Source organism: Akebia trifoliata, chromosome 6, assembly GCF_017979445.1.
Source record: "Akebia trifoliata isolate Shusen 1 chromosome 6, ASM1797944v1, whole genome shotgun sequence".
NCBI classification, from domain to species: Eukaryota; Viridiplantae; Streptophyta; class Magnoliopsida; order Ranunculales; family Lardizabalaceae; genus Akebia; species Akebia trifoliata.
Genome location: NC_141380.1, coordinates 13,202,743 through 13,274,831, shown reverse-complemented (window position 1 = coordinate 13,274,831; position 72,089 = coordinate 13,202,743). Strand labels below are relative to the sequence as shown.

At 34.8% G+C, this 72,089-nt stretch overlaps 2 protein-coding genes across 4 annotated transcripts; one reads left to right on the top strand and one right to left on the bottom strand.

Moving 5' to 3' along the window:
- Positions 1–24,889: 24,889 nt before the first annotated feature.
- LOC147400272 (uncharacterized) lies at positions 24,890–31,303 on the top strand. The gene is made up of 6 exons (XM_086444550.1): positions 24,890–25,001; positions 25,358–25,388; positions 26,206–26,863; positions 27,084–27,333; positions 30,547–30,646; positions 30,898–31,303. The coding sequence occupies exons 1-6, from the start codon at positions 24,890–24,892 to the stop codon at positions 31,301–31,303; spliced, it is 1,557 nt and encodes a 518-aa protein (XP_086300676.1).
- Positions 31,304–32,988: 1,685 nt separating this feature from the next.
- Positions 32,989–53,823, bottom strand: LOC147400271 (MIF4G domain-containing protein / MA3 domain-containing protein). 3 transcript variants are annotated; one of them, XM_086445892.1, is made up of 15 exons: positions 53,602–53,823; positions 48,774–49,008; positions 47,817–47,853; positions 47,623–47,717; positions 46,803–47,487; positions 46,651–46,718; positions 41,524–41,606; positions 37,306–37,405; positions 36,415–36,500; positions 36,164–36,246; positions 35,798–35,934; positions 35,621–35,722; positions 35,153–35,446; positions 34,951–35,073; positions 32,989–33,622 (listed from the first exon to the last, which is right to left on the bottom strand). In XM_086445892.1, exons 3-15 carry the CDS (start codon positions 47,818–47,820, stop codon positions 33,239–33,241), a joined length of 2,244 nt encoding a protein of 747 aa, XP_086302018.1. In that variant the 5' UTR covers positions 47,821–47,853; positions 48,774–49,008; positions 53,602–53,823; the 3' UTR covers positions 32,989–33,238. The 3 variants fall into 3 exon arrangements, with proteins under 3 accessions (XP_086302018.1, XP_086302017.1, XP_086302019.1); XM_086445891.1 differs by lacking the exon at positions 48,774–49,008; XM_086445893.1 differs by lacking the exon at positions 48,774–49,008 and having other exon boundaries at positions 47,817–47,856; positions 53,609–53,823.
- Between the last annotated feature and the right edge of the window lie 18,266 nt (positions 53,824–72,089).

Sequence of the window (72,089 nt, the reverse complement as noted above, 5' to 3'; positions counted from 1 at the left end):
ACTTTTATAGAGGACTTTCAATTCCTATTGGTAATCGTAGATTACGAAAATTTGCATTTAGGATTTTATTGAAACTTGTAATGTGTTTCAAAATGTAGATTTCTTTTCAGTTATTTCAAACTCATGAACATTATATGTATTTGATGCTTTTAATAGTGTTTTAAACAATTTCTATGTGGGTGGGATGATATGTCAAAAAATCGACAAAAAACCCAAAAATTAGAAGTAAAATCCAATTTTCGTGCACTATTCAAAGTTGGAAGCAGGAGCTGGCAGTGCCACCTCCACTTGTCTCAGGACATTCTGGCAATGTCACCACCAAAAACATGGTTCTACCACCTTCACCTGCCACCAAACCTCATTTTGATAGTTTTGGTTCCATGCAACTACTTAGACCTTATCTTGACCAAATTTTTGTAATTTTTCAATATAAAATATGAAAATAAATTTTAAAAGTTGAAAAATGATTTGATATTGAATGAAATTAGATTGAGTTGATAAACATCGAGAAAAGGAAATTTGTTCAAAAAATTGAAAATTGCAAAATGAATGGTAAAATGTTATAATCACATCCGAAGGGTAATGACTGCTTTTTACATTGTTGTGTTGTGTGTGGGTTGATGAATGGATATCCAGGGTAAAATTATTTTGGTTGCATATTTATTTCTTTTTTGTAGCGTAAAGGGCAGTTTGATTTCAATATTATTATCTATTTTAAGCTAAAGGGCCACAGTTGCATGATAGAAAACTGGATATTCATTCTTAACCTTGTAATATTAATTTCTCACTTGTTTTCAAATAAAAACGATATATATATATATATATATATATATATATATATATATATATATATATATATATATATATATATATATATATAGTGTGTGTGTGTGTGTGTGTGTGTGTGTGTAACTATTTTGTGAGCTATTAAAGAACTTATGAATACTTGTAGTCCACACCATCTGGAGTGACGTGTTATCCTAAGATGTACGGTAGGGAAAACCAAGCTCATACATGATATGGGACGCGTATGAGAGTGAAGTCACAACTAGAATCCGGGTTTATTCATTTCTATCTTTATTAGTGAACTTGTAATATAAGGTGATCATACATGAATGGGGTTGTATATTAGAAATCATATGCAAGCCTGATAGGCATAAACAAAAATGATTGGTCAATCAATCGTGCAAACCCATTATTTACAGTCACATCAAACAGTCAGCCTGAACTGAATAAATGGTCAACCATTCATGTTGTGTGTGGGATGATGAAGGGATATCTAGGGTAAAATTATTTCAATTGCATATTTATTTCTTTTCTGTAGTGTAAGACGCAGTTTGATTTCAGTACTATTATTTATTTTAGGCTAGTAGGCCACTGTTGTATGATAGGAAATTGGATATCCATTCTCAACGTTGTAATATTAATTTCTCATTGGTTTTCAAAGAAAAATAATATATATATATATATATATATATAGTGGCACCCCGCCAAACGCTAAACCAAAATCCCATGTCATATCTCGAAACACTAGGTGGCACCTCGAAATTTTGGCATGGTCTCCTCTGTTTATGTTAGCATTCCAAGGCGTTCAATCTTCACCTAATAGACGACTTACAAAATCCTGCATATATACATACAAAATATAATACTGACAGAAGTTTATATACATCTAATAACGTAAGGTAGATCAGAGTGTGGAAAGATAACTAAAATACAGGATTATACAAACATTCTCACTCTTACAGAAGTCCTAATACTCAAGACAAAATTCATAATAATTCTGGACAAATTGACACCACTAGGGGGTATAACCCCAATACTCACCAAGTGACAGACTTTGGTTGTCTATCTGACCCACTAAATGATTCTCACTCGTTTTCTACATCTGCTTCGCCAAACTTCAAATATGAAATTAAAAAAAATAGAGAAGGAAAGTGTGAGTAACAATGGTTACTTAGTACGAAAGCAAACAATTTCTGCCAATAACCTCTCCTAACATGAATGAATAAATATAGTGAATCATTTTAAAATATACAAAATTTTAGAGAAGAAACTACGATTAACTAGTACATATAGTCAGGGATGAGCAACTAAACATTTTAAAACTCACATTACATCGATCAGTAGTATTCACTATAACATTCTTTTTTTTCTTTTACAAATCTAATTGATCAAATGGAAACATTAAACTTGCATTTCTTTTATATATCAAAATAAGGCAATAGATACATAATACACAATGGTGGAGTAGTGGAATTGGAGAGTTGGGATTCACGACTGGATCGCTCCCAGTCGGGACATGATGTTTCATAATAAAGTATTAGTTTTTGATTTTGTGGTTGGTCACTGTTTACCACACTTGCGAGATCATTTATCTTGCTCAGGCTAGCCGTTTAACGTGACCGTAAGCAATGGGTCTATTTTCGATGTGTCAGAACGTTCGACTACTATAGATTGTTAGTGATCACTGACTAATCATCTTCGTCTATGCCTATCAGGCGTGCATGTGATTCCCAAATATATAAACCATTCGTATACGACCACCTTTACATTACAAGTTCACTTGTAAAGATAGAAAGAAATAACCCGGATTCCAGTTGTGACTCCACTCTCATACGCGTCCCATACCACGTATGAGCTTGGTGGTACTTACCGTACATCTCAGGATAGTACACTACTCCGGATGATATGACGCACTATCCTTTCAGGCATTCATAAACTCTTTAACAGCTCACAAAGTAGCTACATATATATATATATTATTTTCATTTAAAAACAAAAGAGAAATTAACAATACAAGGTTTAGAATGGATATTCAGTTTCCTACTATGCAACTATAGCCACCCAACCTAAAATAAATAACATAACGAAAAAGTAAACAGTACCTCACGCTAACAGAAAGTAAATAAACATGCAACCAGTAATATTATCCCTAGATACCCGTTCACCAACCTACACACAACACAACAATGTAAAATGCAGACATCACCCTTCGGGTGTGATTTTGACATTTTACTATTTTCATACCCTTTTTCCCTTTTTTCAAATTTTATAGTGTTCAATCTCTCAAACAAAATATCCACTTTCTGATATTCATCAACTCAATATGAGTTAATTGAATATTAAATCATTTTTTCAATTATAAAATTTATTTTTATTAATAACATTGAAAAAGTACAAAACTTAGATCAAAACGGGATCCGAGCGGTGCACAGGACCCAACTAACCCGTTGAAATATCCTACCCACGTATAATTTGTCATAAAATACAATTAAACATATCAAATATGCAAGTTTTGACGTGAATTTAAAATAATCAATTGAATTCTATATTTTTGGAAACTCACCACAAAATTATGATAAAATCCTAAATGCAATTTTCACAATCTACGATTTCTAATAGAAATTGAGAGTTCCTTACAATCTATAGACGATAGAATTGAAACACATGCCCGAAAATCGAGACGATCGCGCACGAAAATCGAGATGGATCGAACTTCAAAACGACTGATTTTTGGATCTAACCCTGTGATTTCGAAGATCTCGACGCCGTCGTCCTTTCTCCCTTCTGTTATGGAGGACGCTTTGATCCCGAAATAGACGAAATTCGAGGTCAAATTTTGAAATCCCCGTATATAAATTCGACTGATTTTTAACGATACGGGATGAAAAAGAAAGTAAAACGAAAAAATATTAGGTGGATTTTGTAGAGAACGAGGCTGCGGACGTTTCTCCCTTCTACGTCGGTTGTTGACAGCAAGCGGTTCGCGACGAATCTGAGTTGGAACGTTGAAAAAAAAATGAATTTTTTTAAAAAAATCATTGCCTGGTTTTTTTGGATGGGTTGGGGAAGACGATGATAAAAAAATATTTATATAACTTTGAGACGAAATTGATATTTTACCTATTATTTTGATCGATGATAACTTGACCATCCGGACTCCAAAACTGACAAATGAATACTCTATTTTATCTAATTTTTTATTTCGAATCTCATGGTATGGTCAATTTCTATAAAGTTTATCTTTAACAAAAATTTATATTTTTGGCCTAAGGTGACCCCTAAAATTGACGTCATTTTCATTTTTGACGATAATTCGACTTTCTATGCTCAAAAAATAAAAAATAAATAGTCCATATTCAATAATTTTTTATTATTAATCCAATGGTATGATCGAATCTTAATAATTCTTTCTCTAGCAAAAAGTCATTATTTTAGCCTGGTCCAACTCGGTAATCGAGGATTTTACAATTTTTATGTTCGGACTCACATTTGAGTGTGCTTACAGGCTAAAATATATTTTTCGATCATTTTGAATCCAATGGTTAGGTCGGATTTCATTAAAAATGATCAGAAACATTCTAAAGTTTTATCTCTAAGTCTCACTTTCAAGATTTTTTTAAATTTTTACTATTTATTTTTCCTCGAGATACGAATTGAAAACTCAAAATTATATATATACATATATGTGTGTGTGTGTGTAGCTATTAAAGAGCTTATGAATACTTGAAGGGATAGTCCGTCATATATGTATATATGTGTGTGTGTGTGTGTGTATGTGTGTAGCTATTTTGTGAGCTATTAAAGAGTTTATAAATACCAAAGGGATAGTCCGTCATATCATTCGGAATGACGTACTACCCTGAGATGTACGGTATGGAAAACTAAGCTCATACGTAGTATGAGATACGTATGAGAGTGGAGTCATAACTAAAATCCGAGTTTATTAATATCTATTTTTATTATTGAACTTGTAATGTAAAGGTGATCATATACGAATGGGGTTGTATATTGGGAATCACATGTAAGCTTGATAGGCATAGACGAAGATGATTGGTCAGTGATCACTAACAATCTAGAGTAGTCGAACGTTCTGACACATCGAAAAGAGACCCATTACAATCACGTCAAACATCAAACCTGAATCGGATAAATGGTCAACCAATCGTACTATGTTGTATCGACCGACCACAAAATCAAGAACTAAAAGTCAGTAAAGTATTGTAACATCATGTCCCGACTCGGAGCGATCCAATCATGAATCCCAACTCTCTAATTCTACTACTCCACTAGTGTATATTATGTATTTGTTGTTTTATTTTGAATTATAAAATGAAATGCATGTTAAATATTTTCATTTTGTCAAGTAGATTTGTATAAGAAGAAAATGTTATAGTGAGTACTGTTGATTGATGTAATGTGAGTTTTAAAATGTTTAGTTGCTTATCCTTGATTATATGTACTAGTTAATCATAGTTTATTTTGTAAAACTTTACACTAATTAAAGTATTTCAATATGCTTACTTTTTCATGTTTATGAGAGATTATTAATATGGATTATTTGTGGACCTACTAAGTAACCATTATTACTCACATTTTTCTTCTTATTTTTTTAGTTTCAGAGCCTACAGTTGGTGAGATAGTTGTAGAGCCGTCGAACGAGGATTATTTGGTGGGTCACACCAATGACCAAAGTCCGTTTTCTAATAAGCATTGGAGCTATATCAATTAGCATTGTCAATTTCATCCAGGATGCATATAAATTTTGGGGTCGAGTGTTAGGTTCATGCTAGAGTGAGGGTATATTTTTGTAATCTTTTATATTTTTACACCTTTCACTCTCTGATCTACATTATATTGCTCGATGTACCTTTGGCTTCCGTTGTTATCCTATTTTGTTTAGTTATACTTATATACAAGATTTATTGTATATTGGTTTATCAGGCTTTCAAGTGCCTTGGAATACTAATATAAACAAAGGAAACCATGCCAAAATCTCAGGGTGCCAAAATTAGGCATAGGGAATTGTGTTAGCGTTCCCGGGACGCGACAATCTCTATGGTGAGGAGATCGTCCTCACAAAAAATCAGCTCAATCCAAAACTATTAGGCCCCATAGGACAAAATTGGCTCCCTAACATTGGCTACCGAACCTAACCCCTTATATATATATATATATATATGATAATGTGAGAATGTAATTTTTTATTGATTATAATAATGTGATAATGTACTACATATAGTTGGCTCATTTAAGAGAGATACGTTGAGGTATATGTACTATGTAGTTTGTGATGTTATCATTCTCATTTCCAAGAAGCATATAGTTGTTTTAGGTATCAGACTCTTTGATACCCATGCCAACGTATAACGAACACTACTAATCTTTATTTCTATAATATCACATGATTGCTTATCATATTTTGATGATTTATTTTTGTGTTATCATGTTCTAAGGTTTGCTCGTGCCTACTTGTGTCGTAGGCACATACATCTTCTTAGGTGAGAGGAAAAAGCAATAAAGTGGGTATTGTTGACTCACTCCATTGTAGTTGGAGAGGGACATTTATCCCCTATAAAACTGTAGCAAAGTGGGATCACCATTGTGTTTTATTACGTAGATGTTTTGTCGTTTCACGTATAATTATAATCTAAACATTTATAAGGAACTTATGTTAATTACAATATGTGTTACATAGAACCAAATGTTTTTATGGGATAAAAAACCCTGACACCAATTACATTGTATCCCTGATTCTTGGGAAATATCATAAAGAAATTTTCTAAGCAAAGTACATGAGTTTACCCTAAACATTGAAGACCACTACCATGGAAAACCAAATCCTACTTATCTGATAATGATATCAATGATTGCTTGTTACCTACTAATAAAACCAATAATCAAATGAATTGTGACTATTTTAATAACAAGTAAAAACAACAACTCACAAAAGAAATGGTGCATTCAAAGTAAATTTACCACTACTTATTTAAACAAAGCCAAGTTGTTTGATTCTTTGAAAAACTCAGTCAAGCTAACCAATCTAAATCAATTTGGTTTCTTTTTTAAAAAATGTAAGTATTTGTAATGATTTAATATAAACAAAGATTTAATGATTTTATCATCTATTGATTTATTATTTGAGGCTAATGAAGAGGGTGGTAAGGCTAAATCTGAGAAAAAAGATGATGATACCATTGTAATAGTAATTATTTGAAAGTTAGTTCTTCCTTAGGATAATATAATGGTGGCCTAAAATTTCAATGCCATAATTCATTCAGACAAAAAAAAATATGGTTGTCTTCCATTATTTGATTCCATGGACAAATTTAGAGACTTCATAAAAAATTCAGGGTAGGTGGAAGTGGGCGTTAATGGGAACAAGTTTTTGTGGTATAATAACAGAAAAGCACAACATCATCTCTGGGGAGCTTGGATAAAGCTTGTAGCACTCCCAAATTCTAGCACGAATCCCCATGATTCTATGCTAGAATCCAAAGCCCTAAATAATACTACCAAAAGATGATAATAGTATAAATATGTGACACAGTTATAATATAACAATATTACAGTGGAAATGTATATTAATAACCAAAAATATGAGAGTACAAAAGTTAAACATCGGTCATTACCTAAGATCCACTTACATTTCTCCAAATATATAATTTTCACAAAATAATATAAATAACTAAACCCTAAAATCATCCTCAAGCAGATTGGGGCTAAACTCATCAATATAAAGAACCTCATTTATATTCCCAAATTTTGGCTTTTCAAAGACTAGCTCCTCAATAGCTGACATCTAAAATAATGAATGATAGGGTGAGTAATAGGGGAGTTACCCAGCAAATAAACAACTATCTCAAACTAACAGTCTCCTAAATATGAAGGTAAAAATCATTTTAAAGCATTTGAAATATATGCAAGTTTTTCAGTGTAAATAATAGCAAAATATATAATCATACTGGAAATATAAATAACTATAGGTTTTGTCATAACATAACTCTCGAAATAAATAATATTAATCATTTGTAAAAGTTATCAATTTACCAGTTCTACTATTAAAATATAATATCATCCTTCAAAACTTTATGAAACATTTTGTAACATAGTATAAACAAAGCTAGAAATATAAATAAGTCATTTTATTAAATTGTAGATACTCCAATTTTAAATTAACATAACATTGCTAATAATACTAAATTCAAACAGTGGTAATATATTTGATAAGAGCGTAAGGATCATGACTAGATACCTCCAAGTCAGAATCTGATTTATTTCAGACTTCACTGATGTGGAACCCCATTGTTAGTTCCTGATTTTGTGGTCAATCGCTGCACTTACCATGATTGGATTACCATTTATCCAGCTAAGTTGGCCATTGACTGTGACCATAAGGTACAAGTCCTTTCATTAAGTGTCAATATGTTCGACTACTCTAAACTATTAATGATCATTGACTAACCATCTTCATCTATGTCTATCAAGCAAACGTATGATTCTCTAAGACATTTCTATACTTTCATAAACTATCATTACATCACATAGTTTACTGGTAAAGATAGAGAGAAATCACTTGAATCTCAATTGTGATGTTATTCCCCTATGCATCCCATACTGTATAGAAGTTTATTATCGCAACTGTTCATCTTAGGATAGTATGTCAGTCTACACATGATATGACAAACTATCCCTTCAAACATTCATAAACTCTTTAACGGATCCTAAAATAGTTATGTATCTATACTTTTCTTTTTCAAAAACAAAACATACAAGTGTGTGAAATAGACATCCAATTTCTTACCATGCAATAGCCTAACCCGATAAAAATAAACAACAATACACATCGCCTCGTGATAACATAATCTTAAATAAACATGCAATGTCACTTCACGATAACAAAAAGTAAAAGTTTACTCTTGATATCCACTCGCCACCATACGCAAACAAAGAGAGTCCAAACTCTCATTTATAAAATCAAGGGCATAGCATCTACTATGTGATCCTTCAAATTTTCAAGATTTCCAATAGTTTGTGTGGAATTTAATAGGTATTTTATCATTTTTTATTAAAATGAAATACAACTTTCTAGTTTATTTTGCAATACACAAGGCCAGATAAAACACACAACCAAAAGTCACTGCCCATCATGGCACCTTCACCACTTTGTAGTGAACCTATCACCAAAAAGGGTAAAACTTCCCAGAAAGTCCTAAAACATCCCCCAGATGGCAATCATGATAAAAAAAAAATTATGTTATTTGACAAAAACATTTGGTGTTGGCTGAAAGTGTAAAAAAAATAAGACTTTTTGAAATTCTTGGGTAAAACAAGGCATATTTTTGGAAAAGTGACAGTTCTATAACAAAACTACTGAGATTCAAAAGATTAGATAAATTTAAAAAGAATCAAAATGGTATCTCCTTCACCACCCCGCATTGAGCACTTACCGCATTGCGATCAACATAGAGAATTGAAACTCCAAATTTTTATCAATGGCTTCTAATCACCCTCTAATCATAATGGACTGGTTTGTTTTCATTTGTTTGAAAATAAATTTGATCGACAAAAAATAAGAAAACCAAAAAACCAAAAAAAAAAAAAAACCTTGAACTGATATGCAAGAAAAATGTCGAAACGCTTTCTCTAAACATGAATTTTGAAAAGTATTATTTTTACCTAATTGAACATAAAAGTATTTAGGTTTTTCAATTTAAAAGTTAGATCTAGGAGCTCCCCACCTTATATTTACATTGAGAAATCCCCGAAGAGCATAAGTTGGTTCGAAGGTTCCATATTGGATGTGGTCAAAATATTACTTCTTCAATTACCTTCGAAGCTTGCGACAAATCGAATGATTTTCTCTTCTATGCTGAAGTCCAACGGAAGCTCTGTGTAGATGATAACCTAAATGGATGGGGGAAGTAGGATAGGGCCTCTCTAGGATTTTATTTTAGAAGAGAAGAACGTAAAAGATGGGGAAAATTTATAAATTTTCTCTTAAGTTTGGTATTTATAATGTCCTGGGACGTAAAGGTCATTAAAGGATTTATTTATCCTTATGTGAAAACTCAACGATCGAGGCTCGAAAATTTACAAACTTATACTCTATTCTTAAAAAATTTCGCATCGAATCTAATAGTGTGATCAGATTTCCTAAATTCTTAACTCTATGAAAATATTCCTCTTTTGAGTATAAATTTGATAGGAAATTCGAGGATTTGACCATTTTTTTCGTTCGACCTCTGCTTAAGGTGTGTTTACAAGCTAAAGTATGTTTTTCGACTGTTTTGAATCTAATGATGATGTCAGATTTTTCTTGAGATACAAATTGAATTTTTCTGATAGTTACATAGCTCTATTTTGTCTTCCGTTGGTATCTCACTTACCCGGGCTATCTTCGAATCACTTCCCTATGAGAATTCAATGCCTAAATCAATGTATTGGACAGAAACAATTCTGGTTCGTTGACTTTTGAGCAGAGATAGAGGATTATTTTCCAGGTAGTTGGGGATTCTTAGAATGAGAGTTCTCAGAAACTTAGGAGATGGAACAAGGAGGTTGTGGGACTGATTAGGGAAAAAATAAAGGATGTTGAGGTAAGAATCCAAGAGTGTGAAGCTATTCTAGCTAATGAAGTCTATGAGAACTGCAAGGAAGCCAAGCTAGATTATAATTCTTGGGCAAAACATGATGAATTCCTCTAGAGGCAGAAATCAAGGGTTTATTGGGTTCAAAAAGGAGATAAAAATACTAAGTTCTTCCACATGTCTGCAAGACTCAGGTCAAACCAAAATGCTACCAAGAGAATCCAGGAAGAAAAAGACTTAAAGGATATTGGTGAAGAGGCAGTCTAGAACTTTAGAAGTCTCATTTCTTCTGACCCCTAGCTCAGATCTTTGTCGAATCTGAATTTATGTGCCAACCCAAATGCCAAAGAAGTCCTGGAATTATTCAAAGTGTGAATGCTCATGGTGAAGATTTGCTAGAGGCAGTTACAATTATCTTCCGGGACACCATAATCCCTAACCTTATCTGGTTTTAGGCCAATAAGCTTGTGTAATTTTTATTTTTATTTTTTGTCAAGATTTTTTTTATCTCCCGAACAAGGAACTTTTGTAAGAGAGCGGAATATTTATGTCAATGTAATTGTTGCTCAATAGGAAAATCAAAGGGGAGAACAATTCTCTCAAAATTGCCATGAAGAAAGCATACGACAAATTAGAGTAGCATTTCCTGTTTTCAGTACTGAGAAAGCTGATTTTTTTAGATTCTTTTGTCAAGTTGGTTTAGAGGTTGCCTCCACTCGGCTACTTTCTTGATTCTAATAAATGGCTCCGCCCACGGTTTCTTCCAAAGCTCAAGAAGTTTGAAACAAGGAGATTGTTTATCCTAACATAAGAGGCATTGAGTGCTAGCCTTGGGAGTTTGGTTGAATTTGGTAAGATAGAGAGATTTGCTAGTGCCTAGCCACCTCTTATTTCTGGATGACTTTATCATATTCACAAAGGTAACCAGGAAATCGTTAGTGGCTCTTAAAAGAATTTCTGACAGAGAGTATGAGCTTTCATCCTTCTTATCAAGCTTGCCTAGTAACGGTTGTATTTCCCTTGTAAATTTAACCTTTTGGGCTGGCTATTTGTCTTAGATAGAGTTGGTTAAGTTAGTTTGATCAGTTTTGATTAGTTGTCAAACTGGTTAGAAAGTTAGTTTTAACTAATTCAGTTTGTACAACTGGTTAGATGTTTATATATAGATCAATGTAAACATTTTGTAAGTGACACACAATTTTCATAATACATTTTTTAATTCATCTTCTTCCTTTTACTTCTGTTATGATATCAGAGCACATTTTTTAAATAAATTCTCTATTTTCTTCAAGAATGGGTGAAATTCCTCATTCTTCCTTTCCGCATTCATTTTCTTCTGAAACTCCATATCTTAATGGAGATCAATCCAGTCCTTACTATCTTCATAATGGTGATAGTCCTGGTTTAATCCTTGTTTCTCAACTGCTGGATGGTGAAAATTACCACACATGGAGTAAATCTATGATGATGGCTCTAACTACGAAGAACAAACTTTATTTTGTTGATGATCATTAAGCATGCTAGTCAATGATGTAGCATCAAAAATGGCATGGAATCGATGCAACACAATGGTATCTTCTTAGATCCTCAACTCTGTTAGAAAGGATATAGCAGCCAACATTATCTATATCACATTTGCAGCAAATGTTTGGTTGGATCTCAAAGAATGTTTCTCTCAGAGTAATGGCCCTAGGATTTTCAAATCCAGAAGTCAATCTCTTCTCTTACTCAAGAAAACTGATGAGTGTCTCCAAACACTCAATTATACACACATTTTTCAAATATTTATCTTGATTTTTGTACCTATTTTTTCATATTAAGGTAATAATCATGATAAGCCTCAAAACACCATATTGCATGTTAATTACGCTTAAATATATATAAATAAATTTATTTACTAGATAAATCTAATTACGTGTGTTTCTTGTGTAGAAAATCAACAATTTGAAATCAAAATCTCAAGGCAAAAGCATTTGGGCCCACTTTGGAATGCCCTAATCCTTAACTCATATTCTCCTTTTTTCTCTTTTTGTACAAAGAAAAGTGGAGGCTACTTTTAGACTCGTCTACACACATTTTTCTCTATAAATAGAGCCTCAAACTCTAGAGAAAGGGTCCCATCTTGGTTCTCTTATCCAAGACTCCTTTAATCTAAGGCTCTTAGCCTATTCTCTTATTTTTTGTATTTTTATTTTCTAGTTATTTTCTTTTGGCTAAATAGTCTTGTAAGAAGTAGAAGAAGAAGAAGTTGTAAGTTTCTTCATGAAATGAAGAAAAGTTATTTCATCTCTTATTTTCCCTCTCTTGCAATGACATTAAGCTAAGTTCCCCTCCATTGGAGAGTGGAAAAGCCTAGAGCAAGTTCTTGTGTTATTTCTAATTTCATATCTTTCTTTTATTTAAAATGCTTATGAGTTCTCTTTAAGTTTCTTGCACCTTTTATTCTTAATATAGATACTTTATGCTTAGATTAGATCAAGATAAAGTATGCTTAAACTAGATAATTGGTAGTAGGAAGTTTTCAAAGAATTCTACTTTGTTTATGTTCCCTTATTTCATTTCATTTGCAAAACTTTCCGATCTATGGAGCTAACATCAAGCCCTTACGATTGAGTAATAAAAAGTCTAGAAACTAGGAATTGCTCATCAACATGTTCTAGGTAGATCCACCTCCAATGGTGTTTTAATTTCATAAGTTTACTTGCTTTTAATTTCATTTACTTTAGTTTATTTTCTAACAATTTTACATTTTCTTATAAGTTCAAAAATACAAAGAAAAACAGTTTTAATTCCTTTTAGTTAATTTGAATTTTATCTTCTTAGCTTAACTCTATTCCTCCTTTCTCTTGGGTTCGATCCCCTACTTTCCCCACAAGTAAGGTAAAAGTAGAATTATTATTAACTCCAGTGAGAAGAACAACGATAGTCTCATCAGAATTTTGGCGCCGCTGCCGGGGAAAGGTAAAGGTAAAGGTAAAGGTATTAGTGGTAAGTTTTGATTTAAAATTCATTTCTTTCATTTTTATTTTATTTTATTTTTTTATTTTGATTTATTTCTATAACTTCAAGTGTTATTGAGGTTTTAAGAGAGAAGGAAAAAGAAAAAATATTGAAAAAAATAAGTCATTCCCGTTTTCTCCCTAGACAGCAGAACTTAAACTGACTGTAACTTTCTGCTTCGATCTCCGATTATCTATTATAATATATCGATTTGGGATAGAACGAAATTTTCTATAAAATGTGACAAAGTCAACAAGATTGTGATAAGTCAGATTCTATTTTTTATTCTGTTTACTATCATTTCTGCTAACATTTCTATTTTGCTTCTTGTAGGTGAACATTTTTTTTTCTTCTTTTCTTTCAATTTTCTTGAATCTTTAGTTAGGTTTATTTTTCTGTTTTAGAAACACTTGTATAAGATTCTTTGTAATTTTTTTTAATTATCCAAGAAGGCTTGGATTGTAATAGACTAAGGAAGGACGACGGGTGAACAATACCGTCACGGTTCCTTAAGTTCGCACACCAAAATTGGAGTTGGTGGCCTAAGTCGACTCAAACAGTCTTCACCCCATCTAGCACGAGAGGTAATCTCGAAACACCCATGCCTCTCTTTGCTAGTGGGTTACTCATTGTCTTTGTATGTTATTTTTCTAATTTGCACACACTTGGAATAGTTAATTAAGTAGTAAAGAGCACCCCTCTCCTAGGGATGGCATGATAAGATAAGGATTGGAAGTCATTACCAATTCGTTGCTCTAATTAGGATAATCAACTCACTAGTCATCCAATCAAATTAATTAAAATCAATTAGACTTGACTATAGGGCCCACGAGCTCAATAGGAGAAATTTCGCTTCAAGTTGTGCCAATTGCGCTTCTTGGTCATCTTTTGTATCTAGTAATATCTTATCCTTTGAGGGAATAGACTCAGTCTATTCAAGAAAGGAAGATGACTTAAGAGTGCCCTTGCTTATGTATTGTGCGCCACCTCCGATCTGGAGATCCGAATGATTCAAACTTGACTTCATAGAACCGAGTTGGAAGGTTAGTTGTGTTATTTCTACCCAGTTAGGAGCTGTTTAGCTTTAGGCAACCCATCTAGGTCCAATCTTTTCTTTTCATGATTGTTTGATCGACTATGTGATTTGCATGCTTGGTAGACATTCACAAAACATCGTGTTAGAATCATTTGATCCTGAGATCGAACGTACCATTAGTAGGATATGCAAGACACCATCAGTAGTTATGATGGATGATCGAGAGCGAACTCTTAATGAGCTCTTCGCTCCAGCTTCCACATCTCCTCCTACATGCATTGTGTTACCATTGAACAATGCACCTCAGTTTGAAATTAGGGCTGCCACCATCAATATGCTCCCTAAGTTCCACGGTTTAGAACGTGAACAACCTTACACCCATCTTAATCGATTCTTAACTATATGTCAAACTTTTAGAAATCAGAATCTAGATGAGGAGAGTATCAAGCTTATTCTGTTCCCGTCATCCTTGGAAGACTACACAGCTGCGTGGTTGAATTCCCTAACACCCAATTCCATATCCTCCTGGGATGTTCTATCCAAGAAATTTATGGCCAAATTCTACCCCGTGGCCAAAACTGAGAAAATGAAGGACTCTATTAGAAATTTTAGAGCCTGTCCTGATGATGAATTTTCCCAAACTTGGAAAAGATTCAATGATTTATTGGTCAAGTGCCCACACCATGGCATTGACAAAGCACAGTTGGTGCAAAGTTTTAATAGAGGATTAACAATGAATTAATGTACCTTAGTCGAGTCAATGCATAAAAGTCAGTTCATGAACCAAACTCCCAACCAAGCATACGATTTCCTCGTAGAGTTAGCCGATAGTGCTCAAAATTGGAACACTAACCAAGAAGAGTTTGATAGAGATGATCCGGTTAGAAAGACAAACATGTATGAGATGAAGGCAGACCCTGATCTCAAAAATGTTATGTCTAGTCTAGTGAGTGGGATGAACAATCTCACGAAGAAGTTAGATGCCTTTACCATCTCAGCATCCAAACCTCACCTAGACCCTCGTACAATTTCGCAAGTGACTGTTGAACCGAGTTCTTTGTGCGTCATATGCGATGGCAATGACCATTTGGTCGAGTGTTGTCCCACCTTGCCTCAAATCAAAGCTGAACAAGCAAATGCGATTAATGGCTATAGTACTTTAGGAAGCCAACTCCGAACTCTTTTAGCCAAACGTATCACCCAGATAATAGGTTTCATCCTAATTTCTCGTACAGACAGAACGAACCTATTCAATCTAGTGGTCCGTCAGGTTACAATAGGAGTTTTCCTAGGCAATCTGGTTGTTTTACAAACCAAGCCATGGTTCCTCAAGTCCCTTATCAGCCCCAACAATCTACAGATTGCAGAGCCATCATACCAGATCCCATGACCAATTACCAACAGTCTGCCCAACAACAGTCGTCCTTAGAATCTATGATTGCTGAGTTGATGAGATAGCAACAACAGTTCATCCAAAGTCAACAGCAAACCCATCAAAATCAAACTCAGATCAACCAGGTCACTGCGCAATCCATAGCTAAGATGGAAGTTCAGTTAGGGTAGTTAACTCTCTCCTTGAGTGGGAGAGAGAAATGTCAATTTCCTAATCAGACTATCCCTAACCCTAGAGGTCAACCTTTGATTCCAAACGGTTCAAAAGGTCAATACGAAGTAGGAAGCCATTCTAGAGCTCCACAAGACTCAGTCCAGGCTATCCACACCTTGCCTTCGGGAAAGAAGGTGGACAACAAGGTCCAACCTATTGACAAGGAAGAAAAAGTCCTAGAGAATGACAAAGTTCAAAAAGAAGTCATAGAGTCTCCAAAAGAGAAGGAGAAAGATTTGGAGAATCCTCCCATCATTTTGCCAATTCCAAAAGCTCCATTTCCCCATCGCCTTAGAGATTCTAAAAAAGGTAAGTAATTTGAGGGTGTCTTAGAAGTCTTCCAAAATGTGCATATCAATATCCCATTCCTAGATGTCATTAAGCAGATACCTTCTTATGTGAAATTCCTAAAGAATTTAACCACAGCTAAAAAGAAAACACCATTTCCTCGGGAAGCCATCATGACAGCCCAAGCTTCGTCGCTCATCCAACAAATGATTGTACCAAAATTTAAGGATCTTGGATGTCCGACAATTTCCATTCATATTGAAAATCAAGTGGTCGAAAAATATCTCTTAGACTTAGGGCCAGTGTGAACCTTTTACCATATTCGGTTTATAAATAATTAGATTTGGGTGTTTTGAAACCCACCGATATCACGTTGAGTTTAGCCGATAGGTCCATAAAATTTTCAAAGGGTTGAAAGCACCCTCGATCCGCGGGGTGCATCGATCCGTATTTGACCCTTGAGGTTTGGGAGTCGCCACCTAGTTATTACGGTCTAGGAACCAAACTGACTCTAAAATGGATAAAAAAACTAATCTACTACAGAAAAACTAAATTCGGGGATCACATTACGGGGTTGGAAGGTGTTAGGCACCAACCCCGCCCGGCCAATACTGGTCTCTACTTATCCCAAATAAGACTACATTGCTAATGATAAAACCTAGATAAAAATATAATAGAAATGTTACCTTCGATACGCAAAGGTTCTATTCCCTCCGATCTGGTGAAACTGCTCCTTGTATCGTACTCGTTGCTTCATTCTATCTCCGAATCTGATATCTGATCTTCGAGGTAAGGTATCTCCTTCTTGGATCTGGATTCTTCGAATTTATTATGGATTCTGGGATGTTTTTGAAAGGTTTTTAGGTATTTTTTAGGTTAAAATCAAAGCATGGGTGTTAGATAAGGAGTTGGGGCTTCAAAATTAGGATTTTGGGGAGGTTGTGGAGGCATCTTCACCTACTTTTTTTAGGATTTTTTCTTTGATACGAAAATAGAGTGTGGAGGCTCCTATTTATAAAGTTTTTTAGAAGCATTAGGATTTGATTAGGGTTTCTTTTAGAGTTTTAATTAGGGTTTTGATTTTGGTCTCATGAGATTGACTTAGTCTTTAGGATTTTAATTTAGGATTTTGACTTTAGTCTTATGAGATTGACTTGATTAGTTTAGATTAGGGTTTTGATTTAGGGTTTTGACTTTAGTCTTAGGAGATTGACTTAATTAGTTTAGATTAGTGTTTTGATTTAGGATTTTGACTTTAGTCTTATGAGATTGACTTTAATGCTTTGACTTTAGTCTTTCTTGGTTGGCTTTTAATATCTTGACTTTAGTCTTACTTGATTGACTTTAAGATTGACTTTAGTCTTACTTCATTAACTTTAATTTTTGGAGAACCCCCTTTTATTATGTATTTAATTCTTTGGGCCCCCAAATGGAGGGGTCCTTGAATAAATATCCTGACAACCATCGACAATTTTGCCTGAAAGCCTGATTGGTCAATTTTGTTGGTTAAAATTTTTCAATTAATTTTATTAATGTTTTACTTTACATAATTTAATGATTTATTTATTAATTTCAAAATTTTTAATTATTAAAATTGTAAAATTACCGTTTTGCCCTCGGAGAGGATTTTTTACGTTTTAAGTCGTTTTTCAATGTTCTAGGATGTTTTGGAATCAATTTTTCGTAAGGAATTTGATGGGAATGTTGGTTTTTATCATTTATGAATTTTTTTGTATGAAATGATCGTGAACTTTAAGAGGGGCATTTTCGTAATTTTGTCGAATTCTGTGAAAATTGGCGAAATAATTTATTTGATTTCGATTTGTTATTTTATGTGTTTGAATGAGTTTTTCTAATCGTAACGTAGGCTCTAGGGTTATTTTGATGTTAGGGGTATTTTGGTAATTTGATCATTTTTAGTGATTTTTATCGTGAAGCTTCTTTTTTATCTGCAAGATGATGATTTCTATGTTTCTGGGGTCGTATTTTCCTAGCGTAGCGTGGTTTCTAAGTTTTGTCCGTTCGAGATACCTCATCCGGATTTCTGAAACATATCTGGTAACAAAATAAAGCATTGGAATAGACATCCATCATTGGGAACCATTGCGATCGGATTGACGAGTTGATTAATCAGGCGAGTGCAAAAATGGGGTGTCTCCAAAGCTATAGTTGAGGACGTGATAATTAACGTTAAAGATTTTTTTTTCCTATTGACTTTGTTGTCTTAGACACAGAGCCAGTCATCAATTCGAACAGTCATATTCCTATCATCTTAGGACGTCCATTCTTAGTCACGTCTGACGCAGTCATTCGTTGTAAAAATGGGATTATGACTTTAGTATTTGGGGATATGAAAGTGAAACTGAACGTCTTCCACAATTTCCAAGTAATTGATGTAAATGATGGTATGGAGGAAGTGAACATGATTGATACGCTAGTCAATCAAACGTATCAAGAGTTAGGGTACTCTGATCCCCTAACGAAATGTTTGGCTTACTTTGGCCTTGACTTGGACGTAGAAGAATCTATAAGCGAAGTCAATGCTTTGTTTGAATCCGTTCCACTCTTAGATTCTGTGAGGTGGCACGCAAAAGCTGAAAGTCTTCCTGTGCGCATATCCAATGTTTTTCCTTCTCATGTCGAGCCTCCAAAATTAGAACTCAAGTCGCTTCCAGAGACCTTGAGATATGCATTTCTTGGCATGAATCAAACCTTACCCGTGATCATTTCCTCTCACCTCAATGAAGTTCAAGAGGGACAGTTGTTAGGAGTATTAAGAGAACATCAAGAAGCTATTGGTTGGAGCATATAGCTGACATCAAGGGAATTAGTCCATCTGTGGTAATGCACCATATTCGTTTAGAGGATTTCACTAAGCCTTCCTTAGAACCTCAGAGACGGCTAAATCCTGTCATGAAAGACGTGGTTCGGATGGAAGTGATGAAAGTACTATATGCGGGTATTATCTATCCTATCTCTGACAGTCGTTGGGTGAGTCCTATACAAGTAGTTCCTAAGAAATCTGGTATCACTGTGATAGTGAACCAAGACAACGAATTAATCCCCACTCGAGTCCAAAATGGATAGAGAGTGTGTATCAATTATAGGAAACTCAACTCGATGACTCCTAAGGATCATTTCCCCTTACCTTTCATTGATCAAATGTTAGAGCGTCTAGCAAGACATTCTTACTATTGCTTCTTAGATGATTATTCCGGGTACAACCAGATACCTGTTGCTCCAATCGATCAAGAGAAAACAACTTTCACCTGTCCCTTTGGAACTTTTACGTATTGTCACATGCCTTTTAGATTGTGCAATACACCCGCTACTTTTCAACGATGTATGATAAGTATATTCTCCGACATGCTAGAAAGATATCTCGAAGTGTTCATGGATGATTTTTCAGTTTTCGGATCAAGTTTTGAGGAATGTCTCCATCACTTGACTTTGGTCCTTGTACATTGCAAAGAGGTCAATCTAGTCCTCAATTGGGAAAAATGTCATTTCATGGTAATATTGGAGATTGTGTTAGGGCACATTATTTCTGCTAAGGGGATTGAGCTAGATAAGGCGAAGGTAGGTCTAATCGAAAAATTATCACCTCCTAAAATGGTTAAAGAAATTAGGTCATTCCTAGGCCATGCGGGTTTCTATCGTAGATTTATTAAAGATTTTGGGAAAATCTCGAAGCCTTTATGTGAGCTGTTGGGAAAGGATGTTCCTTTCGACTTTTCAGAGTCATGTCTCTCTGCGTTCAACAAGCTCAAATTCGAGTTAACCTCAGCACCTATTATTCAACTTCCAAACTAGAGCATTCCATTCGAAGTTATGTGTGACGCTTTGGATTATGCAATAGGCGCTGTTTTGGGTCAGCAAATCGAAAAACAACCTCATGTTATTCAATATGCTAGTAAAACCCTTAACGATGCTCAGCTTAACTACTCTACAACAGATAAGGAAATGCTAACAGTGATCTATGCCGTTGAAAAATTTCGCCCCTACCTCATAGGATATAAAGTTGTGATCTACACAGACCACGCAGCATTGAAGTACCTTCTATCAAAGAAAGATGCTAAATCAAGGTTAATCCGTTGGATTCTACTGCTACAAGAGTTTGATCTCGAGATTCGAGACAAAAAGGGGGCAGAAAATGTCGTAGCTGATCACTTGTCTAGGATAATTAACAAGCCATCCAAGGAGTCCTTACCTATCTCTGAATTCTTTCCCGATGAGCAACTTACGAAAATCTCTCAAGCCAACGCTCCATGGTATGCGGACATTGTCAACTACCTAGTTACAAGTCAATTCCCAGTCAAAATGACTAGTCAAGAGAAACTCCGTCTTCTGTCAAAAACAAAATGGTATTTCTGGGATGAGCCATACTTATTTAAGTATTATCCCAATCAAATCATTAGATGTTGTATTACAACCTATGAGCAAGTCAATATCCTAGAGTTTTGCCATAATCATGCCTGTGGATGGCACTTCAGTGGTAAGAAGACCGCTATGAAAATCTTACAATGCTATTTTTTTTGCCTAGTATTTTTCGTGATGCCCATGATTTTAGCAAATCTTGTGATAGATGTCAGAGATTAGGAAAAATCTCGAAGAGAAATGAAATGCCTCAAAATCCTATCTTGATCATCGAAATTTTTGACGTGTGGGGTATAGACTTCATGGGACCATTTCCTATTCCCCAGGGTTACTAATATATCCTAGTTGCCGTTGATTATGTGTCAAAATGGGTCAAAGGTGTGGCATGTAGAACTAACGATCACAAGGTTGTGATAAAATTCATCAAGGAGATGATTTTTTTTAAATTCTGTACTCCGCGAGCTATCATAAGTGATGGTGGCTCGCATTTTTGCAACAAGATCTTTGCTGCGTTGATGAAGAAATACCTCAAACGCATAAGGTTGCCACACCTTACCACCCACAAACAAGTGGGCAAGTGGAGATTTCTAACAGGGAAATAAAGACTATCTTAGAAAAAATAGTCAATCTCTCAAGGAAAGATTGGTCTTTGAGATTGAGTGATTCACTCTGGGCCTATATGACTGCATTCAAGACACCCATAGGGATGTCTCCTTACCGGTTAGTTTTTGGTAAGGCCTGTCATCTCCCTGTAGAACTCGAGCATCGTGCATATTGGACGATCAAGCGCCTCAACTTTGAGTTTGATAAAGCCGGTGAGAAGCGAAAGTTACAACTAGACGAGTTAGAAGAGATTAGAAATGACTCGTATGATTGTGTCAAAAGGTACAAAAAACATACCAAATTCTTTCACGATAGGCTCATTCTTAGGAGTAATTTCATTCCTAATCAAAGAGTTTTGTTGTATGATAACAAACTCCACCTTTTTCCAGGAAAACTTAAGTCTCGATGGACTGGCCCATATATTATCCAAACAGTCTACCCCCATGGTGCTGTTGAAGTCCTTAATCCTAAGGATGGATCCACTTTCAAAGTGAATGGCTAACGTCTCAAACCTTTTCTTGAGTATGTTCCACATGAGGAAGTTTTTCTCCTCGATGACCCCGTTTATCAAAATTAATTTTGTTTTCGTCTGGCTAAAGACGTTAAACTTAGCGCTTCTAGGAGGTAACCCACACGTTTCAGGGGACATTGTGTTAAATATCAACAGGACTGTAAGGTCTTTCTTAGGTGCTATCTAACCCACTTCATTTCATTTTGTCAATTTCAATTTTATCTTTGCATGTATATGTTGAAATATTGAGGACAATATAATGTTTAAGTTTGGGGTTGTATGGGTCGGATTTCCCCTTATTATTTTCTTCTTTTATTTCAAAAAAAAAAATAGTTGGTGACTTTGTTGTATTTTGCTCAAAATCGTAGCTTGTATATTTCAGCACTTGGTCAAAAATATTTAATCAGTCTTTCATTGGAAGTTATGATCTGGAGTCCCCATCTGTGTTTCTCTTAGGCAAAAGTTAGAGAAAAGTTATCTTTTGATTTATAGTTACTTCTAATAAGGTTACCAAGAGTCTAGATTGTATTAAGAGAGCTTGTTACCTTCTTTCTACCTAGAGTTTAAGGAAAAATTGGGTTTGATGAATTTTGACTTCCTTATTCAATTGTTTGACTGATTAGAAGAAAAACATAATTGGGTTGTATACACCTTATACAACAACCATTGAATTAGACTGGGTACCTTGAAAATGGCTGCCTACTTTTCTTAGAAAAAGAGTGAAGAAGTAATAGAAAAAAAAAAGAGACCTTCCAAAAAAAAAAATTCAAAGATCCAAAAGTTTATGTAAAGTTTTAGTAGGGTGAAAGCCATCAAGTGTAAAAATGTGAGTATACTGGAATATCACAGATAAAGTCCCTTAGAGGTATTAAAGTGAATATCCACACTTCTCACTATCGCAGACAGGATGCTAAGTTTAGAATTAAATCCTAAGTTACTCCAGCTACTCTTGAGTAGTTAGAAGGTTGAAACTCATTCTAGGAAATCGAATCTCTTAAATTTCTGAGTTAGAACCACTATCGCTCAAAGGTCAATTTAAGTCTAAGTTTTGTCGTAGAGAAATAAGGGTTGGGACTCTATACCAAGCAGTACTTTCAATTGATTGACAAAACCAAAAAAAATACTTGTGCTTTTCAATATAAGTTTTGATTTTGACTATTTTTACTTCAAAGTTATTTTAAAATTTTGTAGGTATATTTTCTACAAACCCTCACGAGTCAAACTCGTCCATTAGGGGTAACCTAGTGGTTCAAGGGCTTGCTGCATTTGCTAAATGCAGTCAAGGAGCTTGCAAAAGTGACAGTTTTATTTTCTAGGGACTAGAAAAAGGTAAGTTTGGGGGTGTGATGAGTGTCTCCAAACACTCAATTATACACACATTTTTCAAATATTTATCGTGATTTTTGTACCTATTTTTTCATATTAAGGTAATAATCATGATAAGCCTCAAAACACCATGTTGCATGTTAATTAAGCTTAAATATATATAAATAAATTTATTTACTAGATAAATCCAATTACGTGTGTTTCTAGTGCAGAAAATCAACAATTTGAATCAAAATCTCAAGGCAAAAGTATTTGGGCCTACTTTAGAATGCCCTAATCCTTAACTCATATTCCCCTCTTTTGTCTTTTTGTGCAAAGAAAAGTGGAGGCTACTTTTAGACTCTTTTACACACATTTTTCTCTATAAATAGAGCCTCAAACTCTAGAGAAAGGGTCCCATCTTGGTTCTCTTATCCAAGTCTCCTTTAATCTAAGGCTCTTAGCCTATTCTCTTATTTTTTGTATTTTCATTTTCTAGTTATTTTCTTTTGGCTAAATAGTCTTGTAAGAAGTAGAAGAAGAAGAAGTTGTAAGTTTCTTCATGAAATGAAGAAAAGTTATTTCATCTCTTATCTTCCCTCTCTTGCAATGACATTAGGCTAAGTTCCCCTCCATTGAAGAGTGGAAAAGCCTAGAGCAAGTTCTTGTATTATTTCTAATTTCATGCCTTTCTTTTATTTAAAATGCTTATGAGTTCTCTTTAAGTTTCTTGCACCTTTTACTCTTAATATAGATACTTTATGCTTAGATTAGATCAAGATAAAGTATGCTTAAACTAGATAATTGGTAGTAGGAAATTTTCAAAGAATTCTACTTTGTTTATGTTCCCTTATTTCATTTCATTTGTAAAACTTTCCGATCTATGGAGCTAACATCAAGCCCTTACAATTGAGTTATAAAAATGCTAGAAACTAGGAATTGCTCATCAACATGTTCTAGGTAGATCCACCTCCAATGGTGTTTTAATTTCATAAGTTTACTTATTTTTAATTTCATTTACTTTAGATTATTTTCTAGCAATTTTACATTTTCTTATAAGTTCAAAAATACAAAGAAAAATAGTTTTAATTCATTTTAGTTAATTTGAATTTTATCTTCTTAGCTTAACTCTATTCCTCCTTTCTCTTGGGTTCGATCCCCTACTTGCCCCACAAGTAAGGTAAAAGTAAAATTATTATTAACTCTGGTGAGAAGAACAACGATAGTCTCATCAAGAACCTCTCTGTAAGTGTATACTACACTAAACTCAAAGCTCTTTGGGATGAGCTTCATACATACAAGCCTGTTCAATCTGTTCCTAGTTGTTCTTGTAATCTAACAAGGTAACAAGAATATGTCATGCAATTTTTGATGGGCTTGAATGATACTTTTTCACACATAAGAGGCCAGATATTATTGTATGATCCTATGCCTCCTATAAACAAAGTATTCTCCCTTGTTCTTCAAAAGAACGCCAACGTGAAGTTTATTCTTCAGTTGGATATTTCAATCACATTACCACTGTACTGTTGAGCCAAGCATCTCCAGCATCTTTAGCACCTCAACGATTTAGCAAATCCTTTAACAAGAAGGAGAATCGTTCTCTTTGTAGTCACTGTGGCATTCTTGGCCTTAATGTTGAAAAGTGTTAAAAGCTTCATGGTTATCCACCAGAGTATAAATTTACCAAGAATAGGTCTGCTCTTCCAATTGCAAATCACATTGAATCTGCAAATCAGACTTCCAATGTTCCTCAATTGTCTCTAACTCTTGAGCAGCTTCAACAAATCATGGCAATAATCCACCTTCAACCATCTGCAAATTCACATGCTCCTCATGCATCTGTGCATCAAGTAGGCAATTTACACACTCCTGAAGATCATCTTATTTCCAAGATGTCAGGTATATCTTCCTTGAATATTAAACATTCTATTTTTTATTCTTCCAATTGCTTCAATGCTTCAATCTCACTCAATCATAATCTCTCATAGATTATTGATACCGGGGCTACAGACCATATGGTTTGTTATATTTCTTTATTTACAACCATAACTGCTGTCATTTCTACTCATGTTAAACTTCCCAATGGTCAACTTGCATTAGTCACACATATTGGTACTATTCGTATATCAGATTCTCTCATTCTCACTGATGTATTGTGTGTACCCTCTTTTTCATTCAACCTCATTTCTATTAGCAAACTCATTAAGTCTCTTCATTGTTTTTTCATATTCCTTGATACTTTTTATTTTTTGCAGACTCTAATTCCTTGGAGAATGATTGGAGTAGGTAAAGAAAGGAATGGGCTATACTATCTACTGCAACAACCATCTCAATTTTCTTCTTTCTCTTCCTATTTCTAGTCCTAAGATTTCTGTACATACTGTTAAAAATGTTTTGGATGATCTATGGCATTATAGGTTAGGTCATATATCATCTTCCAGATTACACTTGTTGTCTTCTTTCATTCCTGAAATTTCTGTTAAACAAAATAATGTTTGTACAATATGCCTTCTTGCTAAACAACGTAGGCTTCCATATCCTGTTAGTGTTTCTAAATCAAATAAAATATTTGATATGGTGCATTGTGATATTTGGGGACCATTTGCAATTAAATCCCTTACTGGTTGTCAATATTTCTTAACAATTGTTGATAATTACTCAAGATTCACTTGGGTACATCTTATGCATACCAAATCTCAAGCTCGACCACTTGTCCAATCTTTCTTTCAAATGGTTAAAACTCAATTTGATTCTATTATCAAATTTTTTCATACTGATAATGGTCTAAAGTTTTGTATGGATGATTTTTTTAGTTCCAAAGGCACCATCCATCAATTAAGTTGTGTTAAATGCCCTCAACAAAATGCTGTAGTTGAGAGGAAACATTAGCATTTATTGAATATGTCTAGATCATTAAGATTCCAAGCTCATTTACCTTTACATTTTTGGGCTGATTGTCTCCTTACAGCAACTCATATCATCAACAGACTTCCCACACCTCTCTTATCTAACCAATCTCCTTTTCAGCTTCTATTTTCAAAAGTACCAAACTATTCTCATCTTAGAGTCTTTGGTAGCTTTGCTATGCTTCTACTCTTGATAGGTCTAGAAGTAAATTTAATACTCATGCAATTCCATACATCTTCATTGGTTATCCTTCAAGAACCAAAGGTTATAAATGGTTTAATCTCTCAACTAAGTCAACCATCATTTCTAGAAATGTGGTTTTCTATGAGTACATTTTTCCTTATGCTTCTAATCTGTTAACATCTAATTCGGATGGTTGCTTTGTTTTTCCCACTACTGTTCTTGATTTAGAAACAGAAAATTTTGAACATTATGTTATACCTCATTCATCAGTACCTCCTGCAGTTCCTATTTCATTACCTCATGTTGTTTCATCACCATCTAATGTTCCTACTCGACAGTCTTCTAGAATTAGGAAAATTCCAGGTTACTTGCAGAACTTTCATCATAATGTATCTATTCCATTTATATCACTCTCATCTGTTCTTCAAGACAAATCAGATTCTACATCAGGTATTAAGTTTCCTCTTTCTCAAGTTCTTAATTACTCAAAACTTTCATCCAAACAACAATTTTTTAGCATGTCAATTTATGCCAATGTTGAACCAAAATCCTTTAAACAAGCTGTTCAGTATGTAGAATGGCGTGAGGCAATGAAAAATGAGATTGATGCACTTGAGAAAAAAAAATCTGGATTCTTATGGATCTTCCTCTTGGAAAAATTCCCATTGGATGTAAATAGGTTTATAAGATTAAACATAATTCAGATGGTTCCATTGAAAGATATAAGGCTCGTTTAGTTGCTACAAGTTACAATCAATGTGATGGAATTTACTACATTGAAACCTTTTCTCCTGTGACTAAACTCACTACTATGAGAACTATGTTGGCCCTAGTTGCTTCTAAGAAATGGCACATTCGACAGCTAGATGTGAATAATGCTTTCTTACATAGAGATTACCTGAGGAAGTGTACATGGAACTACCTCTAGGTTTTGATTCCAAAGATAAAGGTCGTGTATGCAAGCTCACAAAATCATTATATGGTTTAAAACAGGCATCAAGGCAACGGTTTTCTAAATTTTCAAATGTCCTTTTGGAGCATGGATTTCAACAGTCCACGGCTGATTCCTCTCTATTTACTCGATTACAAGGAGATTCTTATATTGCGCTTCTTGTGTATGTTGATGACATTCTGATAGCTGGTAATAGTTTAAATGCTATCAATGTTCTTATTACATTTCTAAATTCCAAGTTCAAGCTTAAGGATTTAGGACATTTCAAATACTTCCTTGGTTTGGAGTTGTTAGCAATTCACAGGGGATTTCTCTTTTTCAAAGAAAATATGTAAAACCCCGAGTTTTCAATTCGTATCTCGAGAAAAAATAAATAGTAGAATTTTGAGAAAATCTTGAAAGTGGGACTTAGGGGTAAAACTTTAGGACGTTTCTGATCATTTTAAAGAAAATCTGATCTCACCTTTAGATTCAAAATGATCGAAAAACATACTTTTGCCTGTAAGCATGCTCAAGTGCGAATCCGAATAGAAAAGTTGTAAAATCCTCGATTACCGAGTCGGACCAGGCTAAACTAGTAACGTTTTGCTAGAGCAAGAATTATTAAGATTTGATCATATCATTGGGTTCGTAACAAAAAATTATTGAATATGGACTATTTATTTATCATCTTTAGAGTACAAAAAGTCGAATTATCATCAAAAACGAAAATGACGTTAATTTTAGGGGTCACCTCAGGCCAAAAATGTAAACTTTTGGTCAAGACAGAATTTTTAGAAATTGAATGTACCATTAGATCCAGAACAAGAAATTAGACGAAATAGAGTATTCATTCGTCACTTTTGGAGTCTGGACGGTCAAGTTATCGTCGATCGAAACAATAGCCAAAATACCGATTTCGTCCCAAGACTTTATATAAATATTTTTTTTTCACTATTCATCTTCCCCAACCTGTCCAAACCAGCCAACGTTTTTTTTTTTTTAATTTTGATTTTCCCTCGATTCTTCAACCTCAAATTCAAGACAAACGGCTCGCCGTCGACAACCGACGCAGAAGGGAGAAACGTCCGTAGCCGTGTTCTTTACAAAACTCACCCAACCTCTTTCCATTTCATTTTCTTTTTCACCCCGTATCATCAAAAATCAATTGTATTTGTATATGGGGATTTCGAAATTTCGACCTCGGATTTCATCCGTTTCGAGATCAAATCGTTTTCCGTCGCAGAAGGGAGAAAGGACGACTACATCAAGATCTTCGAAAATCAACCTCCTCGAAGTACGAGTCACCTCGATTTATGTGCTAATTGCCTCGATTTTCGTGCACGTGCTTCAATTCCGTTGCCTAGTGATTGTAAGGAACTCTCAATTTCTATTAGTAATCGTAGATTGTGAAAATTGCATTTAGGATTTTATTAAAAATTTATAATGTGTTTCCAAAAATTTAGAATTTAATTGGTTATTTCAAATTCATGCCAGAAATTACATATTTGATATGTTTAATTGTATTTTATAACAAATTATACGTGGGTAGGATATTTCATCGGGTTATTTTCGTCAGTTAGGTCCTATGCACCGCTTGGATCCCATTTTGATCTAAGTTTTGAAAATTTTCGATATTATTGATGAAAAATGAATTTCATAGTTGAAAAAATGATTTAATATCCAACGAACTCATATTGAGTTGATGAATATCAAAAAGTGGATATTTTGTTTGAGAGATTGAAAACTGAAAAAAGAAAAAAAATAATCGAAAAAAGGGAAAAAGGGAAAAAAAGTATGAAACGGTAAAATGTCAAAGTCATACCCGATGGGTGATATTTGCATTTTACATTATTGTGTTGTGTATAGGTTGGTGAACGAATATCCAAGGATAATGTTATTGGTTACATGTTTATTTACTTTCTGTTAGCGCGAGGCGCTGTTTACGTTTCCATTCCGTTATTTATTTTAGGCCGACTGACCACAATTGCATGGTAGGAAACTGGATATCCATTCTCAACCTTGTATTGTTAATTTCTCTTTTGTTTTCAAATGAAAATAATATATATATATATATATATATATATATGTAGTTATTTTGTGAACTGTTAAAGAGTTTGTGAATGTCTGAAGGGATAGTGCATCATATCATCCAAAGTGGTGTACTATCCTGGGATGTACGGTAGGGACCACTAAGCTCATACGTGGTATGGGACGCGTATGAGAGTGGAGTCACAACTGGAATCCGGGTTTATTCCTCTCTATCTTTACTAGTGAACTTGTACTGTAAAGGTGAGGTCGTATACGAATGGTTTGTATATTTGGAAATCACATGTACGCCTGATAGGCATAGACGAAGATGATTAGTCAGTGATCACTAACAATCTATGGTAGTCGAACGTTCTGACACATCGAAAAAAGACTCATTGCTTACGGTCACGTCAAACGGCCAACCTGAACTAGATAAATGGTCAACCAAACGTGGTAAATACAGCGACTGGCCACAAAATCAAGAACTAAAAGCCAGTAAAGAATTATAACATCATGTCCCAACTGAAAGCGATCCAGTTGTGAATCCCAACTCTTTAATTCCACTACTCCACCATGTGTATTATGTATATGTTGCCTTATTTTAATATATAAAATAAAATGCAAGTTTAATGTTTCCATTTGATCAATTAGATTTGTATAAAAAGAAAATGTTATAGTAAGTACTGTTGGTTGATGTAATATTAGTTTTAAAATGTTTAGTTGCTCATCTTTGACTATATGTACCAGTTAATCATAATTTCTTCTGTAAAATTTTGTATATTTTAAAATGATTTAGTTTGTTTATTCGTTCATGTTAGGAGAGGTTATTGACAGAAATTGTTTGCTTCCCTACTAGATAACCATTGTTACTCACCATTTTCTTCTCCATTTTTTTAGTTTCAGATCCGAAGTTTGGCGAAACAGGTGTAGAAAACAAGTGAGAATCATCTGGTGGGTCAGATAGGCAGTCAGAGTCCGTCACTTAGTGAGTATTGGGGTTATACCCCCTAGTGATGTCAATTTGTCTATGATTATTATGAATTGTGTCTTGAGTGTTAGGACTTCTGTTAGAGTGAGGATGTTTGTATAATTCTGTGTTTTGTTATCCTTCCGTACTCTGATATATCGTTCGTTATTAGATGTATGTAGGCTTCCGCTATTGTTATATTTTGTATATATATATATATATATATATATATATGCAGGATTGTATGTCGTTTATTAGGTGCAGGTTGAACACCTTGGAATGCTAACATAAATAGAGGAGACCATGCCAAAATTTTGAGGTGCCACCTAGTACCTCGGGATCTGACATGGGGATTTGTGTTAGCGCTTGGCGGGGTGCCACAAAATATACTTTTGAAATTCTTCAAGACTGTAGTTTATTAGCAGCCAAGCCTGCCTCTTCTCCAATGGACTCCAATTTGAAACTCTCTTGTGAAGATGGTGATCTTATTTCTGATCCCACTGTATATCGAAGATTAATTGGCAGGTTGACTTACTTGTCAATCACAAGGCCTGACATTTCATTTGCAGTCCAAATCTTAAGTCAATATATGGCCAGTCCAAGACAACCACATCTTGATGCAACTCACAGGGTCCTTCGATATCTAAAAATAGCTCCAGGACAAGGAATTTTTTTCCCTACTACTTCTAGTTTTCAGCTAAAGGCTTTTTGTGATAGTGATTTAGCCGGCTGTACTATTCTCGAAGATCAACTTCTGGTTTTTGCTTGTTTCTTAGAGATTCTTTAATTTCCTGGAAATCTAAAAAGCAAGCTACTGTATCCATGTCCTCTGCTGAGGCAGAATATCGCTCCATGGCATCAACAACATGTGAAATTACTTGGATTTTCTCTCTTCTTAAGGATTTTCGAATCCATCATCCTCAACTAGCCTTACTGTTTTGTGACAGCAAAGCAGCTCTTTCAATTACTGCAAATCCAATTTTTCACGAACGCACAAAACATATAGAAATAGATTGTCACATTGTTCGTGACAAGATACTGCAAGGTTCCATTCACACAATGCATGTATCATCTAACAACCAACTGGCAAATTTCTTCACCAAAGCCCTTGGAGTTGCTCCATTTCTCTTCTTACTTTCCAAGATGAATGTCTTAAATGTTTTCTCTCGACCTTCATCTTGAGGGGGGCTCTTAAATAGAGTTGGTTAAGTTAGTTTGATCAGTTTTGATTAGTTGTCAAAGTGATTAGAAAGTTAGTTTTAACTAATTCAGTTTGTACAGCTGGTTAGATGTTTATATATAGATCAAAGTAAACATTTTGTAAGTGACACACAATTTTCATAATACATTTTTAATTCATCTTCTTCCTTTTACTTCTGTTAATTTGTAAGGTTCTCTACCCTCGAATTACCTTTGAGTTCCCCTTTTCTCAGGGAGGATGACTAGAGATATGTGCATGGAGAAAGTCTCTCGAAAACTGGAAGGCCAAGTTCCTCTCGGAAGGAGACCTTACCGTTCTCTCCTATGTATTTATTATCTTCAATCCCAACTTATTTGTCTCTCTATCTATATGACCACTCCCTAAATCGGTTTCTTCACAATTGGAATCATTTTTCTAGGGAAATGAGGTTGATAAGAGGAGGCCATCATTTGGTAGCTTGAAACAAGTTTGCAAACATAAGGAACAAGGTGGATTAGGAGATATTCATTCATAAGGCGGGTATGCGAAATTATGTTAGAGAACCCAAACAGAAAATGGTCTTTTGGGTAAAATTTTTGTAGAAAAAAGTATGTTAAAGATATGCTTAAGACCTATGGCTTACCCATAAAAAAATAAATAAATAAATAAACATAGTGTGTTAAGAGATAATGAATGGTGGAGGCTCTATTGTTGTCTAATCGGTCGAAAAATCGAAGCTGTTTTCTCATTTTGATAGGAGAAAGGCATTATATTATCTGTACATATTGTTTACTAGGTCTGTTTGATGATATATTGGTCTTAAAAAATTATTCAAAATTAGTGTTAATCATCCTTCTCTTTATTGCTACTTGGTTTTGCCTTGAATTGAACAAATGCATTTGTGAAGTATCATTCTCTGTGCCGCCAACAGATTAAACTTACGCCATCCTATTATATGACCGTGCTCAATTGGATATAACCTAAAAGGAGGATTGGATGATGATAGCTCAAGTTCAGCATATTAAATAGCTTCCGTCAAACATTATTTTTTTTCAAGTTCATCCCTTTTAATTGGCCAACATTGGAGCATGCATTGTTTTCCTCATATAGTTGGGTTGGGACTCCATCAGAGTGAAAGAGTAACCCAAACAAAAAAAGTGGGATTTCATTTGGAGATCATCAGTTCCATTGAAAATGAAAATCTTGGCTTGTGCTATCTGTTGGTGAGCTACTCTTGAGGAGAAACCCAACCTTGCGAATTTGTGATCATTCAGAATGTTGTAAGCAGGTTTAAGGAGCTAGTTCAAGTTTCATCAGTTTTCAAAATTTTTAATGTCATCTCCTTCACAGTCCAATATAGATTGGGTCTTCCATTTCATAGGGAATCCCAAATTTCTCCAATTTAATAAGCGCACTCAAAATTTTCTTATACATTTATGTTATATTTTTCTAGAATAATCTTAACTCACAATGTGTATACATTGTACCACATAAACAAATCATTACATGGACTCAAAATCTTGGTCAATTTTTAATAACACATTACTTTTGATGCTATTTATTTATTTTTATTTTTTTTAACAAAAAAAAAAGAAGAAAAACTAAATTCTTCATGGAAATATGGTGGCTGTCTCAGAGATTAGGTTAACTAACTAAGCTCCCTTCTTGTTTTGTTTGGATACATATATAAGGTAGAAGGCCATCTTTCCAGTAATAAAATATAAAATAATGTTCCAAATTACTAAAACATATACCTGTAACTTTAACTAGTTGAGTGTTAAAAAAGGTATTACCTACTTTAAATAATGTCTGCATACATCAGATCTAACATTAGTAAAATAAAACAATCAAAAAGTTACAAATATTTGTAACCATAGACCATTGCTATTCGGGCTATTTTCACTATTCTTAACTTTGATCAGTGAAAATTGAAAAACTCACCTAAGAACTCCAGTCAGATTCTCCATGGCCTCCGTTGCAATCTTGAATTTATCAGGGAAAGTTACATCTCGTTTCACAACGTACTTCTTGATAAAGTACTTCATGCCATTTCGTAGTGTTTTGAGGTCACTGATAACAGCTACACGCGAGAAGATATTCCATACAATGTCATCTGAGAACTTAAATATGGCCTCAAAAATTAACTTGAAATGTAACATCCCTCTTGTGTTCAACTTGTTAGTATCACATAGATCAACCACCTTCAAGACTGCAAGGGAGAGGGTAAAAGAGGCAAACATCTCTGCAATAAATCTTGCTAGGTGCATTGATTTCTTTGTCTCTATCGAATTAATTTCTTTGAAATAATCCCACAGGCAAAACTGAAAGATCGTAACAGATATGAAATAAGGCAAAAGGAAAATATAACACTCGAAAAAAGCTATAAAATAAATTATTAAATTAAATTGCTGAATCGATAAAGAAGGATTACTAATATTCTTCTCCTTTTCAATTTTCTTTGAAACCTGGAATTTGGGCCTCTACTTCATTACTTAAAAAATAATGAACTCTTGAAAGTCATAAATTTGACATCAAATCCCATTCCCATTCCTTCAATTCGAAAACATAGCCACCTCCAACATGTAAAAGTTCTAAATCCCAAACTTCTAAATATCTTAGTTGTACCTCAAACCATGAAGCCTGGACTGAAAACCTGAAGCATGATTATTGTATAATCCTAGTGCTTTAATTCAACTGTAAATGTTAAAGCCAGACCATTTACCAAACGTAAATGTCTTACCAAACCTACAGACATTCTACATCAATGTTCAGGACTTGTTGGCATAGCTGAGAGTTTCAGGTCAAGCTGAGACTGTAAACTGTTTTCCCATATTTTGTTTTTACTAAACGCGTAAACTAGGTCAAAGAGCTCAAGGAACTCTACTGTGTGCTCCAAGACGCTCAACAAAACCAGTCCAATACCAAATAGTAATGGTAATAATAATAATAATAATAATAATAATAATTGAGCATTCAAAAAGCACCATTGAATGTAAATCAGCCATAAACATGGAAGTTGATTTTAAAACTTTATTCAAGTGCTACATAGAGTACTGGTTAACAGTCAGGCCAAGAACTAGTTTTAAGGAAATATATTCTAAGTTTTCATAAAGGGCCTGATTTGTGAACTACAAAACCAAGCGTTCAAGTAGAATGTCCTATAATATTTCTAGCATACGTTTTCCATTTCTATAATTTGTATAAAGGTCCCAACATATTTTTGACATAATTCAATTAGATCTTGTGGGGTTGCCAATTTAGGCCACATAAATATGGTATGGTGCGAGATCTATTGCCATCTAAAATAGATTAGTGCTGATTTTTTGTAAGGATGATCTCATCAAGGAGTGAGTGAGTCCTCATAAAAAAGTCAAATCATTTTTAAATGTCTAACCAACCAAATGCAGCAGTCAACAGTGAAAATGGTAGTTCTATAATTGTCCGACTTGTAAGCAACTTATTTTTTTTTCATGATTGATGACCTCCATGATCCTCACAAAAGACCATCACTTAACTTATTTCCCAATATGCTGTTTACAACAATATAACCTCTTTGTACCTAAGAAGTTTCCTGTCTAACTTTTTAAAATAATATTGTCCAAAAAAGAAAAAGAAAAAAAAAAATCAGAGAAAGAGGAGAGAAGGATACCTGTAAAGTAAACTTGTGGTTCTTGTCATGTTCACACAACTTAGAGGCCAAAATTGTATAATATCTGTTGAAAATTATCTCCTGTAAACAACACTCTACGAGGACTCGCATGATATCTCTATCCTGCACTTGTGCAAAGAAAAATTATTTCAAATGAAAGTAAAAGAAAATAAATAGTTGATAAAATATAGAACACACAAACCTGCTTCCCATGTAAATTCAACTTAATAAGATTCCGAAAACCATCGACACAATCCTCTGCACTCATTATCACACAGTAGATAGCTCTCCTAGTATCCGTATTCATCCCCTGTGCTGCTGCAAGCTGAAGCATTTCATGGGCTTCTGAAACATCTTTTTCAATTCTGTTGGCAAGTTCTTCTACATTATCTACTGTAGAGGCAATATCCCCAGACAGCCACCATTGGCCTTTCTTGTGAGGATCAAGCAACTTGCTCCATTTGAGCCCACGGAGCAAAATATCTTCCACTCTTAACTGCAAACAAAGCATCAAGCACCCATTTTCCTATCACTGATTGCACTTTGTAATTAGTTATTTTTAGTCATTTCTAGCAACTCAACAATTAGTTTAAAAACATAGTGTTAAAGGTGAAGGAATTCAAAAATAAATGTAAACGAGATGAACAATGGCAATCAGCATGAAAAGGACCTTCTGTAACCATTTTTTTATTCGTGTGTGCTGAGCACTGTCCTCTTTAGACCTTCTCTTATTGTTCTTGATATCACATATGGTTTCAAGCATGAATTCCATCTGCAAGGATTGACAAATAAGATTTGGACATGCAAAATAGAAACATTTCTTAAGAAACACAAGTAATGATCATACTCTTTTATTGTTTATCTTTGGTTGGTCATCTGATTTACTTCCAGAAGGAGACTTCAACTCGTTCACTCTATTCTGAACACTGAGTATAAAATCTTTCATGGCAGTTGGGTCATCACCCCTTAATTTCATCCCACAACCTATTCATTTCATAAAAATCCATGAAATTTGTATTATAGGTAATCAGACTTGACCAACTCACTGTATCTCCAACCTTAGAACTCAAAATACTAATACTTAATAACAAATATAATGCAAACATACTAAAACAGGACAAAAATGCATTGTAGCACAACAATCTTTCTCTATCTGTAGTTAACTAAATCAACTAGAATCATAGAGAAACCAAGCACAAAAGAAAAGACTCACATTTTAGAATTGTCAATATAGTTGAGACATCAATCTCCATCAAACGCTTGCTCAATATGATTAGAAAGTCATATATCAATTCACTGTAGATTATCTCCAAAAAAAATGTCATTAAAAAGAAAATGTTGAGAAATACACAAAAACAACAGGGAAACATAGATCTGATATAAGTTTATATGCAAACTTATATAACTATTTTCTTATTATTATTGTCAATGGATCAAATTTCAAGAGCTACGAAAGTTGCCCACCTTGAGCAAACCCCAAAGATGTAAAGGTAAGATAGTAGAAGGGTCAGATTTCGTAAGGAAAGGTTGTCTTCTTTCAAATATTCTTCCTGAAAACAAAACATTAACTGATATTAGAAGGAACTCTTACATAGCAGTCTACAAAGTATCATACAGACCAAAAAGAGGTTCTTAATGTCTAAGATATCTTGAACCACACTTTTTTCTATTCTTTTTTTCGTTGGTCAGTACAAGTGAGGCTGGACTCAAAACGGATTTGAACCTAGGACATGGATCAACACTCCTCAAGCCTTTACCAACTTAGCTAAGCTGGCACTTCATATTAAACTACACTGAATCAGTAATAGAAACTGGAAACTTTGGGGTCGTGACTCTAGGTACTATGGATTTTCAAATTTCCCAACTGTGGAGACAAATCATCCACAAAGCCAAAGAAATGAATAAATACTTTCAACAATAAAATTATCTGAGCTCTGATTAACTGGAACGGGTTCTTTTTCAAAGGAATATGAATTCGTCGGGAAAGTGGTCATGGACAAATAAATTCCATCATTCTATTGTACCTAGGAAAAGTCAAAAAGGAGAGTTGATTCTAGTTTTGGGCGTGGAGGTAAGAGTGAGATAATAACACATTGATGGGTGAGAAAATCATTTTCCTATGGGGTGGGGTGGGGAAAAAATTTCCCACCCAAGGTGGAAAATCACATTAGGCAAGAAAATCGATTGCAAAGAAAATGCGCAATCATACACCTGAGAATCACATTTTTCTAGAGAAAGTCATTATTCCGCCCTTTCAATTTGCAATCATACAGACCCATAAGTTTACTTCAACTTGCAGGATGTACTGATCAAATAGAGAAGAAAAAAGAGAGGAAATAAACAGGTAGGATGTACCTCAAAACATTTAGCAAGAGAAGCTATAAGTTTTGCACCAAAGTCAACACCAACTAAACATGCCATGCCTGCAACAAAAGCTGCAAAAACGGAAGCATACCTTCACATGAAAAAAAACGGTAATAAGTCCAAAAGATATCCAAGAATTAAAAAAAAAAAATTAAAGAAAAAGAGGATCAGGCAGCATTCCCAAAATAAGATCTACTTGACTTCAGTTGTGGAAGGTGTCTAATTCAATAGTGTCTACAAAACTGTAGAATCTAGGATGGCCAACCACAAAAAAATAAGTGGGTATTCTCTTGGTGATGTTTCTGAATCTTTAGGTACTAGATTCAGACCAACCAATACACAAACCCCTCAAAAATCATACCCCCTTGAAACTTTGCTACTTTTTAAGCCATGTTTCATACTATGCAAAATGCAGTTGGGTAAATTTTATTTCGAAGCTCAAAGTCAATGGTTTGTGGAAGGTGGGTGAGGAGGAGGTTTGTGAGGGGGTGGTGCAGTTCTACAAGAGTCTTTATAAGGAGGAGCATGTGACCAGGCCGACTTTAGATTCCCTTCAGTTTGATAGTATTTCCTTGGAACAGAAAAGGTGACTTGAAAGACCGTTTGATACAGATGAGGTATGGGAAGTGGTTAGTAGTCTGGGAAGTAATAGGGCCCTGGGGCCGGATGGTTTCTCGTTTGGCTTTTTTAAAGCTTGTTGGGGAACGGTGAGAGATGATGTGATGGTAACCATAGAGGATTTTTATAGGCATGGATACTTAGACTTGGGCTCTAATTGTACTTTCATTGCCTTGATCCCTAAAGTGTCCGATACAAAAGATATTACGGATCTTAGACCCATTAGTCTGGTAAGCTCCGTGTATCATTTCGAAATTTTTGGCCTCTAGGCTTAAGACAATGCTAAGTAGCATCATTAGCCCAGCTCAAGGAGCATTTGTAGCAGGAAGACAGATTTTGGATGGGGTGCTGATAGCAAATGAATGTATCGATTCACGTAGGAAAGCTAAGGCATCGGGTTTTGTCTGCAAAGTGGATTTGGAGAAAGCGTATGATCATGTGAATTGGAATCTGGTGAAATACTTGTTAAGGAGAATGGGGTTTGGTGAGAAATGGGTTCGATGGGTCTTGAGATGTATACCCACTGCCACTTTTTCGATTCTGGTAAATGGTTCCCCAACGGGTTACTTCAGAAGTTCAAGGGGTCTTCGCCAAAGGGACCAGTTGTCGCCCTTTCTGTTTGTGATAGTAATGGAATCCTTGGGAAGGATGTTGTCCAAGGTAGCGGTTGAGAGGGAGATTACTGGGTTTTCCACAAAGGTAGGAGGGCATGTGATTTCTCACCTTTATTTTGCTGATGATACCTTCATTTTCTTGGATCACTCGCCGAGACAATTGAGTTTTTTGAGTGGTATGTTAGGGTGTTTTCAGGTAATCTCGAGCATTCGTCTGAATCTTCGTAAGAGCAAATTGTTTGTTGTAGGAGAGGCGGAAGGGGTAGAGGTGGCAGCAACGATGTTAGGGTTCCAGATGGGGGATCTTCCGTTTACATATTTGGGGCTCGCTTTGGGTATGGGTTATTTTAGTACGGAGATTTGGGAGCCGGTTGTTGAGAGGAAGAGAAAGAGACTTAACTCTTAGAAATGTAAGCTCTTATCAAAAGGTGGGAAGATTACTCTCATTAAAAGTGCTCTGGCAAGTATTCCCATTTACAATTTTTTGTTGTTTTCCTTGCCGAGGAGTGTGGAAGTTCAACTAGCTAAAATCTGTCGAGCTTTTGTGGCATGGGAAAGATGGTGAACGAAAGTTTCACTGGGTGTGTTGGAGGAAGTTATGCTTGTCTAAGAAGAATGGGGGGTTGGGTTTTCGTAAGTTGGGTTCCATGAATTCGGCTTTATTGGGAAAGTGGCTTTCGAGGTTCGGTAAGGAGGGGGAGAGTCTTTGGAGAAAGGTAATTGTAGATAAGTATGGGGTGAATGAAAATGGGTGGGAGAGTGGTCCAGCTAGAGGGGCGCTGGGTTGTGGGGTGTGGAAATGTATCCTCAAAAGATTCCCGATTTTCAAGAAGAGAGTGAAATGTAAGATAGAGAGGGGGAGTAAGGTCAGATTTTGGGAGGATTGGTGGTGTAGGAATGGTCCTCTTAAGGATCAGATCCCGGACCTTTTTGCGCTGTCGCTGAAAAAAAATCAATTTATATCGTGTTTCAGATCTCGTGTGAATAGGGTGATTAGCTGGGATTTTGGTTTCAGAAAAACGTTTAATGACTGGATGTGGATAATGTTGGAAGGTTATGTTCTTTGGTGGAGAGTAGAAATGGGGAAAGTGTTTTGGAAGATTAGAGAGCATGGGGAGGTTCTATGGATGGGAAGTTCACGATTAAGTCTTTATACAATAGTATCGCATCCAGATCCGTGCTGTCTTTTCCTCACAAGATTGTTTGGGGTGGAAAGATCCCCTCAAAGATTTCGACTTTTCTTTGGTTGGCGACTCTAAGGAGACTCACAATGGTGGATCAGCTAATTAAAAGAGATTTCATTTCACCAAATCAGTGTTGCATGTGTAAATCTCAGGCGGAAACGGTGGACCATCTTCTCATTCATTGCCAGGTGGCTCATCATATTTGGTCTCATTTCTTATCGATATTTGGTCTACTAGGTTGTTTTCCCAGATCAATCAAGTCGGCTTTGGATTCTTGGCTGACGTGGGGAGGATCATTCATGCCCTCAAAGCGGACTCTTTGGTTCTTTTTTCCATTTGCAGTTTGCTGGGGCATTTGGAAAGGTCGCAATCGATGTATCTTTGAGGGGAAGGAGCCTATGTCGGATGGATTGGTTCTCTCTGTTTTAGAGCTCATGCTCACTTGGAGTAAACTTTATAAGGAGTTTAAAGCGATTTTCTTCGAAGATTTTGTTGTGAGGTGGTATAGGGTTTGTTCACTGTCGTGAGAGTAGTTTGTTGATTTCGTTTGGTTATTGTTTCTTTGGTGTTTCTTTTTGTTTTGTTTCTTTCCCTTGTACTGGGTTGGTTCCCTCGACCCCCCTCATTGGCTTTTTAATAAAATTATCTTTATTGATCAAAAAAATATAAATAAAAACAGATTAAAGTACTCCAAAAACTATCTAAATAAATAAAACCTAAAATAACTTCCCTAAATCATTTCTTTCTAGGCTCTTTTAATGATATATTCATAGGGGGGAAAATTTTCATGAACCACTATGTAGGGCTTTATAGGTTCAAGCCAAACTAATATATTAAATCCACCAACATCATCAGGGATTGCAATGTTTTTCCTACAAGAAACCTCTTCACTATGTGCCACTATGTTTTTTTTCCCTGCAGAGCAATGGTTTAAATGAAAAGCTGCTTGAGATAACCAGTAAGAATTACAAGCAAAAAAAACCACCTCCAGTCAACAAAAGAACTAGTAACCTCCGGTTAAGTTACAAACCAAATTCCACCTAAAAGTAAGATCTTCACAGAAGATCCCCCTTGCATCTCTAAGGACTTTACACTAGAAGAAGAACCTACTTTGTCCTCCTCAAGAAGGATGAGATCAGTAATTAGGATGCACAAAACAAGAAAAAATTTAGAGTTCTTAAAGCTCCTCCATATTAAAGCAGAAAAAGCACACCAGTGAACAAAACTCACCTAAGCTAATTATTAAAAAAAGAAAAAAAATATTGTTTGAGCCAATTCAACTCCACCAGACCTTAAATTAACTCAAGGTTCAAACTTCATACAAAACTAATTCTCCCATTATCCCTGATGAGAAAAAGAAAAGTTAGAAAAAAATTACCATGTCTGAGCTGATTCAACTTGGCCAAACAACAAGGAAGCTCAACTCAACTCAAAATTCCAGTTCAACACAAAACTAACCTAGCAAATTATCCCCTTTTCTATTCCTTGTAGTTCTATCAACTCAGCTGAGCTAAAATCAAGAATAGAAATTGTTGATTTCTAATAGGAGTCCTCACTCTTATAAGTTCAACAAATGTTTTTATGGTAAAGGGGGCAAGTATTTATAGATGGGGATATATTCAGATGAACACACAAATTACTATACAAAAAATTTATTTTGGTAAATGAACAATATCAATGTGGAGCAATTTAAAATACCAGCTTGAGCTAGTTAAAAAGCACATCTAGATAAAGGGATACTAAATAAATAAATAATGAGAAAATATAGAGGTTAAAATGATAACGCTCTTAACTGTTCATTGCCACGAGGTCCTCCAGAACACGACGCCAAGACCTCCTCGCTTATCATATGTGAACCAACACTACGACCAACAGACTGCAAATTGTTCACAGATCAAACACTTGAAAGCAACAGAGAAACCACGTAAACAACTGCATATTAAGTTCCTAACCAAAGCTGTCAGACATACAAAGTTACAAATAGGATAGATTTATAGTTTCAATATCATCTATGTATGGGTTTCATGACAATGCAGCACATGTTGCATGACCCATCATTCCACCTGGGGATATCTCCTAGGATAAAAGTCAGATCTAGGACTAGTCAAGTGCGATCCCAACCCTTGTATGTGGAAAACTTTTGATGCATGACAATGATGCCCAAACTAAATGATGTGTCTAAGATCCAAGATAAATTATCAAAAGCAATCTGAAACATAAACTATCACTGTTCAAGCTCTTCAAGTGTTTGAAGGAAGGAATGCCAATGGAAGACTGGTCTTCCCCTAGCTTAGGATCTCAATTCAGTGAAAATTTGAATCTCTCTTGATCCTTTCAGGGATTTCAAGAATTAATTTAGGCTCAATGTGTTCTCCACAAAGAGATTAATATTATGTAGGAACATAGCCTCAATAATAATAACAAACAATTTTTAGCAACAGTTATTTTCAAGTTAAATCAAAGGAACATCGAAGAAACAACTCTACAAAGATGAGTTAGGACTGAATTACAGTTTAGGGGTCAAGAAGTTAGGGCTAGAATTGAATTTTGGCTAGGGTCTGAGATTCAAAAGGATTTTAGTTGGCTGGCATTTTTGGGTAGCAGGATTTGGAGGCTGTAATTTTGGGACAGCAGGGTTTGACCTTTTTTTTTTTCAGGAAAAGTTACCAAGGGAAGATCCCCTTATTTTGCAGGCCTTAAAGAAGGCAATTCCAAGTAATCTCCAAAATAAGCTTTTTTTTTACTGCAAAAGGAAGGTTACTTACATTGGAGAATTGAGAAAAGGATTTAGATCTTACACCATGATTGCCCAACGAATCAGCAACTCTTGTCTCCAAAGATGCTGAATTCTCCAATAGCAATTTGAAAGTGACTCCTTAATGCCCTCCAAGGTAAATGTGGTTGTAGGTCAATGTTTCAGCTAGGATTAGGGTTTTGTTGGCTTGTGGGATTAATAGATTGCTACTAGGGTTTGAGGTATTCATATTAGGGCTAAGGTTTTGAAGGCCAAAAAAGGGTATAGATTGGTTGCAGTTAGGATTAGGGGTATGGAACCGATTCGATTAAGGTTTTGTGGGTATAATAGCAATATGGGGTTGTTGTATGAGTTCAGTAGCAGTTGGGAGGGGCTTCTATTGGATTCGGTAAAGTAATAGGAAGGTTAGGGTTAGGTTATAGGAGTGGAAAAGAGGTTCAGCTTGGAATCACTCCAAACAAAGCACCACACCAAAGGCTTTTTATTCATTGTCAAGCCTCAAAACATAAACATAACATATTTAAATAGAGAGTAAGACCCCCCCCCCAAAAAAAAAAAAAAAAAAGAACTAACAAAAATACCTAAACTATCCTCCACCACAAAAGAAATAAACCTAATAAAACTAATTAATGACAATGATGTCCACATTAATTCCTCTCAACTAAGAAGAAGACAACTTTGGCAAAATAATGTCATAATAATGCTCTAGCAACAGAACCAATTCTTTATAGCTCAGTCTATTTATGTGCACAATCTAGATCTGGTCTGCACTCAACAATCCAAAATGGGTCTCTTCCATGCTCCAAGAACAACCCATGTGTATCTTCCAAACATGGGGACTTCCTAGTGTCATGCACATGGATCTTCTACATCAAATTCATCACAGAGTAGAGTTTTCAACTCGAACGATGCCAAAATATAGATAACATCGAACCACATAAACAAATGTGGGGCTCTCCACATCTGATAAACTCTGAATGTGATGCTCTAATGTTGTCCATATTTGCAATAAACCATGTGATCATCCAAAGTATATCAGCCTCCTCTCTCTTTTGAAATAAAGGTGTTATAAGAGGTAAATATTGTAGTAGTTGGGTTGAGGAGTAACATGCATCACTGGCCTGACAAGAAGTGGGTCCAACAGGTACATGTGGCTCAATGCTGCTACTGCTCTGACCAAGATTATGATTAATGGTCATAATTATAGTCATGGGTATAGGTCATGGGTGCAACTGAATGGCTAACGGGTGAAGCTGAGGGGCTAATGGATGAAGTTGTTGGACCTTGAAAAGTCATAAGATCCTTTTCATTGAATACTGGATTGATCCTCATAACAGAGGGTAGATTCAAAACGTATGCATTAAGATCCGTTCGCTTCAATAAACTGAAATGACTACCACTATGGATTTGTAATTGCATCACAACTCCGAATGGAAATCGTTCAGGCCTCACATGAATCATAACATAATCACCCACTACAAATTCCCACAACTTACAATGTGAATCAATAGATAATTTATAATTCTCTTTGCTCACAGTGATTCTACCCCAAATCCCAAAATGCAAGTCATGAATGTGGGAGGCAAGAGACTCTATAGACTTAGAAATCCTATGTGTGACGTGGACATGAGAATGTGATCACCTACCTCAATCTAACTATCTATTGGGGTGTAGTATGGGAACATCTTAACCAAGCTAAACATTTATTATCAACTTACATTCTCCATCACTAGCTCCGATTTCATGTTTATGAACCTCTTCTTCAAACTCTACCTAATTATCTTCCTCAGTGACCTCAATTAATAAGTTCCTAGTTGGCTCCCTTGTGGGACACTAATATGTACAGTGTCCAGTTCCCCTGACACTTGAAGCATTTAGCCTGCTCATTCCCTCAAGGGCGCTCACCAACTACTGTCTTTCTTTCGTCATTTATAACACTGGAGGAAGCACTTCTTTGGTTCCTAGGTTGTTGATTGTCAAAATTAGATGTCAATCCAGAAACTATAGGTTGTGGATACAATCATGAGTCAAAATGACTAAGCACTTGTGGTTTCAGATACCACTGTAGCACCTGCAATTTTCAAATAAACAAATTCTAAGGTGCTAACATCATGGGGAACGAACTCTTTCTGAAGCTTGGAATAAAGACGCATCCTAAATCTAGAAATTCTTAAGTAGAAGTCCTCTCTTACATCACATCCTATCATGTAATTATCAAACTTAGCAATGTTATCATTGACAAACATCGAGATCTGTCAAAGAGATTTCTATTGGTCCAACTCCAACAGACTCTTCATAGTATAGAGGAAGGTATCTCCCCTCAATCTCTCTTTCATCTCGACCCATTGAGTAATGGAGCCTCACTTACTCTATCCTACACACTACATTGGTCCGGTAGAGCTTGGCCAGCTCTACTTGGCCCATCAGTTTTATTCTGGTGAACCTAACTCCCTACCATTCGTCATATTATACCACTCAATACCATGTCGGATAATCAATCAAGGAAAGCTTTTAGGTTCAAACAACCATTGAAGCTTAGGGCATCTATCCTGATGGTTTTAATGACGTGGTCATTGGGATCAAAGGATCCTGAAATTTCTCATGGAATTGCACACTCGACCTCAAGCTAAACCACAATTACCTATACCTAAGTCATGGAGATTCTCATTATCCATATGATCTAGGTTGTTTCAAAGGGAAGCTTATAGAAGGGTATTGATGGCATGGGTCTGTTCCTCCATCTTAGTCTCCATGCATGTCAAACAAGTGTTGATGGCATCTATGGCTTGGGCCAATTGATTGACATCCATGGCAGATAATAGGGCCTACCGATATGTGTGGACATGAACTAATATACTCTAGGTATCTTAATCTACTAATGCAATGCACAAAATAAATATATGAATCCCATTATGTGCATGAAAATAAAACCCTAAGCTAGACCTAATAAGCTTTGATTCCAAATTTGATGCATGACAATGATACCTAACCTAAGTGATGAATTTGAGATCACGGACAAATTGTCAAAAGCACTTCAAAACATAAATTAACACTCATTCAACTATAAAATGATTGAAAAGCTAGTTGGAAATTAAATTGAGTTCTAATGTCCCACAGTAGAAGCCTTCAAGTGTTTGAAAGAAGGAATAACAATCGAAGATTGGTCTTCCCTTAGCATAGTGTCTCAATCCAATAACAATTTAAATCTCTCCATCAGTTTCAAGAATTTAAATAATTGATTTGGGCTAAATGAGTTCTCCACAAAAAGATTAATGTAATGTAAAAACATGGCATGCACAATAATAATAATGAAAAATTTCCAGTAACAGTTTTTTCAAGTTAAATCGAAGGAACATCGATGCACAAGGATAGGGAGGAGAATTAGGGTATAGGGTTGAACAGTTAGCCTAGAGTTGAGAGTTTAGATTAGGGTTTGTGGACTCGAAAGGATTTTCGTTAGGTAGAAGGATTTGAGGGCTGTAATTTCAGGACAGCGGGGTTTGATTTCATTAAAGGTGGTTGTAGATAAATGTTTCAGCAAGGGTTATCTTGGTTACTTGTGGGATTAATAGAAAGTTCCTACTTGGGTTTGAGATATTAGGGCTAAGGTTTCAAAGGCCAAAAAAGGGTAACTATGGGCTGCTGTTAGTATAAGGGTTGCGATACAATAGATCTTCTAGGGGTAGCAATAGGTGTAACAGAAATATGGGGCTGCAGTATGAGGGGTTATATGGAATTCGGTCAAACAGTAGGAAGGTTAGGGTTAGGTTTTAGGGGTGGAAGATGGGTTGGGTTCGGAATCACTCCAAAGCTTCTTGGCATCACACCAAAGGCTTCACAATCAAATCCAATCACTGGAGTGTTTTCAAAGAGAAGCTGTAAAAAAAAAAAATTATTCATTGTCTACTCTCAAAACATAAGCATAAAATTGATTAAAAAGATATTTAAGAAACCCTAAAACAAAAGAACTATGAAATACTTAAGCTACTCTTAACCCAAAACAAATTAACCTCAAAAAAACTACCTAATAGCTATGAGTTCATCCTGATTTTTCATATACAGATTGCAGTTATCGTCCATAAAAGCAAGAAGATTTTTACCCTCTAAAAAAAGTTATGAATAGACAATGCAAATTAAATGAATAAATAGAAAAGACTACACATACGTTGAAGATGGTAGACATTTCCTGTGTAATTGATTCCACATTTGATTCTGACAGCCTATTTAAAAGGCCTGCATCAAGGAGACACAACAAATTTACTCTCAGAAAGTGCTAGGGAAGCCAAAAGTTTCCATCCATGAGGCCAAATTCCATACCTCGCATTCGTCGACGGAGTTGAGTATACTCTTCTGATTCATTTCCCGCACGAGATCTCAAGTGAGGAGCTATGTACTTTGCATTTCCATCCACTAATGGCACCTTGACAGAAGGTTCTTCCATGGCCACCTGAGTAGTGTCACTTGGAGTAGGCTCGGGTCCTCCGAAAGTTGTATCACTTGTTGGGTCATCTTCTTGTGCTCCCTCTGAAATAACTGATAGTTTCCTCTTTTTATTTTTCTTACTTGAAGAGTTGTGCTTGGATCTCTTGTCATCATCTCCAACATCTGGGGGTTCTTCGTCCATTGAGGAATCAAGAATTGATGGAATCCCATCAAACAACATATCTACCTCATCCTCTATTCCTCTCAATTTTCCACTCTTCACTTTGAGTTTCTTTGCAAGTTTTCTTTCTAATCTTAAATCCTCTTCTGCAGAAATCACATCTTTTTTCGTATCCATTTCAAGAAACTCTTCAAACTTTGTCTTTGATTTCCTCTTCAAACTCTTATTTCCATTTTTCATGGTTGTTGATGTAGGAACCAAATCTTTTAATGAATCCAATTTTTCCTTTGCATTAGAAGGTTGCTCTTCCATTACACCTTTCTCAACATCAACAACTATACTCTGAACTTCTCCCTTTGGCTTTGAATTTAGAGAACTTCTCTTCAATTTGCTAATTTCCTGCACAATTAAGAATGAGATATTTCTCGTCGTAAATTTCTTGAAAGCTTACCATTAAAAAAAAAAAAAAAAAAAAACTAGATAAAATACGAGGGAGGAAAGTCATGGTCTCTAAAGAAGATTAGCTTGAAACACCTGGTGTTGCATCCACGATGACAACCGATTCTTCTTCTTTGCTAATCGAGATTCTTTTCGCTTCTCTCTTCGCGATAATTCTCTTGATTTAATCTCTGAATCAGATCAAAGGACGAATAAAGATCCAAAGAGTTAGAAATTATACATGGAAACCCTGAATAAACAGTATTTGAGTAAGAAAATGAGCTAATTACCCATCTTTTGGAGTCAATGTTCTTGAACAAAGAATACCTGCAACAATGATAGAAAAAAAAAAAAACCTTAATTGCCACCTTATTTGAAGAATGGCAAACAAATGTAATTCAAAAATCACAGTTGCAGAGAGAATGAAAAGTGAGGGTGAAGCTGAGGGTATGTGGGCTAAGACAAAGATGGAGAAGACGTTGGGGCTGGTGTGGCTTTAATAGAGGGGATACTTGGAGAAGAAGACGAAGATGGTCGAAGGGGGTGTGTGTGGATAGGTGTGAAGAAGAAGTGGTCAGAGGGGCTGTTGTGATGAGGTGAGTGAGGCCATGGGCTGAGATGAAGATTGAAAATACGTTGGGGGCTGTTGTGGGTTGCTTGAGCGAGAAAACGAAGAGAAAGACGTGAAAGAAGATGGACTAAGGTTTAATGGTGGCTGAAGAGAGGGGCTGCGACGGAGAGGAAGAAGATAAATTGAGAAGGAGAAGGCTGAGAGAGGTGCTGCGATGGAGGAGGATCTGGTACGTTCTTCCTCTGTTTTTTTTCCTTTTTTACTTTTTTTTTCTTTCTGAGTTTTGAGACTGCGTTCTTTTTTATTTTGCTCGGTTGCTCTCTCCCCCTCTTTTTTTGTTGGACGAACTCCTCTTGTATATATTAGGGCTGTCAACGGATAGCTATCCGATCGGATAGTACTATATCCGAATTCGAATCCGAAAATAAATGATACTATCCGAATTCGAATTCGAATCCGATCGGATATCCCTAACAAACATTCGAATTCAAATCCGAAAAATATATCGGATATCCGATAATATCCGATTCGATAAAAATCCTACAAATACCATCATCCTCACTGTCGGAGTTCGCACAGTCGAACTCGAAACGACGAAACCCACATATTTTTTCGAAAAATCACTTCGTCCGGTTCAGATCAGAGAGAGAGAGAGAGAAAAGAGAGAGAATATTACCTGCATGCTCGCCGGACGGAGAAGACTTGTCGGAGTTCGCACAGTTGAAACGCCGAAACCCACAGATTTTTTCGAAAAATCACTTCGACCGGTTCAGATCTGATCGGAGAGAGAGAGAGTACGTACCTGATGCTCGCCGGCGGGAGAAGATGCTGGTTACGAAGTTCGATCGAAACCCGCCATTACGTCGTCTGGTTGTTTACGGCTTTAGCCATTAAGGTGGAGGTGGGTTAGACTGTTAGAGAAGACGAAGTTTAAAAAATTAGATTTCGTTGTATGTAACGAATACATAACACATATATATACATATATAAAAGTTTCGTTGTAAAACATAAATACATGATATATATATTGTTATCGGAGCGGATATTATCGAATCGGATATCGCAATATCCGAATTCGTATCCGAAACTCATTCGGATGTTAAAATGACATCCGAATCCGATATCCGATATCCGAAATTTTCGGATAATATCCGATTTTTCGAATTCTAATTCGAATTTGAATTCGGATTTCGGCTATCCATTGACACCCCTAGTACATATGGGTCCCGTTCAGCACCCAACAATTTGCCCAACATGTTTTGTCCTACATGGGTTAGAAGTTTTGGAATGGGCTGATTTTTGGTGAGGATGATCATCCTCACAAAAAATTAGCTAATTCCAAAACTTCTAACCCATCACCAATGATTTATAAAAAAAATGGACAGTCCACGATTTTTCAACTTGTAAAGATGGGGTTAGTTAGAAGTTTTGGAATGGGCTGATTTTTGGTGAGGATGATATCCTCACCATAGAGAACATCTCACCAAAAATCAGCCCTTTCCAAAACTTCTAACCGTAGGACAAAAAAATGTAGGCAAATTGTTGGGAAAAATGTTGGGTGCTAAACGGGACCTTATATGTATGTATGTATGTATATGGGAAATGTTAAACACCCAACAATTTGCCCAACATGTCTTATTTAACTTAGTATTTTCATGCGCTAGTGGTCATGTGGAAGCTTTTCATTAGTCCACGTCCACAAAAGACATACATATATATATATATATATATATATATATATATATATATATATATATGGGTCCCGTTCGCCACCCTTAGTTTTACCACACACTTTAACAAACGCGTTTTGTCTTACATGGGTTAAAAGTTTCGGAATGAGCTATTTTTTGGTGAGGATGATCTCTATGGTGAGGAGATCATCCTCACCAAAAATCAGCTCATTCCAAAACTTCTAACCCCATCAAAATTGATTTACAAAAAATGGACGGTCCACGATTTTTCAACGTGTAAACATGGGGCTAAACATTTCGGAATGGGCTGATTTTTGGGGAAGATGATCTTCTAATCATAGAGATCACCCTCACCAAAAATCAACTCATTCCAAAACTTCTAACCCATGTAGGACAAAAAACGTTTGTTAAAGTGTGTGGTAAAACTTAGGGTGCTGAACATTTCCCTATATATATATATATATATATATATATATATATATATAGGTTCAAGGGCCATATGAGAAAACATATGTAAAAACTTTCATTTTTAATAAAATTTTAAAATATGGGTTAGAAATTTTGGATTGAGCTGATTTTTTGTGAGGATGATCTCTATGATGGGAAGATCATCCAAAAAAAAAAATCAGCCCAATCTGAAACTTCTAACCCCATTAAAAGTGATTTAGAATGTGGACCGTCGATTTTTTACCAATTTTTATCACTAATTTGTAAATCACTTTTGATGGATTTAGAAGTTTCTGATTGAGCTGATTTTTTGTGAGGATGATCTTTTCATCATAGTGACCATCCTTGCAAAAAATCAGCTCAATCCAAAACCTCTAACTCTTATATTGAAAAACGAAAGTTTTTTCATATGTTTTCTAATATGGCCCTTGAACCGCCCCTTATATATATATAGGGGGGCGTTCCATGGCCAACTTTTTAGCAAACTTTTTGGCAAAACATTTTTCAAAACATGAGTTAGAGGTTTTGGAATGGGCTGATTTTTGGTGAGGATGATCTCTACAGTGAGGAGATCATCCTCACCAAAAATCATCCCATTCCAAAACTTCTAACCCCATCAAAAACAGTTTACAAAAAATGGACGGTACACAATTTTTCAGCTTGTAAACATGGGTTAGAAGTTTTGAAATTGGCTGATTTTTGGTGAGGATGATCTCCTCACCGTAGAGATCATCCTCACCAAAAATCAGCCCATTCCAAAACCTCTAACTCATGTTTTGAAAAATGTTTTGCCAAAAAGTTGGCCATTGAACGCCCCCCATATATATATATATTCAGCAGCCCTAAAGTTTGCCATTCCAAAACCTCTAACCCATATGGGTAGCGTTCAAGGGCAAACTTTTTAGCAAACTTTTGGGCAAAACATTTTTCAAAACATAGGTTAGAGGTTTTGGATTGGGCTGATTTTTGGTGAGGATGATCTCTACAGTGAGGAGATCATCCTCACCAAAAATCAGCCCATTCCAAAACTTCTAACCCCATCAAAAACAGTTTACAAAACACGGACGGTCCACGATTTTTTAGCTTGTAAATATGGGTTAGAAGTTTTGGAATGGGCTGATTTTTGGTGAGGATGATCTCCTCACCGTAGAGATCATCCTCACCAAAAATCAGCCCATTCCAAAACCTCTAACTCATGTTTTGAAAAATGTTTTGCCAAAAAGTTGGCCATTGAACGCCCCCCATATATATATATATTCAGCAGCCCTAAAGTTTGCCAAACATTTTTCAAACACATGGGTTAGAAGATTTGGAATGGGCTGATTTTTTGTGAGGATGATCTCTATGACGAGGAGATCATCCTCACCAAAAATCAGCCTATTCCAAAACTTATAACCCCAACAAAAGTGATTTACAAAAATTGGACGGTCCACGATTCTTCAATTTGTAAACTAGGGTTAGAAATTTCAAAATGAGCTGATCTTTGGCGAGGATGATCTCCTCACCGTATAGATCATGCTCACAAAAAATCAGCTCATTCCAAAGCTTCTAACCCATGTTTTGAAAAATGTTTAGCACAATGTTTGGCAAACTTTAGGGCCGCTGAACCGCTCCCATATATATATATATATACTTCTAACCCATGTTTTGAAAAATGTTTGACAAACTTTATATATATATATATGTTCGAAGGCCCTAAAGTGAGCCAAATATTGTGCCAAACATTTTTCAAAACATGGCTTAAAAGTTTTGGAATGGGCTGATTTTTTCTAAGGATGGTCTTTATGACGAGGAGATCATTCTCACCAAAAATCAGCCCCTTCCAAAACTTCTAACCCCATCAAAAGTGATTTACAAAAATTGGATAGTCCACGATTCTTCAACTTGTAAACTAGAGTTAGAAGTTTTGAAATAATCTGATTTTTTATGAGGATGATCTCTTCACCGTAAAGATCATCCTCATAAAAAATCAGCCCATTCCGAAGCTTCTAAGTCATGTTTTGAAAAATGTTTGGCACAATGTTTGGTTCTCTTTTTTTATGGGAGCGGTTGGGAGGTCCTAACACTTGCCAAGCTTCGTTTCAAGTTTTCTTGACCGTTAGACTTGACCAGATCCGATGAAGCGCGAGACGTCTTCCACTTTTAAAGTAAAAAACGTTTTTATTACATAATGCTCCCCTCTTCAAGTTTTTTATTTTTTTAAAAACTCCCTTTTCTTAACTCTCTCCTTCTCTCCCTGTAAACAAAGTTACAAAATCAAATCTAACAACCGAACAACGGTTCCAATGATGATGTAATAATGGCAGCATTATAGGTACATTCTTTTGATTGATACAGAATTTCAGTAGCCAGATTTGTGTTGTGGTCAGCCTTGTAAAAAGCAGAGGCTATTTCCCTTAGAGAAAATTCAAAACCAAATGCATCGAGCAACTCCTCCAAGTCCTCATCATCATAATCTGAACTATACACTTCCATTTGGAATATTCTTCAAGACTAAAAAGGGAAAAAATGGTATTAGTGCCCATTGTGTAACAGTGTGCCCATTGACTCACCCATTAATGGCTGTGGGTAGGGCTGTCAACAGATAGGTATCCGATCGGATAGTGGTATATCCGAATCCGAATCCGAATTTTTTTAGTGATATCCGAATTCAAATCCGAATCCGATCGGATATCACTAACTAATATTCGAATTCGTATCCGAATAAATTATCGGATTCGAAAACTATCCGAAACTTTTTTACTATTCGAAAATTATCTGAAACTTATTTCCTATCCGAAAATTATCAACAGAAAGTAAACTCAAGAGAGAGTGCTGGAAGAACCACATATAAGGTTTTCAAAAGTCCGTCATAAATTTTGGAAGATTTTTAATCTCTTAAGGATAATGTATATTGGTCATGAATCTATATGAAGTGAGACTACTTTTACTGGCAACTTAAACCACTTAACAATCACTTTTAGGCTTAGCATTTCTACCACATTTAAAAACACCGATTCAAACTTCGTTAGAAAGAAAATTTATGATCTTTTCATTTATTTTTATCTCTTTGAGGTATTTTCACAAACACTTGCAGAGCAAAGTTTAGATACACTCACACAATAAACCAAAATCACCATTCAAACCTTTCAAAACCCCTATTTCCGTCAAGATTACCATGCTGTTAAAAGAACCCAGATTCAATTAAACCAAAAAATATATATAAAAATAATTTTACTAAAAATCTAAAATTAGGAAAACAATGGGCTTAGACCCATAGCTCAATTGGTTTGACACTCTGCAAAGCAACTGTGAGGTCGTGGATTCAAATTAAAGCTTAAAACCTGAATCAAAAACCAAACCCACTCGTGATGTAAGATTACTTACCTTTCTGATTATACCCTGATCATGCTTAGATTACCCTCTCTCCTAAGCTCTCGTTCCATCTCTTTCGATCTCCTTTGTACTTCCACCTCCCTTTGTTTGCACACCAAAAGGGGTTGAGATCGTGACAACGAGGGGTTGAGGTCGTGAGGCGATGCCGCGATGAAGACCAATCCTTTTGGTAAAGGGGTTGAGATCGTGACAGCGAGGGGTTGAGGTCGTGAGGCGATGCCGCGATGAAGAGGAAGAGCAGAGCCACTGCCTGAGCTCGTTGAAGAAGGACGACGGGGTGAGGGTTTTCGACTTCGACAGAACTTCTCTAAGTTCTAAGTTAGAACTTCAATCCCTAAAATAAAACAAATTTCTTTAATTTTAAAATTAAAATAAAATAATATTTATTTATAATTGATTTCGGATCGGATATTATCGAATTGAATTCATCGATATCCGAATCCGTATCCAAAACGTTATCAAATATTTAAAACTATCCGAATCTGATATCTAGTATCCAAAAAATTTGGATAATATCCGATTTTTCAAATTCGAATTCGGATTTCAACTATCCATTAACACCCCTAGCTGTGGGGTAACTAGTGCTAGATTCCACTGTTATAATAGTGCTAGAATCATTCGAACTTGAGAGAGAGAGAGAGAGACTAAGGCTGTCAACGGATAGGTATCTGATCGGATAGTGCTATATTCGAATTCAAATCCGAAAAAAAATAGTAATATCCGAATTTGAATTTGAATTCGAATCCGATCGAATATCATTAACCAAAATTCGAATTTGAATTCGAAAAATACATCGAATATCCGATAATATCCAATTTGATAAAAACCCTAATAAAATTAGATTTGATGCATACCAACATCTTCAATTGGCAAAAACCAAATTGATTTTCCTAATTTTTTCAACTTTAGAAGTTATAATCTTCAATTTATTTCAGTCATAAAATCAAATAAGCTTTGATTTTTGAAAAAAAATGGTTTTAAAATCAAATAAACTTTGATTTTTGAAAAAAAAAATTATGAAAAATTCGAATAAAATATAGGATTTTACTGAGAGAGAGATGAAGTATCTACCCGATTCTCGTCGACCGGAGAAGATGGTGGTTATGCTGTTATGGAGCTCGCACAATAAATTTTAAAAAAAAGGGGGTTTTAGTTTTACTTTGAGAGAGAGAGAGGAAAGGAGGAAATACCTACCTTGATGTTTGTCGGTCGAAGAAGAGGGTGGCTAGTGGGAGCTTGCACAGTTGAAACCCACTTTGTTGGTTCTGCGATTTGCGTTTTGGTTGGGACAAGATAAACATTTGAAGTTTAATTTCGTTGTGAAACTTGAATGCACGATATATATATATATAAGTTTTGTTGTGTAACATGAATACGTAACACATGTCTTTATAATCGAAGCAGATATTATCAAATCGAATTTCATGACATCCAAATTCGTATCCGAAACTCATTCGAATGTTAAAATAACATCCGAATCCGAATCTAATATTTGAAAATTTCGAATAATATCCGATTTTTCGAATTTGAATTCGGATTCGGATTTTGATTATCCATTGACACCCCTAAGAGAGACGATGATAAGGGTTGAGAGTGTGACGGCGACGATGGCAAGAATTGTTGGTTTCGTTCGAACTTAACTTGAGAGAGAGAGAGAGAGAGAGACGACGATGGTGCCAAGTCATTCGAACTGTAACTTGAGAGAGAAAGAGAGAGAGAAATGGGAGGAAAAGGGTTTCGTTTGAATTTCGAATAGGTTAGATTTGGATTCTATAACTCTGTATACAGAGAGAAGAAAAAGGTTAAGAAGAGGGAGTTTTTTAAAAAATAAAAAAATTGAAAAGGGGGGGACGTTATGTAATAAAAAACGTTTTTACTTTAAACGTGGAAGATTTCTTGCGCTTCGTCGGATCTGGTCAAATCTAACGGCTAAGAAAACTTAGAACGAAACTTGGCAAATGTTAGGGCCTCCAAACCGCTCCATATATATATATGGTCAGGTTCAAGCGCCATATGAGAAAACATATGTAAAAACTTTCGTTTTTAATAAAATTTTAAAATATGGGTTAGAAATTTTGGATTGAGCTGATTTTTTGTGAGGATGATCTCTATGATGGGAAGATCATCCAAAAAAAAAATCAGCCCAATCTGAAACTTCTAACCCCATTAAAAGTGATTTAGAATGTGGACCGTCGATTTTTTACCAATTTTTATCACTAATTTGTAAATCACTTTTGATGGATTTAGAAGTTTCTGATTGAGCTGATTTTTTGTGAGGATGATCTTTTCATCATAGTGACCATCCTTGCAAAAAATCAGCTCAATCCAAAACCTCTAACTCTTATTTTGAAAAACGAAAGTTTTTTCATATGTTTTCTTATATGGCCCTTGAACCGCCCCCATATATATATATATGGGAGGCGTTCGGATGCATTAGTTTTAACAGTCAATTTAACAAAAGTAACCCGACCGTTGGATATTATTAAATCGGACGGTCGAGATTGCTTATTACGTTTAAATTATAATTTATAGGTTTTTACAGCGCCATCCCTCATCTTTTCAATTATTAGTGTCACCTCCCTGCGTCAAAAACAGCAAAGAGAACTCTGTTCTCTCTCTTATAGGTTTTTACAGTGCCATCCCTCATCTTTTCAATTATTAGTGTCACCTCCCTGCGTGAAAAACAGCAAAGAGAACTCTGTTCTCTCTCGTCTGTTCTCACTAAACGCTCGATGGAGTTCTCTCTCTCGTTCTCGCTCTACCTTCGCTGAAACCCTCCTCTCTCTCTCTCTCTCTCTACAAACAGACAACTTTGTCTCTCTCTTACGTTCCAACTCTCTCGCTGTTACTCTCTCTCTCTCTCTCACTGGTTTTCTCTCTCTCGCTACAACTCTCTGTTTATCGAAAGGTTTCTCGATCTATCGAACGTCATCCATTGATGATGGGGTTGTGTTCTTGAGGGATGCTTATGGTGATGATGGGGTTTTGATGGGGTTTTGATGGAGAAGGACCCACAAGTAGTCTTCAATGAGAAGATGTATCGATATGCCAAGATGAAGGAAGTGGAAAGTGAAGATATAACTAACATGGAAAGAGAGAATGAGAGAGTTGTAGGAACATGCCGTGAATTCATAAAAAGAGAGAATGAGAGAGTTGTAGAAAGAGAGAGAAAGAGAGAGAGAGAGAGAGAGAGAGAGAGAGGCTTCAACTGTTAGAGAAAACAGAGAGTTCTCGTCTGTTCTTTTTCACTCTCAGGTTATAATTGTGCCAGGGAGGTGGCACTAATAATCCAAAAAATGAGGGATGACGCTGTAAAAATAGCATAAATCTATAAGTTAACGTATATACCGATTAATTCAATCTCGACCGTTCAACGCCTCTAAATCCAACGATGGAGCTTCTTTTGTTAAAATGACTGTTAAAACAGATGGCTCCGAACGCCTCCCTATATATATATATATATAGGGTCAGGTTCAAAGGACAACCATTTCTACACACATATAGACAACGTGTTTTGTCTTATATGGGCAAAAATGTTTGGAATGGACTGATTTTTTGTGAGGATGATCTCTGTGATGAGGGGATCATCCTGGCAAAAAATCATCCCATTCCAAAACTTCTAACCCCATCAAAATTGATTTACAAAAATTGGACGGTCTATAATTTTTCAACAAAAATTGGACGGTCTAGAAGTTTCATAATGAGCTGATTTTTGGCAAGGATGATCTCCTCATCACAGAGATCATCCTCACAAAAAATCAGTCCATTCCAAACATTTTTGCCCATATAAGACAAAACACGTTGTCTATATGTGTGTTGAAATGGTTGTCCTTTGAACCTGACCCATATATATATATGCACAAATCCACTGTGCCGTCAAATTAAACATAGATCTGCGGTTGAGATCTGTTTTACACTTACGAACTTTTAAAATTTATTTCTGCCTCCCCATAAAAGAAATCTGCTTCGTCTTCTTCGTTTAGTTGTTGGTAAGAAGAAATCAGCTTCGTTTCTCTGTAGATTTGGGTGACTCCAAATGTGATGTCAAGCCACACATCATATAATGTCTGACCCACCAACTATTTTATATATCTTTACGAATTCAACATCAAAGAGGAAAAACAGAACTAAAAGAGTAGAGCAATGGTAGAGAGCGATGTGAAGATATTGGGAGGATGGATGAGTCCACTCGTGATGATGCCTCTTATCGTATTCAACATCAAATTAGTTGAATACGAGTTACTCGAAGAGAAATTTGGAGCCAAAAGTGATCTTCTCCTCAAATCAAATCTAGTATATAAGAAGGTCCTAGTACTCATCCAGACAAACCCATTTCGCATTCAACATCAAATCGGTTGAATACGAGTTACTCGAAGAAGGTCCCAATACTCATCCATGGAGACAAACCCATATGCGAGTCCCTCATAATAGTCCAAAACATCGATGAGGTCTGGACCTCTGGACCATCTATCCTCCCTTCTGATCCCTATGATCGTGCCATTGCTCGATTTTGGGCTACCTACATAGACAACAAGGTTTGTATATATTGCTAATTTCTTCTTACCAACAACGGAACGAAGAAGACGAAACTAATTTCTTTTATGGGGAAGCATAAATAAATTTAAAAAGTTCATAAGTGTAAAGTAGATAAACGATTGTAAGTGTAAAACAGATCTCGACCGCAGATCTGTGTTTAATTCGACGGTACAGTAGATTTGTAGAGATGTGAGTCTATTTGTTTGTACAAGGAATGCAACCCATATATATATACCCTATACCCTATAATAAAAAGGGAAAGGAAACGACAAGACCCTTTTTCTTTCTATTGATGTACTTATAATAATAATAATAAATAAATAAATTCTAACAGTTTAGATGGATGAAATCTAACGATTGATAAACTATAATAATTTTTAATTTTTTATTATAGCAAAATGACAAAATCCAATCGATAGACCTATTTGCTTCCATTCAATTGACCTGTTTTGATTTTTTGCCCCAAAAATTTTGAAATCAATTTCAGCCGTCAGATTTCTAAAAACTAAACCACATCCAATCGTTAATAAGGAGACGCAATCTCACAACATGTCAGTGTCTTTGTGGCACCGATGCAAAACATCTAAAATATAATTTTTTTTTTCTGATTCACAACACGTCAACACCAACAAAGAGCCAAAGAGACAATGTGTCTCATTCAATTTTCATTTTTAAGAATTAACTATAGATGCGAGATTTCCAAGTTCAAAGATCTCTCCTATTTGGGTTTGGAGTCAATGTCATTCTTTTTTAGAAAAGGGTGTAAATTGTAACTCATGAAGTACTTTTCGAAAAATTATTTTTTTGCTAGTAACTCTCGTACGGATAAGGTCCATTGGTCCACCCTAGATCTAGGTAAGGGGGTTCATATTAGGGAGTAGGGAAGGTGTTAGGCACCCTACTTCCTCCACCATTGGTGGTAACATTGAATTCAGTCAATTTGAAAATGAAAGATAAAAAAAAAATTGAGAAATTGGTTTGTGCCCTTGAATGCGAAGGACTTTAATTTCGGTTTAAACTAAAAAAGGACTTTCTTATTGAGGAAAGGGCTCTTCTACAGTTCGTACCTTTGAGCAAGTTTAAAAAGTGTAAACTTTTTAGTCAATGACCCATTTCCATAGGAAAAGGGCACAAGGCCTTAGTCTCAACTCTTTTTGTGGTGTATGCATTAGTGTAGGGCTCAACAACTTGAAGATTCTGGAAACAACTGATTTTCTTCTTCTTCCTCCTCTTGTTCTTTTTCAAATTAAGACTGATTCAATGGTTGAACATAAACCCTAATTGTTTATTATGAAAACTAAATCAATCATCTTCAACTTTTGATTTTTGCATCAATCATCTTCAATAGTTGATTTTGAGTAAACAATTCTAAGACTTTTGTCTACGTTGTTTTTCAACACTTTATTTTTCAAACGCAGATCCTTAGGAAAATGGTTAAAAGAAAGGTTGGAAAGTGATTTCTATTTTTAGTTATAAAATGTAGAAAATTTGAGGAAAAAATTATAGCTTTTTATTTTTATTTTTTATATGTTTGTTTTGAGGTTTTCTCATTGATCTTAGTCAAAAAAAAAATTTGGAATTTATGTTTTGGTCATCTTTTTGGGTTTTGTATTTGTATTTTTTATTTTTAGTTCTGTCACTATTTGCGGTCATATAGAGATTCCTGACATTTCTGCTTATTCAATTTTGAATTCTGATATAGTGTGTTAGTTTTTGATGCATGAGTTATCTCTATTATTGTTTTCTTTTTTATATTGAATTGAAACTATTACAAAAAGGATCGGACAGAAAATCAAATCTTTCAAGAACAAGAAGTAAGTTTCTTTTACTTAGCCTTTACAATTCCTTGTTTATATTTATTTAATTTAAATTCTTAATAGCTTTGTGTGCTTTAAATCAATATTTGTTTGAGATATTGTGCAAATTAACAAACTATCAAAATTCAAAATTTTGACATTTTTATGATAAAAATTTCTTTAAAATGTATGTATTTAAATCTATTTCACATGTCAAAAGTCAATATCTCTTTGAGATAGTATATGTCAAACACAGTGAGTATGTCAATCATTAAGTTCAAATATATATATATATATATATATATATATATATATATATATATATATATATATATATATATATATATATATATGATCTTAATGAGAGCCAAACATTTTTCAAAACATGGGTTAGAAGCTTTGGAATGGGCTGATTTTTTTTTGTGTGGATGATCTCTACGGTGAAGAGATCATCCTTACCAAAAATCATCTCATTCCAAAACTTCTAACACTAGTTTATAAGTTGAAGAATTATGGACCGTCCGATTTTTGTAAACCACTTTTGATGGGTTAGAAGTTTTGGAATGGGCTGATCTTTTGTGATAATGATTTCCTCATTATAGAGATCATCGATAGAAAAATCAGCTAATTCCGAAACTTCTAACCCATACATTGAAAAAATGTTTGACACAATGTTTGGCTTACTTTATGTCCTCTGAACAACACCCATATATATAATAAAAAGGAAAAGAAAACTACAAAATCCTTTTCCTTCCTATCGACCTACTTATAATAATAATAAAAATAATATATATAATAAAAAGGAAAATAAACCGACAAAATCCTTTTCCTTCCTATCAACTTGCTTATAATAATATAATTATTATATAATAAAAAGGAAAAAAAAAAGACAAAATCAGTTTCCTTCCTATCGACTTGCTTATAATAAATATAAAAAAATATTCATTCAACAGTTCAGATGGATGAAATCTAACAGTTGATAAATTATAGTAATTTTTAATTTCTTTTATAAAGTGATGAAACGTACGAGTGACAACTCAAAACAACAAAATCTTTTTCCTTCCTATCAACCTGCTTATAATAATAATAAAAATGAATTCAATGGTTCAGATGGATGGAATCTGTTGTATATTTTCAAAATAAAATAAGAATTTTTATAGTTTTTTTGGTTTGTTTTTCTTAAGTTAGATTTTGAGGTTTTTTGTGTATATAAGGTTTAGTCCCACATCGCTCACAAGTTAGAAAGTGGTGTACCTTATAAGTAATAGCCAACATAGTTAGTTGTATTTGTGTCACACCTTTAGGCTTTGATCCAGTGCTTCGAGGTGGTGCGAAGCACCACCCACGCACGTGCGACGTGCGAAAGGGCGATTGGGCGCTTTGAGGCGCACTTTGCACTTCGCATCGTCGCGAGGAGCTGGGGAGCTTTAAAGTTTTCGGGATACGAAACCATCCAACGGTGGAGGTTGATCCGTCACGTGTGATGGATCGGGTGCGATCAGCACCGTACGATCAAGTTAGTATCTGATCGGGAACCGATCGGATACGATGGATCGAAATAATACCGAATCGAAAAGGATCTGATGCATTGGATTAAGGTAGTACCTGATCAGAATGATCAGGTGTGATGGATTGATATAGTACCTGATCAGAAACGATCGGATCCGTTAGATCAAATGGCAACTGATTGGACCGAGGAGCTGGGGAGCTTTAAAGTTTTCGGGATACGAAACCATCCAACGGTGGAGGTTGATCCGTCACGTGTGATGGATCGGGTGCGATCAGCACCGTACGATCAAGTTAGTATCTGATCGGGAACCGATCGGATACGATGGATCGAAATAATACCGAATCGAAAAGGATCTGATGCATTGGATTAAGGTAGTACCTGATCAGAATGATCAGGTGTGATGGATTGATATAGTACCTGATCAGAAACGATCGGATCCGTTAGATCAAATGGCAACTGATTGGACGCGATCAGAGCCACTAGATCAAACAGATTCAACTAAAAAGTATTAGTTAAAGGACATGAGACACATTCCTTCGATAGGGTGCAATCTAGATCGTTAGATCTCAGATAAGGCACAATCTAACGGTTATTAGACCAAGAGACATTATATCATGACTCTTAGTTAACAGACACAGAAATGGATATAAAAAGCCAACCAGGATTCAGATTTCTTCACCGAAAATTTATGTATTCTCCTCTCTCTAAGCTTAAGATATAGGCATCATCAGTTTGTTATTTTTCCGAGTGTTCTAGGCTAAATCAGATTGTACATAATCTGATTTAGTATATTGAGTGTAAGGCTTCTTTGTATCCTGAAGGCATTTGTTCGTCGATCCCTTGTGTACTTTGGTTCAACTAGTAGGGGAGAATATTTGTCTAAAAGAGATCGAATCTTTTCGAGCCTAGAAGTTAATTTTCTTCCTCCATCGGTTCAATTTCCAACAGAATCTAACGGTTGATAAATTATAATAATTTTTAATTTATTTTATAAAGTGATGAAATGTACTGGAGACAACTCAATAAAAGAGAAAGGCGTAACAAAACAACAAAGTCCATTCGATAGACCTGTTTTCTTCCGTCCAATTGACCTATGTCGATTTTTCGCCCCAAAACTTTTGAAATCAATTTTAGTCGTCGGATTTCTAAAACCTAAACCACATCCAACCGTTAATAAGGAGACGCAATCTCAGAACACATTAGTGTCTTCGTGGCACCGATGCAAAACATCTAAAATATAATTCGTTTTTTTTTATTCACATGTGTTCACAATACATCGACACCAACAAAGATCCAGAAAGATGATCTATCTCATTCAATTTTCATTTTCAAGAACTAAAATAGGATTTTTTTTTGGGGAAAGTTGAAGATGATGAATTTATGGGCAAATATGGATTTTCTTCAAAAAGTTGAAGTTGAAGTAGAGAAGGGCTCAACAACTTGAAGATTATGGAAGCAATTGATTTTCTTCTTCATCCTCCTTTTGTTCTTCTTCAACTTAAGACTGATTCAAGGGTTGAACCTAAACCCTAATTGTTTATTTTGAAAATTAAATCAATCATCTTCAATAGTTGATTTTGGGTAAAAAAAATTCTAAGACTTTTGTATACGCTATTCTTCAACACTTCATTTTTCAAACACAAATCCTTGGGGAAATGGTTAAAAGAAAGGTTGGAGAGTGATTGATATTTTTAGTTAGAAAATATAGAAAATTTGAGGAAAAATTATAATTTTTTATTTTTATTTTTTATATGTTTGTTTTGAGGTTTTCTCATTGATCTCAGTTAGTTTTTATTTTGGAATTTATGTTTTGGTCATCTTTTTGAGTTTTGTATTTGTATTTTTTATTTATAGTTTTGTCACTATTTGCAGTCATATAGAAATTGCTAACATTTCTACTTATTCAGTTTTGAATTCTGATATAGTTTGTTAATTTTTGACATTATTTTCTTTTTTATGTTCAATTGAAATTGTTGCAAAAATGATCGGACTGAGAATCGAATCTTCCAAGAACAATAGGTAAGTTTCTTTTTTCTCAGCCTTTACAATTTCTTGTTTATATATATATATTTAATTTAAATTCTTAATAGCTTTGTGTGCTTTAAATCAATATCTATTTGAGATATTATGCAAATTAACAAATTCTACCAGAATTCAAAATTTTAGCATTTTTATGATCAAAATTTCTTAAAATGTATGTATTTAAATCCATTTCGCAATGTATGTTAAACAAAGTGGGTATGTCAATCATTATGTTCAAAAATAATGATTTTACATATGGTGTGATTTTATAATGAGATGATGTATGGTTTTACAAGTTTGAGATACAATCTACTATAACGGTGTGGTTATATAATAAGTCATTTTTCTTTTGAATTTGATTTTAACTTTTTTCCCTCGTTTTAGGTGATAAACCAAAAATAATAGAATACAATAAAAAGTGTCTGAAAATAGTAAAAATCTGTTGAAATTTATGTGAAAATTTTTAAAAATTCTCCATGTTCTAACATTTTAATTCTATCACATGTCAAAACAACAATTTTATATTTCTTCATAATCGATCTACTTCCCATTTTTTATTATTAATAATAATAATAGATGGTTGAGAGAGAGCTCATTAGGTTTTTTTTTTTTTTTTTTGTTCTGAAGTGGAGATGTATATAAGAGACAACTCATATGATCTTACGAGCATAACATGACATGTACCATGCAATCCTACCACGCATCTCCATTTTTTTCTTCTAGGCAAAACATTTTGATTTCAAGTGAAACAGACGAAATTGTATCTTTGACTCTTCGTCTAGTTGTCAAGTATAGCAACGAAGGTGGTTTTCTTCCCCTTCATCTTTATCTAAAGACTCTGATTCAATTGTTGATTTTGGGTTTAAAAAAAATTTATGTGTTTGTACAAAGGGTTTTCTTCAACCCTTGATCAAGGTTTAAAGTTAAAACCATAATTTTTTATTCTAAAAACTAAAATCAATCATCTTCAAATTTTATTTTTTGGAATCAATCACCTTCGAACATTGATTTTGTATAAAAAAGTTATTTTTTTGTACATTTAATTTATTGTTTGTGGTCATGTAGAAATTCTTGAGGTGTCTGTTTTTAGGTTTTATTTGTGTAGTTATTTTTTTGGGTATATATATTAAGTGATTGATAATGACTCTTTTAATTATAATTGAAGATTAAGAAGGAGATAAGAGATGAGATTGTCCATTTTTTCACTTTGTATCTATTGTTTTTGTAATTTTTGTTTTGAGTACCAAGTGTTTGATAGTTTTACTGTGTGAAAATTGAGTTTATATATATTATTTTTGCAATTGTTCTTATGTTGTTGTAGTAGTTGGAAATTATTATTGCTCAATATTGTGGTTATCCAAATGAATTAATATATAAAATAAATTTAACAAAATTTAACTAACACTTTCTTGGCTTGTTTTCTCTTAATTATAATTGAAAGTTTGTTAAGCACATAGGTTGTAGTAAAATTCATTTGAAATAAATCAAAATTCATCGAAAGTATAATAGGAGGAAGAACTATATCCTAGAGCTTTTTCAAGAGTCTTTTGCACCTCAGATTGGTATTGTTTCTCCTTCTTTTTACAATTGAGTGTGCGTGTGCCTGTGTGTGTGTGGGGGGGGGGGGGGGGGGGGGGGGGGTTGACAACAAAAGTTGTAATTTTCATTAAGTATTACGTAGTATTTAGAGAGAATATATGCTACTGCTACAATCAAAACATTCCCATGATTTATGAGATTGTATATAAATACAAGGAAAGATAAAATAGAAAATCGTTTAATGAGTTGGATAAATAAGTATAAATCAAATCCTTAATGTGTTTTGCAGAGTAAGTAGGATATATAAGAATAAGCCTTATGCTCTCCATCAACTTGGTGCTTGACTGTCTGAAATGCCCAATTTGCTACCTAACCGGATGAATTGATCCATTCCTAGAGCCTTAGTGAAGACATTAGGTCGTTGTTGAGTAGAAGGACCATAATTTTTTCGTTCATATGGACCCTGCTTGAAGCTTGTCATGTACTAGATGATAGTCAATTTTTATATGTTTTGTTCATTTACGGTAAAATAGATTGGCTGCTATGTGAATAAAAGCTTGATTGTCACAAAATATAAGTAGCAAGATCCTTTAAAACAACACCAAAATCACATAGAAGGTATTACAACCAAGTAACTTCACATGTGGTTGTTGTTGTTGAGTGGTATTCAACTTCAATAGATGGCCTAGAAATGGTATGTTGCTTCTTAGTTTTCCAAGAAATGGGATTTAACCCAAGGATTATGCAATATCTTATAATGGACTGACGAGTCATTGGAGAACTTGCCCAAAATGAATCAAAGTATGCGGATATTTCCAATGGGTTGCTGCTAGATAGAAAAGTTCCTTTGCCAAGCGAGCATTTGAAATAGCAAGGTTATTGCATGAATTGGCTAAGGATATTGTCTGAGAATTCAATGTTAAGTTTCGTAATGGTAAGGCAACGTAATTGCCAACAAGTTTCCCATATGGTGATGGACCAGCCAAAGGCTCTTCATTAGTATCATCTAATTTGTTTTTTTGCTTAATGGGAGCACGAAAACTACAAATGCAAAAAATTTAAGCTTAGAAAAACTTAATCGGCCAACAAGTCTCCCATATTCTATTTTGCCTAGAAAAGGTGAATCTGGGACAATACAATGGTATTGGATTTCTTTTTTAAATCTTAATTCCTAATGACTTGCAAGCGTAAATTTGTATCATGCTATTTTACTATTTATTGACATGTAAATTTACAATTATAGGCTCATGATGTCATACGGATAAGTACAACTTAGGCAAATGGAAAGTAGAAAAAGATGTAGAACGTAATGGGCAAAATAGGATAGGGGATGGGATATGTTTGTAATACCTTGAGTTTTTAATTCGTATATCAAGAAATTCAAATGGTAAAATTTTGAGAAAATTCTAAAAAAAAGACTTAAGGTAAAATACTCAAATTTTGTTATGTTCATTTTTAATGTTGGATTCAAAATGGCTTCCGAGCACGCTCAAATTCGAGTTCGGATAGAGAAGTTATAAAATTATCGATTTTTGTGTTAAACGAGACCCAAGAAGGTAAATTTTCATTAGAGCGAATTAGTAAAATCTGATCGCACCATTAGGTCCATATCAAAAAATTATATAGAAAGAAGTATTCATTCATTGATTTTCGAGTTCGAAAAGTAAAAATACCGCCAATGATAAAAATAAATTAAAAATACCAAGTATGCCCCTACAGCCTTTATATAAAAGAACAAATCATTCTTTTATTTCATTTATCTTCTTTCCAAATGACCCAAACCCAGCTGACTCTCAACCCAAGGGTTTTCACCGCCTTCTCATCAAGATTTGTCGCAATTGAGTCACCGTTGAGCCTCAACGACAGAGAAAAAGTTGCCGACGACAACAAGCTCTATGTTCTCACCATCCTTGATCCTCGTTTCTCTTATTTTCTCTCTGTCTCTCATAAAAAATCAGTGAGTGGGTTTCAACGCTCTCTACTCGAGGTTTCATCTATTTAGAGGAAAATTCGTTATTTATCGTAGAAGAAATGGAACATTGTCATTGAGAGCTTCGCAACCAATCCGTTCGTTTTGCATCCAAGTTTATCCAACCTCGAGTTTTGCATTGTCAATCATCGACTTCCGTCCTAGCTCATCATTTCTAACAATCACGAACTTTGGTAGGGGACTATCAATTCCTATTGGTAATTGTAGATTACAAAAACTTCATCTAGGATTTTAAAAAAACTTTTATTGTATTTTAAAATCATAGAATATATTTTCATTTATTTAAAATTCATGTCAAGACGTTCATGTTTGATGTGTTTTCTTATCGTATTTTAACAATTATATGTGGGTAGGATAATGGATTCGAAGAATTGAGGAGAAACCTGAAAATTTTGGTTAAAAAACCAAAATTTCCCGCAACTTACAACTTTCTGTCAGTGTTGCTATTAGGCACTGATGGCGTCGCCGTCAGCCACTGTCAACCACCATTAGCCACCGTCAAGAAAGATGGCACCCCCGTCAGGAACATTTTTTGTTGAAAATAGAATTCTTGTTCTGATTTTGTTATCCCTTGTTCCACCCTTATATGTACTTTAATTTTTTTTTTTAACTTTAAGTTCTTTAATGAAATTAAGGTTTTACCTCCCATTTGAAAACAATGAAAATGATTTCAAAATGCAAATCTCTAAAGACCAAAATTTAATTTTTGGTTCTAAGAACAAAACGTAAATTTTGACATTTTCATTAGATTTTCAAAACTGAATATCTTTTGCATTACTTTGATTTGAGTTATAAAAATTACATGATGTCAATTCTTCGAGGCTTTTATTTCTAAAAATCCGTTTTCAATTTAAAGAACTTTAAAATATCACTTTTTTGACACTTACCTAAATTTTTACCAACTTTTCAAATTTTTGATAATTTGGTTCCACTCAATTGTCGGGACACCGTTTTGACTAAATTTTGATAGTTTTTTTTGTTGAATAATCAAAATGAATTTAAAATTTCGAAAAAAGAATGTTATGCTCGAAAAATCAAAAAATGAAAATATCATAAAGAAAAAAAATGGATGAAATGGTGAAATGTCAAGATCATACCCAAGGGGTGATGTTTGCATTTTACATTGTTGTGTTGTGTGTGAGTTGGTGAACGGATATCCAGGGTAATTAATTGTGGTTGCATATTTATTTCCTTTAAATAGCGCAAGACGCAGTTTATTTTCTGTTCTGCTATTTATTTTAGGTTGGTAGGCCATTGTTGCATGTTAGGAAACTGGATATCTATTCTCAATTCTATAATGTTAATTTTTCTTTTGTTTTCAAAGAAAAATGATATATATAAGGTGGTGTTTGAAGGTTTTAAAGTGAGCTAAACATTGTGCCAAACAATTTTCAAAACATGGCTTAAAAGTTTTGGAATGGGTTGATTTTTTTATGAGGATGATCTCTATGATAAGGAGATCATCCTTACAAAAAATTAGCTCATTCCAAAATTTCTAACCCCATAAAAAATGATTTACAAAAATTGGACAGTCCACAATTCAACTTGTAAATTAGGGATAAAAGTTTCGAAATGATCTGATTTTTGGTGAGGATGATCTCTTCACTGTAGAGATCATCATCACAAAAAATAGTCCACTCCAAAGCTTTTAAGTCATGTTTTGAAAAATGTTTGGCTCACTTTAGGACCTCAAAATGCTTCCCATATATATACATGTAGCTATTTTGTGAGCTGTAAAGAACTTGTAAATGGTTGAAGGGATAGTCCATCATATTATCTGGAGTAATGTGCCTGGAATGTACAGTAAGGACAATCAAGCTCATACGTGGTATGGGACGTATATGATCATGTTTCAACTGGGAACGATCCAGTCGTAGAATCCAACTCTTTAATTCCACTACTCTACCATTGTGTATTATATATATGTTACTCTATTTTGAATCATAAAATGAAAAAAAGAAAATGTTATAGTGAATATTACTGATTGATGTAATGTGAATTTTTTAAAATGTTTAGTTGGCCACCCTTAGCTATATGTTCCAATTAATAGTAGTTTTATCTTGTAAAACTGTGCATGTATTAAAATGATTAAGAATGCTTACTTGTTCATGCTAGGAGAGGTTATTAGTCGAAATTATTTATTTACCTACTGGGTAAATATTGTTACTTACCATTTTCTTCCCATTTTTTTTAATTTCAGAGCCTATAGTTGCCGAGGCGGGTATGGAGTCGACAAGTGAGGAACATTTGGTTAGTCATATAGATGACCGAAGTCTGTTACCTAATGAGCATTGGGGTTACACCTACTAGAAGTCAATTCGCTTAGGATGTATATATATTTTAAGTTTAGTGTTAGGTTCATGTTAGAGGAAGTGTATTCTTTTATAAATCATGTATATTGTTACCATTCCATACTTTGATCTACATTTTATTACTTGATGTACATTTGGCTTCCGCGTTTATCCTATTTTGTTTAGTTATATTTATATGCAAGATATTATATTTATTTTCATTAGATTTTTGAGTGCCTTGGAATGCTAATATAAACAGAGGAAACCATGTCGAAATTTTGAGGCCCCATCTAGTACCTCGAGATTTGACATTGGGATTTGTGTTAGTATTTCGGTGGCACTTCATGTTGAACATAATTAGGATAACATACTGTGAAGTCCAACTATAAAAAACAATTAGCAATCAAAATATCCTGAATTGGAAATGAAATACCAATAACAAATATAAAGATACATTAATCAAATCCTCCCAAATATCAAGGTCAAAATAAAATCAACAAATCCCAAACTCCAAAATCTAGAAACATAAAGAATTCCAAAACATTAATTCTACATTAAATTTAATTAATTAACAAAAAACAAGATTAGAAATGTAAAACCCCGAGTTCTCGATTTGTATCTCGAGGAAAAATAAATAGTAGAATTTTGAGAAAATCTTGAAAGTGGGACTTAGGGGTAAAACTTTAGGATGTTTCTGATCATTTTTAATAGAATCTGACCTCACCATTAGATTCAAAATGATCGAAAAACATACTTTAGCCTGTAAACATGCTCAAATGCGAGTCCGAATATAAAAGTTGCAAAATCCTCGATTACTAGGACGGACCAGGCTAAAATAGTGACTTTTTGTTAGAACAAGAATTAGTAAAATTCGATTATACCATTGGGTTCGTAACAAAAAATTATTGAACATGGATTATTTATTTATCATTTTTGGAGATCAGGAAGTCGAATTATCATCAAAAACGAAAACGACGTCAAGTTTAAGGGTCACCTCAGGCCAAAAATGTAAATTTTTTTAGAGATAGAATTTGTAGAAATTGATCATATCATTAGATTCAGATCGAAAAATTAGATGAAATAGAGTATTCATTTGTCAATTTTGGAGTCTGGACGGTCAAATTATCGTTGATCAAAACAATTGACAAAATACTAATTTTATCCCAAATTTTATATAAATAAAATTTTAATAATTTTTTTTATCAATTCGTCTTCTCCAACCCGTCCAACAGCTAACAGCCAACGAATTTAAATTTTTTTTTTTTTTTTTTAACTTCAAACATAGATCCCTCGCAAACGGCTCGCCGTCGACGATCGACGCAGAAAGGAGAAACGTCCGCAACCTCGACATCTAAAAAATCCACCAAAATTCTTTCAATTTTCTTATCTTTTTCATCCCGTATCGTCAAAAATTAGTCGTACGTATATACGGAGATTTCAAAACTTCGACCTTGGATTTCATCCGTTTCAGGGTCAAACAGTCATCTGTCGCAGAAGGGAGAAAGGACGGCCACGTCGAGATCTTTGAAACTACAGGGCCGATTTCAAAAATCAACCATTTCGAAGTTCGGTCCATCTCGATTTTCGCACCGATAGCTTCGATTTTCGTGCACATGCTTCGATCCTTTTGCCTAGACATTGTAAGGAACTCTCAATTTCTATTAGTAATCGTAGATTGTGAAAATTACATTTAGAATTTTATCGAAAAATTTTTGGATGTATTTCCAAAATATAAAATTCTTTTGTTATTTCAAAAATTCAAGCCAGAAATTGCATGTTTGATATGTTTAATTGTATTTTTAACAAATTATACGTGGGTAAGGTATTTTTAACGGGTTATTTCTATAAATTGGGTCTTGTGCACTGTTCGGACCCCGTTTTGATATAAAATTTGATTATTTTTCAATATTATTGATAAAAATAAATTCTATAGTTGAAAAATATGATTTAATATTCAATAAACTTATATTGAGTTGATGAATACCAGAAAATGGATATTTTATTAAAGAAATTGAAAACTGAAAAAAAAATCAGAAAAAAGGGTATGAAAACGATAAAATGTCAGAATCACACCCGAGGGGTGATGTTTGCATTTTACATTGTTGTGTTGTTGTAGGCTGGTGAACGGGTATCCAGGGATAATATTACGGGTTGCATGTTTATTTACTTTCTGTTAGCGCAAGGCGCTATTTACGTTTTGTTATTTATTTTAGGCCGGGTGGCCACACTTGCATGGAAGGAAACTGGATATCCATTCTCAACCTTGTATTGTTAATTTCTCTTTTGTTTTTAAATGAAAATTATATATATATATATATATATATATATATATATATATATATATATATATGTAGCTATTTTGTGAGCTGTTAAAGAGTTTGTGAATGCCTGAAGGGATAGTGCGTCATATCATCCGGAGTGGTGTACTATCCTGGGATATACGGTAGGGACCACCAAGCTCATACGTGGTATGGGACGCATATGAGAGTGGAGTCACAATTGGAATCCGGGTTATTCCTCTCTATCTTTACAAGTGAACTTGTAATGTAAAGGTGGTCGTATATGAATGGTTTGTATATTTGGGAATCACATGCACGCCTGATAGGCATAGACGAAGATGATTAGTCAGTGATCACTAACAATCTATAGGAGTCGAACGTTTTGACACATCGAAAAGAGACCCGTTACTTACGATCACGTCAAACGGCCAGCCTGAGCCGGATAAATGGTCAACTAAGCGTGGCAAGTGCAGCGACTGGCTACAAAATCAGGATTTAAAAATCAAAGAAGAATTG

Excerpts from the sequence above, each read along its gene's own strand:
- LOC147400272 (XM_086444550.1), top strand. The coding sequence starts at position 24,890 with ATGGCAATAATCCACCTTCAACCATCTGCAAATTCACATGCTCCTCAT. Across the intron at positions 27,334-30,546 it reads TGATGACATTCTGATAGCTG|CCAAGCCTGCCTCTTCTCCA; the intron begins GTAATAGTTTAA and ends GTTTATTAGCAG. Across the intron at positions 30,647-30,897 it reads TATCGAAGATTAATTGGCAG|AGATTCTTTAATTTCCTGGA; the intron begins GTTGACTTACTT and ends CTTGTTTCTTAG.
- LOC147400271 (XM_086445892.1), bottom strand. Across the intron at positions 47,488-47,622 it reads CATCGTGGATGCAACACCAG|GAAATTAGCAAATTGAAGAG; the intron begins GTGTTTCAAGCT and ends TTAATTGTGCAG. Across the intron at positions 33,623-34,950 it reads ACCACAAGTTTACTTTACAG|TTTTGCCTGTGGGATTATTT; the intron begins GTATCCTTCTCT and ends ACGATCTTTCAG.